The sequence below is a fragment of the Magnolia sinica genome, chromosome 14 (assembly GCF_029962835.1).
Source record: "Magnolia sinica isolate HGM2019 chromosome 14, MsV1, whole genome shotgun sequence".
Lineage (NCBI taxonomy): Eukaryota > Viridiplantae > Streptophyta > Magnoliopsida > Magnoliales > Magnoliaceae > Magnolia > Magnolia sinica.
Window position 1 is genome coordinate 21,793,162 of NC_080586.1, and position 72,089 is coordinate 21,865,250.

Here is a 72,089-nt window from a genome sequence, read left to right on the forward strand (position 1 = left end):
GGTCACAATGGTGAAAACCGTGTGTTAATCCAATGCTTCGTTAATAAGATATGACCCATCGAATATAAGATCCAACTTATGTATACTTTAACACAAGCAACCCTTATTATGCTAGGCCCATTGGACTTAGGCTCATCTGGGCTTAAAGCCCACTTTTAGAACATGAAAATTACCACAAGATAAGACAATTACTACATAACAAATAAGTAGCTAGCACATATAAGACAAGCACTATAAGACAAAATTGGATTCTATCTCAAAATCCATCAATAGCCCTCTTCTCATGCCTTAGAAACTAATCATGGCTCACGTCCACCTCATCCTATACATGTATCCAATGCATGTCTTGATTTGTGCCACATCACTTCAAACAACCAATTGCAACACTCCACTTCATCATCCACCATGCATCACCTACAACCCATAACCCTTATCCATCCATTAGCCAATGCATGTCTAGATTTCATCCACCTTGGCCAATGCATGCTTAGCACCATTCACCTCATCCATCCACTACCCATACCATACATTACCTTCCACCTCACTTTTAGTACCAATAAAATTCCGTAAACTTGCCACATTATCTTGCCACCTCAACCATCAATTCCTTATATAAGAGTAGGAGCTCTCTTCCACTTATTCTTTTCCTATACTTAGAAAAATTCTGAGATTTTAAGAGAGAGTGAAAGAGATTGGGGCCAAAGTGTGGCCCATCATCAAACCTAGAGGGAGTGGACCACACATCATCATTCAACCATCCATCCATTGAGGTGAGTTTACACCTCTCCTTGCATCCTCCCCATCCTCTTCTTTCTTTCATTTTTTATTTTTGATGTATGTGGGACCCACTGGTATGGAGGCTCATGGGTTGATATATTACTGGCTATGGTGGTCAGCAAAGTGGCCCATGTCAGTATGGTCCACCATGATGAACATCCTATCTACACCCTTCACATGCAATCTTGTTTTTGTATCTGGACAACAAGTTCTAACAATCATATAAAATTGACCATACTAAGATCAAAGTTGAAACTTAGGAATAATGTGAACCACAATATGATCTAAATCTGGGCCAAATTTCGTAGCCATCCAATGGTCCAACCATCCGTAGCATCAACTTTATTTGGCTATTGTTCAGTAGCACATGCAGGATTCTGATTTGCCTAAAACGGACCCATTTTTAATTCCTTTAATAAATGTATTAAAAATATATGTTCTGTTGGATTCATAGAAAATTGAATTAGCTTTCCAATGGTATATAATAAGCCTCAACCGGAGTTTGGACGACTAAGATCTTGGCCTTATACGAAAGATGTATTTAGGAGCTTGTTATGACCATTCTTGTGTGGGCCATATCAGTGATTCCAACAGTCAGATTTATTTAATATTTGTTCTTAACTTACTTGAGATAGTAAATAATCATATGTATGGTCCGTATGGTCATATTCTTTTATGATAAAATTTAGAAAATTCTGAACCGACAGATACTTTCGTAAGGATAAATCTTGAATTATTTTGTATGATGTAGATGTATTCAAGTCTCTGTATGGTTGGAGATCTATATATAGTATAAATGACTTATTCCAAAACCATCCATTGGTTCAGATTTTCAAAAAGAGAATCTGATCAATACATTTCATGTGCTACTTGATGTGTATGTTGGATATATGTTGTACATAATATTCATCCTCTTATTGATCTACTTGGGTGCGGGATCACTTATAATTTATATATTTTATTAGTTCATCCAATTTGAAAACCCATGTACATTGTTGTGTGTCTCTTATCTATGGTTTTCTAGCATGTGGGTCCCACTTGCCATTAGATTTATTTTATTTCCTTTGCACTTTCTGTTTGTTAAAATTTTCTAAGTACTTAACTGTATTGCATGTAGACATCTTTGACACCTTGTGGCGGGCCTCACACTCTGTAGTTAAAGGTACTACTATGGGAGATGTTTAATTCTTATATAAGTGAGCTGGGATGTCCCACCTTTTTGTCAGGAATGATCCCTTAGTGTTTGAAAATTGGGCCCTAAGTTGTGACAGACTCCATTGCTGAAAACTGACTGATTATTTGTGTTTTGTACCAACTTTGGGCATCTGTAGTAGACCACACACCGGAAATATGAGTATACCACCACTTGGAACCTTTAACCCACACCAATGAATAGATAAATAATATTTCAAATGGGCCAAATTAGACCTCACATTATCAGGGAGTGGATCCCAAAATGGGGCTAGGTATGGTTGTGTAGAAAATTATGTGCGGAAAATTAAAGTGCCTATGTTTGGCCTTATACCAAATATTACTTGTGCACAACCAGTTGGTCCCAGCTTATAATTTTTGAAGTACATATATAGTACAATCAAGGGCACCTAATGGCACATTGAAAGGTAGTCCCTTGTAATTATGGGATATACTCAAAATTGGGCCAAAACTAATTCTGCACTATATTTCCTGCACAGTTTCTCTAAGTACCCATGTTTGGGCCAGCACCGTAAATTGAACAGACCCAACCAATGAGGCCCACCTTATACCTTTTAATGCCCATACATAGAGCTACCAGATAGATCCTTCCTTTCACCATATGTGGGTCCCACATGATCATAAATCTGAATTGAAGATGGCCAGAAACCAACAGTGCATAAAAATTTGTTTGACGTAAAATTTATGTGGGGCCACGTCAGTATGGTCCACTACCTTCCTAAAGCATTTAATGAAGCATCTAAACTTTGAAAAATAACTTTCAAATGTTGTTGGGCTAAAAACCTTAAGTGGGCCATCTAGTATGGGCTATCTTGTATGGGCCTTATCTTTCATGCAATGAGGTCCACTTAGCGTGTTTTGTAAATGGGTGTTATATAACTTATAAAATATTTAGGGGAGAGATCTTATTATACAAATGTTCTCTTAAGATATAGGCGGCCTTGAGCCCATTTAAATGATGCAACCCTAAGGCACAAGCAGACCCAACACTGAGAGAAATCGTTGGTGAGTGAGAAGCCCACAATAGTAACCATCCTTGAGCCCGTTGGGCAGGCCAATTGCCTACTGGGGAGCGTGCTTTAGATACTACCTCTAGTCAGCTAGACCACGCTTAGAGAGGCCTATTTTACAATGCATAAACTGGATAATTGGACTTTTTTTTGGTTTGCTTGTATATGTGACTAGTGGGCCTAATATGATGTATGACATGAAAGATGTTAGCATGTTATCCTTTATGTTTGAGATTGTGCGCTGTTTCTAGTTGATGGTGGAATGTGTGAGGCCCACTTAGTTGTGGAATTAGATCCACACCATTGAAAGCGTTGCGGTTGGACGTGTATGCCTTTGAGTTGGCCTATTGGTTCACCAAGTGGGACTCACACTTGACCTATACGACCCCATGCCTTACATGTAGTTAAAGGTCAATGTAGAACTCACACTAGGTGAGACACACCTAGTGATAAGTGAGATGATGATACATGTATGGTAACATGATAATGATGATGGTGAGTTGTTGGTTGAAATGATAGATATGATATAATGGATGGTGAAGTATGACATATGTATTGATGATGGATGAGTAATTATTTATGTTACTTATGACACTTCTTATATTAATCATGAAGTGAAAATGATCCTCATGGTGATGATGATGATATTATGTATGTATATGCATGATGACAAAACATGCTAGTTGACGTCCATGCTTGATATCAAGTGATAATAATGCATGTATTGATTGTCGTGATGATAATGTGGACAAGATAATCATGTTTTACTTGATGCATGGATGATGATAAATATATGATGTTGGTGAACGTAAGGATAACCTCCTGCATGACAGACAACTAATGCTTAGGGCATGTATGATAGTGATGGATGATGGCGATGATATTGATGATGCATGTGAATTATTACATGCACTGTACTCCATGCACATGCTTGCATGATGTAGGTTGTGATGATGAATTTGATGTTGAATGATGTTATGATAACGATGATGCATGCGTGAACTTGTGTACCACCATAACCTATGCACCTTGTGTATGTACATGCTATGTGAGCCCTGGTGGCCATTTGTTAAGTATCCACCAAAGGTATATGGCCTCGATGTGTTATCGAAGACACTTAAACATACGGGCATTTGCGTAAAATTGACTATTCTTGTGTTGGGCCTAGTGCCTTGGGCTTATAAAAGCCTACTTGTCCATGGAACTTATGATGTAAGCTGGTTACAAGTAACCGTTTGATGAGAGGCTAAATGAGCCTACTTCCATTGTCAAGGGAAGGATGTTTTGATTATTGTTAGCTTGCTGGTCTATTTGGCCAATTGACATTATTGTTAAGTAAAGCCCATGAGGGCATGAGATGATTATAGTATGTGATGTGTTGTGATATGTGGATGATGTGTGATGTGTAGCTCACACACGATGATTATGGCATGTGTTATGCAGCCAATATGTGATATATATGGTATGAAATGTGTAGCTTAAACACAATATGGGTCTTATAAGACCGGATTATGAATTGATGATTAAATCTTAGTTGGGCCAAGTTAAGACCCATTACTTATGGGTACTAAGGTCGTGATCCGGCCCGTATCAAGAAATGATTAAGGGTGCCCATGGACATCCCCAATGGATAATGGACTATGACCCGAGGGTTTATTATTTAGCATCCATGTGCCATAATATGGCAAGTTAATCTATTTTGCCTTTGATAGTCTGATATATATAGTTGATTCATGAGCATCCATTTTATATGCATGCATGAACACATCAAGAAATTAAAGCCCTTCTGTTATTCTATATGCCTAGACATGATCCAGAGGAGTTGGGAAATTTTGGATATTATTTTGATTTGGGCCCTTGTGTTGGTACTGTGCCTGGATAAATGTCTAGAGGAGTTGGAGTATGTACATGCCATTGTGATTACACACTTGATTATATGGGCTTTCATGGTAATGTATTTACCGAGTGGATGTTTTATATGGTAGCCACATGATGGCTAGTTGGGTGATGTGGTTTGTGTTGAGGCTTGATGGCCCAAGTGTTGATATTATTGAGAAAGTTTGAGAAGGGTGCGCTATGGCCACCCCGGGCTTACATCCCGATATTGGAGACGCCTATCCTCCAATGAACCCGCTAAGATTGGCCAATCGGATCTTCTTTCGTCGTGTGTTGAGTAGGGGTGAGCACAGTATCATGGGTGCAAGAGTCCTTTCTACTACCAGGACCGGAAACGGAAGAGGTGTGACGAACCTACCTACCGTTGTGTGTCAGGTCGAGGTGGGTGGTATTCCGATTGCTGAGGTTTGGTAAGGCGAAACAAATCAGGGTCCCCCATTGTTAAGCCGATAGCTAAATGGGTAGGGGTTGACATGCTCAATACTTTGCTTAATGGAAATTTTGTCCCACTCTTATGTGAGGATGGCATGTGTGGTATGTTCATGAGTTCTGGTGGAGATGTATTAGCAGATGATGACGGATGTTGTCTCACTCTTGTGTGAGGATGGTGGATTACCCCTATGTGGGATGTTCGTGGTTCTTGATGGGGATATATCATGTGTATGGAGATGTACTCGCAGAAATGAGGGATGTTCAGCATTTGACTCATGCATTCATTTATCCACTATTCACTTGGGCTGGTGGTGCACAAATAAATCATTATGTGCACCTTTGCAATGGCTAAAATTTCGGTTAGGAATGGGACTAACTTGAAATCAGGAGTTTACTCCATCGAGTTTAGCTATCCAAATCTGGTATGGGACTGGTTTGGATAGAAGTCCCTTGTGATGAACCCCACGGCTTGCGATACGGCGTACTATCATCCCGACTCCACACGCCAGCTCTGCCATTGCCTTTCCATCGTATGCCATATAGTAGAAAATGAAATTTGATTATCTTGTTCATGATGATTGGCTATTCTAATGATTCATTGTTGCTTGTTGAGTGGCATGCCTATTAGTGATATCATGTTTATGATAACCTGTGTAGTTATATGACATGCTTGATTAATAACCTGCTCACTGTTGATAACATGTCTATGGTTGTTTTGGATGTCTCTATGAGAGCACCCTGATAAGCTGTGTTTTACTCTCGGCACGCAGTAAGCTCACGAGCTGTGGTTTGCTCATACAGATAACTTACACTTTTTTAGGATGCATGCAAGAGCTATTGGAATTTGCTATTGTTTCCTTCATTACTGTTGAGTTGGTGCACCATATTATGTATGACATGTCGAATAGGTTCGTCTCTTCGATATGCATTGATACCATGTAAAAAATGTGTAACTGCCTAAACAGATTAACTGTTCAAAAAAAACAAAAAATAAAATCTCCGCCATGAGCTGGGTTTGGTTTCGGGAAGTTTGCTAACTGTTCATCAAGTCCAATAAGTGGTGAGGAAGTTGCTCCGACCTGAGTTTCGGACTTGGGAAGTAGTAGTGCCCGGGTTCCAAATTTGGGACGTGACAGCGTGAACCTTTGAGGGAGGACGGAGGAAGAGCCGAGCTTCAGGTATCTCTGTAACGACACGAGCAACATGTTAGAAAAATTCTAAAAAATTTCTAAGTCATAAAGTTCGGCTAAAGATCTTACCAAAGCTCTTACCGGTAAGAGTGGAATCCAAACTCGTTTTGAGGAGTAGCTTGGGCTGAAGAAGTACTCTCCAGGACCTCTTCCTCTTCTCGAGCGCCTGCAAATCACGGATCCGAACTAAGGATCTACTGCTAAGTAGAGGAGGATGTTTGGGTGTAACTATAATAAAAGACACATGCAACAAACGTCAGATAACAGTAAAGATCGACCAATTAAAGCACAACTATTGCGATGCTAACCTAGATCGGAGAAAGCCCGGGGAATAATGGGAGTCAGTTTTGGTTCGGCTGTCTCCCAACACCTGGAGGCCCAGAACCATTTGTCTCTCCTATTTTTGTTGGAGGACGAGGGGTCGGTTATAAGGGCCTCGCTAGTATTCCGCTAAGCGGAGAAGTAGTACCAGCCTGGCTGGATATGGTTCGACTTCAACTGGTACAAGTGGAGGAACTCGTTCATAGACAGTTCGGGCTGCTCTAGCTCAGCCTAGAGGAACACACAGCCAAATAAAGCCCTCCACTCGTTTGGGATCATCTGTCCTGGGGCTAAGCCAAGGCAAGCTAACAAACGCCTAACTATTCCCTATAGAGGAAGCCGTAGGCCGCATTGAAGCACGACCTGGAAGATCGCGATGGCCTCCTCTGGAGGTCGGCCCGGAAGCTTGTTCGGCGAAGGAAGCCGAAGGACCACAGACTCAGGGACATGATATCCAAGCCTGATCTGGGCCAACTCTTCTTCAAATAAGGTCGAGGGCATCGGTCCCCTCAGGCCCTCCTCATCATAAGGCTCTTTCGAATCGACCTCTCCAGAAAGGTCGCGCCCCATGGCCACTGGGCCCATGGCCGGAGATGTGCTGGACGCCTTAGTCACGGGCGATGTCCTATGCAATGGGGACAAATTCAACACCCTGACCACGAGCATCGGCCTCTGGGCAGGAGACTGCTCTAACACTCGCGATACCAACGACTGAAAATCGGACTCAGCCATCATCACCAGCGGCGACGGTGAGTTCAACATTACCTTAAGGCGAGAGCTCGCCCCGCTGTCGCCGCTAGAAGACCCCTCCTGTGAGCTCAATGAGCTGGACATGATATTGGTGAGTAAAGCTACTCAGAAATCGAAAAAACGATAGGAGGAGGGAGAGATGAAGCTCACCGGAGAAGAAATATATGCCGAAAATTGTCCAGGGAGAAGCAAGGAGATGAGAGAGGAAGGAAACACAAATGCGGAAGGAAAACCCTTAAGGGTTAGGGCTTCCCTTATATAGCTGTGCTACGTGGCAGGCGTTATAGACGCCCATCAATGCACGTCCATACGACGTCCCCTCAACTAACCCGACTTGACACGTGGCGCGACCCCATGCGCTGCTCGATCCCAATATCAAGCACGACACCACGTGTCACAATCTCATTGGTCCGTTATCGAAAAGACGGCTTGACGCCCCACGTGACCTCGAACCGTGAAACGACACGTCATGATTACGGACTGACAACGCCTCGACTACCGTGTTGGCCGCTATACTTGGCATTAATGACAATACGACTCGATCTAGTTTATGTATAACCCGACCTAGATCTGACCATCTTACTTCTCGAACCTCCATAGGTTAGTCCGAGAAGTAAGGGGGGTTCACTGTTGGGGGAAAAATGGATAAGTTGATAAGTCGGCTTATGGAATGGACCAGCTCTACTGAACCAACATGGGCCTAGTGAAACTAGAGCCTGATAAGGCTTCTACGTCCAGAAATAGGCTGACCTCCAAGGAAGTCGATATAACTGTAAGGACACTCAAAGAATACGAGTACGAGCCCATTCGGATAAACTGTGTTTTGACCTATTGGGTCAATCACAGATTGCCCATAGATCGGCCATAGGTCGGTCATAAGTCAGATATAGGTCAACCATAGATCGACCCTAGATCAGTTAACACCCGGCTATAACTCAGTCATAGCTCGGCCATTGGACGACCATAGATCGGCCATCGACCGATCAAGAACCAAGCAACGCCCCGTGATAAGATCAGTGGCCATTAGCGCCCAACTAAAGGGAATGCCGACCTCCTAACCTAAACATTGGTTGAAGATGGTGAATGCTGATCTGTCGACATTGGTCGACGGATGGTAAATGTTGATATGTTGAGAGGCTTGGTGTTGCTTATTCTCGAGTTATCACCCGCCTATAGGAGCCGACCTAAAACCTAGCTACAGATCCGAAGAAATCTCTAACATCTTGAATATCTCTCCCCAGATCTTTAGGGGATACGATCGGATCCTGGTAATCTCGGAGGCCGGTAATCTCTAAGAATCCCGAATCTAGACGAATCTCCAAGATATTGGGAAGAATCCACGTTCAATTGGACTCCTTCTCTTATATATATAGAGGTACCCCCAACCTTAAAAGGTACACTAATTCTTACCCTAGCATTCGACTGGTGTCTCTTTTCTGGAGACCCTACCCTACAAAAAGACCATGTTCCTGACTTAGGCATCGGAGAGTCCCATATACTAGCCAGGGTTTCCTTTGTTTCGTTTTTACACCTGTGCAGGTACGAGAGGGTCAGCCGCAGAAGGTCTGCCGAAAAACTACATCAACAGTCTTGTTTCATATTATACATAAAAGTTGTAATCTGACTACGACATGTAATCTATTGACAGGTAAATACACTCATTCAAATGCCCATGTATAACTTATGAATTTTATAGGCTTTAACACTTGTAAAATCTTTAAGTTGTAATCAAATTATGGATAATCAGATTGTAGGTGTAAAGGTTTTACAGGTTGTCTGTTTGACTTTAAGTTGTAATCGGTTTATAGGTAAACAAATGTATGTAATTAGATCACTTGTAATTTGTTTATAAGCTATAATTGAGTATTTACACGGGACAAAGCTTAGAGTATAAATTCTTTAAAATTCACCAAATGCCATATAAAGTTTTTATTTAAGATAAATGATTGGGACAAGCCCAACTCAATAGAGACCATGACCAATCCTCACACTAAAGTGTGAGCTACAAAAGTGGGCCCATAATTTCAAAATCCATTTTATAATGAGCCTCTATTGAATATCCACAGCTTGATGTCCGTGTTATATCCACACCATCCATTCATTTGGGGAGATCATTTAGGGTGTGAGCCCATAAACAAGGCATATCCAAAGCTCAAGTCGACCACGATAAAGAAACACATCAGCAACGATGATGCCCGTGGTTGAAACCTTCTTAGCGCCCACCATGATGTTTATCAAGCCTATTCACAAGGTCACACAAACCTGGACGAAGATCAAACACAAATATTACCCTGGTATAAAATTTATGTGGCTTCCAAGAAGTTTTGGAAGGTAAGCATTCAATCCACAATGCTTTGTTGTAGAGTGGTCCACTCAATCTGTATTGACTAGGTTTGTATTGACTCATTCTTGGGCTCATGCCCATTGTGGAGTGGTCCACTTAAGGTTTGGCTGCTCATGCCCCAAAATGATCTAACAAAATGAATGAACGGTGGATAGACTGTGTCGATGTAACACATACATCGTGGTGGGGACCATATAATTTTTACATATCAAAATACAATGGAGGTACCGCCGTGCAATACATTTCCTATTTTCGACAGACAGCCATCGTCAGGAAGTTCCTGCGACAGCTACCTAGGGCCACAGTAATGTTTTTGAGAAATTTATCCGTCCATGTATTTCGGGGGATGATGTTAGGGACATGGGCTCAAAAATGAGTCAGATCTAGATCTAAAACTCATGTGGGCAGCAGGCAGTGTGGATTGACTGTACATCGTTGAAACGTTTGTGGGGACAGATCGTTTTGAATCAGGCTAATAGTTTCGTGTTTTCAGTTCATCCCGGCGGGAATGACGTTACGAAGGGTATGGATGGCCTGTGAACATCACGGTGTACCTCAGGGAGGTTTCAACGGCAGGCATTTCCTTACCCTCTTTTCTCTGTCCTGCAGCCCACTTGAGTACCGGATCTGCTTCATCTTTGGAAGCGGATTGGCTGGTGTACCACACACCAGCTATCTAGCTAGTGTATTGGCCTTAGCAAGTTATGTAGGTCTCATCATAAGATATGTGTTATATCCAAACCGTCAATCCATTTTGCCAGCTCTTAATAAGGCTGGAGCCTAAAATTAAGATAGATCTAAATATCGAGTGGACCACACTGAAAAAATCAGTGGGGGATTTAATGCTTACCATTGAAACCCTTTTGAGAGTTATATAAGTTTTGGATCAATATGATATTTGTTTTTCCTCTTAATCCAGGTCTTTATGACCTCATGAATATATTAGATGGAAAATAAACTTTATGGTGGGTGCTATGAATGTTTTAACAGTGAAAATCATCTTCTCCTATTTGTGATGTGGTCCAGTTGAGCTTTGATTATTATTCATTTTTCTCTCATATTCTCTAAAATAATCTCTAAAAATAGATTAACGGTGTGGATATAATAAATATATCATTTTTGGGGCCAAGTAACTTTCATCTCGTTTGAACCTTTCGTAAAGCTCGGAGCTCGAGGAACGTCAGCGCTTGTCTTGCGAAAGGCTTTCGCAGGAAGTTCCCGCACTTGTTGCGGTCCACCGTGATGTTTCTTAAAAATCCATACGGTCCGTCCATTTTGTGAACTCTAAAATGAATATTCGACTGAAAATGAGGTGGATCCGACACTCAGGTGGGCCGGACGAGAGGTGAAACTGGGGAAAGAGTTTCCTGCCGTTCTAACCATCCTGTGATATATCTTGATGTTTATATTTCATCCAAACCGTTTATAAGGTCATTCCCACTAAGATGAAGCGAAAACAACGAAACTTTCGCCTGATATGACACTTTGTGGCCATACTTATATTTCAAACGGTGTTCACTAAATTTACATTGTTTCCTCTCGTGCGGTCCACTTGAGTTTTGTATCCATTTTATGGAACACCTAAAATGAGGTCCCAAAATGGATGGACGGTGTTAATTTTTCAGAAACATCACGTTGGGCCTCACCTAGCATCCCAGCGCAGGAATTCACTGCGGAAGGCTTTCGCAAGAAATCCGCGTCCCGTCCTCGCACGACACGTACCGGGAACGGACTGGCTACTCCCCCTGACACGAGCCCTGGGCTGCTGGTCGTTGCTTTGTGGGCCCATCATGATATATGTGTTTCATCAATTATGTTCATTTATTTTTAAAGATCATTTTAGGGCTTTTTCCCAAAAACGAGAGGTATATAAAACTCAGGTGCACCACACCACATGAAAGCAATAGTGATTGGATATCCACCATTAAAATCCTCCTAAGGCCCACTGTACTGTTTATTTGACATCTAATCTGTTGATTAGGTCATACAGGCCCAGATGAAGGGAAAAAACAAAAATGAGCTTGATCCAAAACTTTTATGCCCCCAAAATGTTTTTAATGGTCAACGCTCATTCAACACTATTTCCTGTAATGTGGTCCACTTGAGATTGGGATATATCTCATTTTTGGTTTCGTACTGTAAAATTATCTGTAAAAATATATGGACGGAATGGATGAAACACACACATCATGGTGGGCCCCACAGAGCACCGATCATCAGCCATTGGCTGATGTCAGGGGGGTGTAGCCAATCCGTTTCCACACGTACCCACACCAGCGAGATCGCTGATGTGTAGTACACCAGCCAATCCACTTCCCATTTTTGGGCCCATATCCTGCAAAACGGATGGACGGGTGGATTTCTCACGAACATCACGTGGCCCATCTAGTTTCCTGTTCTACGGAATGATTTCGCCGCAAATCCCTCCTCCGAGGGTTTATAGTGACAGAGACGAGAGTGGTAATCTATCTTCTTTGGTGGAGTTTTTTATTTCCCTAACGCAGGAAGAAGCCGCCACTCTACCCCTCTTACGAAATTTCAAAAAAACATCCTTACGAAATACACCTATCCAAACGCCCAGATTACCACTTACTTTACAGGCATTAAAAAGACCCCATTTACTAGTAAATCATTTACTACTTGGCCCATTTACCAGCATCCAAACGGCCCCTCAGGAAAACCCTTATAACTTGCTCTCTCTCTCTCTCTCTCTCTCTCTCTCTCTCTCTCTCTCTCTCTCCATGGATGCTGCTGCTGCAATTTCAGCTTATTCTCTCCCAATCAATACCATGAAATCGATTTCTCAAGCACCCTCCGAACTGGGTTTCAGGCAAGGATTTTTCACCACCTCAGTTTGGTCGAGGACGAGCTTCGGCTCGAGGACGAAATCTGTGGTTTTTGAGCCGAAGAGATTAGTGGTTTCTGCCCAGAGAACTGACACTGCGGTTTCTATAAGCGAGGCTGCTTCCTCTAGAGCGAAAAATCAGTATGCGTTCAACTCACTCACTCTCTTCTTCATGTATGCTTGTATGTAGGTATGCATGTATATATGTATCTATGTATTTATCCTTTTTCTTGAATTTTTGAGTAAGATGATGGTTGCCTGCTCCATTTGTTATTTGGGTTTTTAGTAATTTTATGTGGATCTTGTCGTTGTTTCAGAAACAGGAACTTGTGTATGTATCCTTTTTCTTGGTATTTGGAGTAAGATAATTAGTTGCATCTGGGATTTTTGAGTTGGGTTTATAGTAATGTTATATGGGTCTTGTCACTATTTGAAAAAAATAAGTAACTTGGACTCAGCGTGGCCACCACTGAGTCAAGACTCGGACGAGTCAACTCGGTGGCCTGGCTTAGTGTGCTAAGATTTGGCCAGCTTTAATTTAAAAAGATAATGCAATAGTGAAGAAAAGTAAAAAGATACGCTATTATTCAATTAAAAAAAGTGTAAACCCTTTTCACGTTAAGGCATACTTTTTTTTGGGAAAGCAAGCGATCAATACTCTCTTATTACTTACCCAGAGCAAAGCCTGAAAAGATACAACAAGCGGGGCGAATCCTTAGAGGAGAAAGGAAAACGAAAACAAAGAAAGAAGCAACCCACACCCCAAGCGCAAAGGAGAAAAGAAATGAATCTAAGGAATGGAGGGGGGAAATGGGGACGGAAGGGCATGAATGAAGGAGGAGGACCCACAACCCGGGCCAAGCGTTAAATCAACTTAGCTATCTCAGTCTCTGTGATAAATTGGATTGCGAGTGCAAAGGAATACCGGCTACTATCGAGAGAACTGTTCGGAGATTAGCAATAATGACCCCAACATTGCTCATGGAAGTAGTAATGAAGTAATGCAATCTCTGAGTGAAAAGGCGCATCTCCCAAGAGGAGAACGACGAATCTTTGATCGCTGCAAGGCTTTGTTGATTATGCACCAAGATGCTAGTTCCTGCAGTTTGGTCAGTGCAAAAGTTAGATATACCAAGGGATAAGGTTTGGAAGCACCTATCCATTGTTCCATGGCTGGCATAATCGGAGACTATTCCCCAAATGGGAGTTGCATTAGGGGTGTAACAGAGGAGCGGAAATGGGGACGGAAGGGCATGAATGAAGGAGGAGGACCCACAACCCGGGCCAAGCGTTAGATCAACTTAGCTATCTCAGTCTCTGTGATGAATTGGATTGCGAGTGCAAAGGAATACTGGCCACTATCGAGAGAATTGTTCGGAGATTAGCAATAATGACCCCAACATTGCTCATGGAAGTAGTAATGAAGTAATGCAATCTCCGAGTGAAAAGGCGCATCTCCCAAGAGGAGAACGACGAATCTTTGATCACTGCAAGGCTTTGTTGATTATGCACCAAGATGCTAGTTCCTGCAGTTTGGTCAGTGCAAAAGTTAGATATACCAAGGGATAAGGTTTGCAAGCACCTATCCATTGTTCCATGGCTGGCATAATCGGAGACTATTCCCCAAATGGGAGTTGCATTAGGGGTGTAACAGAGGAGCCCAACTCTAGAGTAAGTAATTTCAGCGCAGGCAATGGTCCAATGAGTAGATCTGAGATGTCGAGTTACTTGATGAATGGGATGCCATGAAATTGAATGGCCAGTAGGAAGATCCTAAGTCGCAGAGATAGCACTTGGGGCCTTAGTTGCAATAGAAGGCCCATAAAGGAAGAGAACTCTTGCTCCCAGATTCCAGATGGTATTCCTGAAAATGGTCTCCTTTGGGGAACATTTATTGTTAAATATACGGTTATTTCTTTCTCTCCAAATATGCCACACAAGGGCCAGGAAAGAGAGCTTGCAAAGAGAAGAAGAGGTAGGATCGTTTCCACAAGGTAAGCGACTGATTGAAGGATTGTAGGATGGTGGGTAAAAGGAATAAAGGGACCAGTAAACCTACAAGTGAGAAATAAATGGTTAATAGATTCAATTCCATGCTGACAAAAGACACAAGATGTATCATCAATAATATTAAAGGAAGAGAGCAGGTCCTTTGTTTTAAGTTTCTCAAGAAAAGTCATCCAGGCTGCAATAGAGTGTCTAGGGATAAAACCATTGAACCAAATAAGCTCACTCCAAGGTAGGCTTTGGTTAGCAATTTTGCAGGTCTTCACTGCTGAGACAAAGTTAAGGGCACCATTTGGGGCAAGGGTCCAAACGATTTTATCATGCATTAGGACAATATGGTATAGTTTAATTTCTTGAAAAAGTTGGGCTAAGGTAGGAGAATTATGATAGGGAAACTGCCACTCAATATCTTGTATTAGAAGACTAATAGGGAAGTTTGTCCTTATCCTCGAGTCTTGAATGACAGAGTTACCAAGTGGTCAAACAAGCTAGAATCTCCCAACCAGGGGTCAAACCAAAAGTCCGTGCGTGTCCCACCAGAAATCTAGTGTGACGCTTAGCAATGTCATTGTCACAAACACTGAGGATGCTTCGCCAAGCCCGGGAAGCATTGGAGGGCAATTGAATGTTCCAGATATCTTTAGTTCCAATATATTTTTCACTGGCTCATTTAACCAAAGGTTGTCCTCTTTAAGAATGATTTTTCAAATTTGCCTTATGAGTCAGGCTTTGGCAGAGACCTCTAAAGAAGTTATGCCGAGGCCACCCTCATTCTTAGGTCTATAGATCTGCTCACAACTAATGGTGTGAAGAGGCGAAAAGCCCCATAAGAAATCCCTAATATGCCTTGCAATAATATTATAACATGCTTTCAGAACAAGAAAGGCATGAGACTAAAAGATATGGAGGTTAGAGAGAGTGGAAGTGATTAGCTTTAGCTAGCCGACTTGCAAAGGAAAGGAGGGACGCCTTCCATCCACCCAACTTTCTATTAAGGCTGTCAAGTAGAGGCTGACGGTCTGAAATATGGAGTCTGGTGGAGAATAAGGGAACTCCCAAATATCTTATAGGGAGTTTACCTTCATCCATACCAAGATGCTTTTAATTTCATGAGAACATGAGCTGGATATAATTAAAACACTCTTATGAAGATTCACTAGGAGCCTCGAGTTTTCAGCAAAATTATGAAGAAAGTTTCTCAAATTGTAAGCAGAATGCGGATCCGCACTAGAAAAGATCATTAAATCATCATCAAAGAGGAGACGGGAGATGGAAAGGTACTCAGCTTTGAATGGGGTGTCAATTAATACATTGTCAAAACATTTTCCCAACAAATCTAAGAACATTTCCATGACTATCGTAAAGAGGAATGGAGAGAGCCGGTTTCCTTGCCTAATACCTCTATTACTTTTGAACAAACCACAAGCCTCTCCATTAATGATAATCGAGAAAGAGGGGGTAGATATAGAGACGTAGGTCTAATTAATCTAAGTATCAGGGAAATTAAGGGTGTGGAGGGCTTCTATGATGAAGTCCCATTTGACAGAGTCAAGAGCCTTCTTGAGGTCAATCTTAGCACACATTCTAGGTGGACCTCCATTAAAGTGGATACCTCGAATAAGGTCATGGCCGAGCAAGATATTATTAGAGATATTATGGCCTGGAATGAACGTCGATTGGGTTTGGCTAATGATGGAAGGCATAACATCTTCCATTCTGTTGACCATTATGTGAGAATGTTGTTAAGCCGCTTTAACATTTTTCCAGAGTTAAAGAAATTGATAATTGCAGCAGAGATGCCCTTCCCAATAATAGGCTAACAAATCTTATAAAAATTGGCATTAAGGCATCAGGTTGAGGGGCCTTATTGGGGTCGGCAGCTTTGACGGCTGCTTCAATTTCACTGATGGAAACATGCCTAATGCGCTTTTTACCCTCCTCTAAGGAAAGCTTAGGAATATTGTCTAAGATGCCTAGATCAATAGGAGACTGATCGGATTGGGAAGAGTTAAGGGTATCGTTGAAATGATCAATAATTATTTCCTTAATCTCTTCTTTGTTTTCCGTAAAGGTACCATCTTTACCTTTGATTTTTCAAATTTTGGCCAAGGCTTGCTTGGTTTTGATAGAGGCGTAGAAATTTTTTGAATTGGTGTCATTGAGATTTAGCTTAATTTCTCTAGCCTTTTGCCTTAGCGTAGAGCTCTCCATAAATTGAAGATGATTAATAATATCTTTGGCTCCACACTCCGTTTCCACATTGGTGAGAGAGGGATCAGTTTGAATAAGAGTTTGGTTAGCAAGAAGAACATCCTTAGCTTTGGTGAGCCGTTCACTTAATTTTGGCTTGTTAGCTATCCAACTCTTTAGGGTAAGTTTAAACTTTTTAAGCTTAGTAGCAACAAAAAACATGGGAGTTCCCACAATGTGTTCTTCCCAAGTTTTTACTACAAGATGGAAAAACCCCTCAATCTTACACCAATGGTTGAAAAAACAAAATAGTGAATTGTAGGAACTAGAAGGGGAATCTAAATGCAATAGCATGAAAGCATGATCAAAGAGACTCGGAGGCAAGTAAGAGGTTCTATAGGAACCAACGGATGTGATGAAGCTCGGGTTGGCAAGGAGCCTATCCAACCTGCATTTCGTCCTTTGAGAAGCCGCATTACTATTAGACCAAAAAAAGATATTACCCAAGAGCACGAGGTCGTCTAGCCTTGCAGCAACTATGCAATTGTTGAAATCTTCAGTATGCCTTAGGTTAGGATAAGCACCACCCCTCTTCTCGTGCATTAATATGATACGGTTGAAATCTCTCCCAACAATCCAATGATCATTTAGACTAGAAGCAAGCTGGGAGATGTCATTCCATAATAGTTCTTGTTGACCTAGAAAATTTGCCACGTAAACGCCTATAAAAAATAGTTTGCTAGGGATATCCAAAGAGCTTAGCTGGCATTTAATAAGTTGATCTGTTTTATGAGTAATAGACATCTGAATTGATTTTTTCCAAGCTACAAGAATTTTGCAGTTGGAACCCAAATCAATATTAGTATCATAAGCCCAATTCGTGGGCAAGAAAGAATTGCAAACAAGAACAACATAAAGATTGGAATTCCTAATACGAGTTTCCACTATGCAAACCATAAATAGGTTAAGATTTTGAATCATGTCTTTAATTTCCTTTTGCATCGTAGGCCTATTAAGACCTCTAACATTCTTGGTGAGGATCTTCATCTAACACCATTAATGGAAGAAGGGAGGATTGAAGTTCCCCTTAACAGGTTGGTTTTCACACATACTTAACAGGTTGTTCAATAATTTTCCCTTTGCATTTGATCTTGACAAAGTCAGGGAGGATGGAGTGGACTAGATGCCAATTTCTACGCAAATGCGAGCAAAGGAACGTGTGCCCGTAGCTGTGGCCTCATCCATAAACAACGGATTACCAATAGTGCTAGCAATCTTGCTTAGAATGGATGGGGTTCGATGAAATTAAGATTGGGAAGTTTAATCAACAAAGGGATGGAATCCAAATCTTCCTTTTGGAGGGAGATAGTGGTAGACCACCTTCTTAGCATCAAGGGGTGTCCACTAACGAACCAAGGGCCCCTATCAAGAATGGATTGGCTTTCATCAAAGTCTTGAAATTTGAACATGTAGAAGCCATTTTCAAGTGTCGAAATCTCGAGCCCATGTTTTACTTTCCATTCACATTCTAGGGCTGATTTCACCACCGGTAAGAAAGGGCACTTGCTAATGAAATAGCCAAAAAGGGTGTTGTTCCACGACTTTTCCCCATCTTGGACTTCTTCGTCCTCAACCGGGATGGTGAAGTGTTCAACTGGGTCCGGGTCAATGAAATTCATATTATGGGTTTGGTTAGGGTCAACTTTAAAAAGGTTTGCCCGACCCCTAGAGGTTCCCCTAGCATGATAATCATTCAGAGGGGCAGATAGCTACTGCGCAACACCCTTGTAGCTGCCCCAGTAGCATCTTGTGGCCTAGTGGCGTTGGTTAAAGGCGGCCTAGTGAGAATTGATAGCCCAATGGTGTTGCTTAAAGACGGTCTGACAATAACAAATTGCCCAGCAGGATATGGCCCAGTGAACGCAACCCCAGGTCTAACTATGCATCAATTGGTGATATCAGGTGGGCCTATGGGACCAATGGTGGGCCTAGGAGATAGGCTATTTGGCCCAAGCTCAACAATAGGGTCTATTAGGGGGGCCTGTTGCACCCCTTTAGTAGAAACGGGCCTAGCAATGTTCAGATATATGTGGGTGGGAGAGGGCCACCACTGTTAGGCCCATCAACTGGAGGCCTAGAAGCCCTGACCCCATTTGCCAGAGGCCCAAGTAAAGATGGCCTGCCTGAGGATCCAATAGTTAGCCCATCATTCCAAATGCAATCTCGAGAGTTAGAGGCTCTGTTCTCAGACTGAGATAGGGGTACTTGTCAGGGAGGAGACGCCCATTAAGCACTGATGGATGGGTCGACTATTGCAATAGTGTCGGGCCACCTACCGGCGGCAGATTCCAGTACCTGGATTTCCGTCGGAGAACGGTGAGACTCAACATCAGGCAAGGGGAGCAGTGCTGTGAAGGTAGAATCGTCGTTAATGGAAGGAGGAGCTAGAAGAGTTGCAACAGTGGATGTGGCTCTTTGGCCTCCAATTCTGGAGGTTGTAGTTGGTGCAAGGGCTGCTGTAGCAAATCAACGAGTTTGCCTTAAAGATGTCAGTTCAAGCGCAGGCGCTGAGATTGCAGGGCCTCCCGCTAGAGGTGGGTGGTTGCCACTTGCCATTAAAACCATCAGGTGGAAGAGATGCAACCCGATTGCTGTTCTCTAAAGACAAGCTGTTGAAAATCTGCAATGTCATTCTCATCTTCAACGCATTCATCCTTTGCAGTTAGAGAGTGGATTCAGAAATTAAGCTTTGCTCTAGCAACGCACATAAACTCAGCTGGAATTTTGAGGGGAAGATAATTTGCATTTTGTTGAACAATGACATTGCATAGCATTTGGATTTTGGCAATGTGATCGATGCTATTGAAAAGACCCACATCAAAGATGAAATTGTTTTTCTTCCACCCACCGTCAGCCTGCTGATCTTCAATGCACAACAAAGCTCTCGCAATGGCACTCGTGAACGGGGGGAAGAAGGAGATGTTGGATCCGGCGAACGGGTCGCAGCAGAGGGAGCTGCTCGTGTAGCTAAGGATGGAGACCACCTACTATTTCTTACTGAGTCGTGCCTCCCATTCGCCATGGATACATTTGGAGAAGAAGAGGATCAAGGGGGAGCATAAATGGGGAAGAGAATAAAAGGGCAAGGGGAATGTTGGTTTTGTTTTTGAAAAGAAAAGAAAGAAAAAAAGAAAACAAAGGGAAAAAATGACTCTTGGAGACACTCTTGCAAAAGCACCTTTACATGCTTTTAGAATAGTCCCACATTGAAACTTGAAGAGGGATTTTTTCTCCTTTATATATGAAGGCATGTGTATAGGTTTTGTATTAGTTCTTAGGTGTGGTCTGCCAAACACCGCCCACCATGTCATGATGTGCTGGGCTGGGTTGGGGCTTGTCTACATGATTAATTTTTATTTTTTTCTCTTCTGTTTTTGTTTTTTGACCAAGTTTTGCAAGAAGATTTTGGTTCCACGTCTCATGTTCTCGTAACGGTGGTGTGACTGTTGTTTGCAAGTTGGCTTCCTCCTTAGCACCTCCAGTCTATAAATGGAAGTTTTCTTAGAAAACCTGGAATGGAAAAAAATCCCTCCGCCGTCACTCTCTAACTCTCACTGGTTTACAGTCTCTACGAAGAAAAATTATTTGCTTTAATTTTTTTAAATTGAAAAAAGAGCATCAGCCGCTGTGGTGTTGGATTCGACAATTCTTCGTTGATTGGCAGTTGTATCCCAAAGGCGGTCATGGCACTTTGTCTGTCTCATTCATATAGTTCGGGAAATAGGCGCGAATCGTCTTCAGGAGAGCGACCTGGTTACACGTCTCTGCGGTTTTTTTTTTTTCCCTTTATTATTCTATTGATTCCTAAATCAGGTGCACACTTTTCAACTCCTAATTATTTTTTGCTTCGGATTATGCTTAATTGTTGATATTCTGGCGTACGAGAACAACAATCTGAAGACAAATTTTTTTTTTTTCCTTCTATACCCTTTATACAACACTTTCATAGTAATCTGCTGCTGCATCAGATATGTTTGCTGATTTATAATTCAGATCTGTTTGTTGATTTATAATCCAGATCTGTTTGTTGATTTATAATCCAGATCTGATTACCGATCTAATTTATTATCCAGATCTGTTTTTTAATCTATAATCCCAATCTGATTTCTGTTCAAACTTATAACCTAGATCTGATTACTGATTTAATTTATAATCCATATCTACCTGCTGATTTAAGTTATAATCAGATTTGTTACTGTACTAGTTGCATATGCTTGCTGATTCGGTCTGATTTGATCAGATCTGATCTATTGTTGGATCTGATCTGACCTGTTGTTTTATCTGATCTGACCTATTGTTGAATGTGATCTGATATATTATTGGATTTGATCTGACCTTTTGTTTGATTTGATTTGACCTATTGTTTTATCTAATCTTACTTGTTAAATCAAATCAATTATTACATCTGATCTTTTTTATTTTTTATTTTTTAATAACTAGATTCAATTTCTTTATTGCATAAATAGTCAATCATCAATGATATTGTGAGATCTGATTTGTTTGTTGAATATATTGTCAATTGTCTGTACTGTGATTAGATCTGTTTACTTTGTGAATTATCAATCTTTGGTGCAACCACTAGATCTGTTTGTAGCACATTATTTATTGACTTTGCAGAACCAATATATTGCCGTCTAATCTAATCGATATATATTATTATTATTATTATTATTATTATTAAATTTATATCAGTTTACTTAATCTCTCATTTATTCCAACATTATTTGTGCTGTTCCTCAAAACTATCTAATATAGTTTATTAGTTGAAACTGTATAATGACAACATCAAAATGCCACTCCCAGTCTTCTGTAATTATTGATCTGTTTGATGGATCTAGTTTCAGAAAGTGGGAGAAAAAGATTGAATTTTTTATTTGCAATGAAAAACTACTCTATATACTCACGGAGGAACCCGGCACGAATGTGTTGGAACCTTATCATAGTTGGAAATTAAAGAAGTGGGAAGAACATGATGAATTATGTAGAGATCACATCTTAAACTATATGAGCAATCCAATGTTTGACTCATATTGTGACTCCCAAGTCATCTAAGGATCTATGAAATACCTTAACGAAAAAATACCACACTGAAGAGGTTTGATCTAAAAAATACGCTGTTAGTCGTTTTAGCCGCTATTTGATGGTAGACGGCAAATCCGTCGCAACACAAACTGAAGAAATCCAACTTGTCTTCAACGAGGTATTACAAGAAGGTATAAAGGTCGATGAGCAATATCTTGGAGCCTTTGTCATTGACAAACTACCTCCTGCATAGAAGGAATTCTAGAAAGATTGTAGATGGAAGACTGATGAACTCACAACAAATTGACTGATTGTAGATATTCGTATTGAAGAAGAGGCACAACTGCAAGATTGCAAGGAAGATAGTTGTACTAACGTCCACCATATTGAGACAAAAAATATAGACTTTAAGAAAACATCCCAAACTAATCAAAAGGACAAGGCTAACTATGACCCGAAAAAACCGCACAAAAAATTCAAGAAAGCAAAGGTTAAAGCAAGATGTTTTGTGTGTGGTATTTTGGGTCATTTGCTTGGAATTGCAGACATTATAAAAGGAGGATCCAAGCCAATGCTACAAAAGTTGATAAAGTTGACGAGGAGGAACAACTGGTGGCTATGATCACAGAGACTTGTGCAGATGAAGGCTGGTTGCTTGACTCAGGAGCGACGGGGCGTATTGGGTTGGACCGAACATGGTTCAAAACCTACGAACCATCCCAACATCACCAAGTTATTCATCTTGCTAGTTCAGCAACCATCAAAGTGGTTGGAAAAGGAACGATGATTATGAAGTTCACCTTTGGATGGGAACTAGATCTAATGGATGTTTTGCATGTCCCGGAACTTAGGAAAAATCTAGTATTTCATCACCTGCTAGATGAAGCTAGTATTAAGGTTGTGATTGAGTGTAGACAAGTAATCTTTTCCAAGAATGGAAAATTTGTGGGGAAAGCTTATAAAGTTGATGGGATGTATAAACTTTCCATTGATTCTAATAAAGTTTCTTCTTATGCTTACACCATTAGCGTTTATAATGATAGTGTTTGGCATGACAAATTGTGTCATATTAATCCCAAATATGTGAAACGTATGAGTTCTTTGAAACTCATTCCTAATTTAAGTGACAAAGCTTCATTAGGAAAATGTGTTCACTATAGTAAGACTAAAATAGCTAGGAAACCTTTCAAATCAGTTGAAAGGAATTCTGAACTATTAGGCCTGGTAAACAAATATTTGTGACCTGAAAGAAATCCAAACTAGAGGTGGTAAAAGGTACTTTATTACCTTTATAAACAACCATTCTAGGTTTTTCCATGTATATCTCATTAGGTTGAAGGATGGAGCCCTAAATATGTTTGAGGTCGTTAAGGACGGAGTAGAAAATCAGCTTGATCGTAAAATCAAAATTCTCAGAAGTGATATGGGAGGTGATTCCCTAGCCTTCAATGACTTTTGTAAATCCCAGGGGATAATACATCGTACACTGCTCCCTATATCCCTTAGCAAAATGGAGTTGCTAAGAGTAAAAATAGGACCTTAATAGATCTAGTATATGCTATGCTTAGCTCTTCAGGTCTACCTCTCAATATATGGGGTGTGGCTATTCTAACAGTTGCCTATGTCCTAAATAGGAAATAGGATTCTATCTATTAAATCAGATAAAACTCGATACGAGATATGGAAGTGGAGAGCTCCTAACCTAAACTACTTTAGGACTCGGGGATGTCTATCTAACATTAGATTGGTTGATCCTAAAAGACCTAAGTTGAGGGATAAAACTGTTGGCTACGTATTTGTTGGATAGGCACTTAACAGTATAGCCTATAGATTCTTAACCCTAAATGATTCAACTATCACAGAGTCTAGAGTTGCTGAAATAAAGTTTCTTCTTATGCTTACACCATTAGTGTTTATAATGATAGTGTTTGGCATGACAAATTGTGTCATATTAATCCCAAATATGTGAAACGTATGAGTTCTTTGAAACTCATTCCTAATTTAAGTGACAAAGCTTCATTAGGAAAATGTGTTCACTATAGTAAGACTAAAATAGCTAGGAAACCTTTCAAATCAGTTGAAAGGAATTCTGAACTATTAGGCCTGGTAAACAAATATTTGTGACCTGAAAGAAATCCAAACTAGAGGTGGTAAAAGGTACTTTATTACCTTTATAAACAACCATTCTAGGTTTTTCCATGTATATCTCATTAGGTTGAAGGATGGAGCCCTAAATATGTTTGAGGTCGTTAAGGACGGAGTAGAAAATCAGCTTGATCGTAAAATCAAAATTCTCAGAAGTGATATGGGAGGTGAGTCCCTAGCCTTCAATGACTTTTGTAAATCCCAGGGGATAATACATCGTACACTGCTCCCTATATCCCTTAGCAAAATGGAGTTGCTAAGAGTAAAAATAGGACCTTAATAGATCTAGTATATGCTATGCTTAGCTCTTCAGGTCTACCTCTCAATATATGGGGTGTGGCTATTCTAACAGTTGCCTATGTCCTAAATAGGAAATAGGATTCTATCTATTAAATCAGATAAAACTCGATACGAGATATGGAAGTGGAGAGCTCCTAACCTAAACTACTTTAGGACTCGGGGATGTCTATCTAACATTAGATTGGTTGATCCTAAAAGACCTAAGTTGAGGGATAAAACTGTTGGCTACGTATTTGTTGGATAGGCACTTAACAGTATAGCCTATAGATTCTTAACCCTAAATGATTCAACTATCACAGAGTCTAGAGTTGCTGACTTTTTTGAGTACACGTTTCCCTACAAGTTAGAAATTAGTGGGGGTGATTCTTTGGACTTAGAACCCAAAGATGTGCCAACTTCACAATCCTTGAGTTCAAATGAACTCGATGCCTTTCCCAGGGCTAGTACAAGGGCCAGATTCACTAAGGATTTTGGACCCGACTTCTACACCTATAAATAATGTAGAAGGTGATCCGGTTTCATATATAGAGGCTATGTCCTCCCGTGATGCCTCCTTTTGGAAGGAGGCTATACATAATGAAATGGATTCTATTATAGAAAATCATACTTGGAACCTAGTGGATTTACCAGTTGGGTTGAAACCACTTGGGTGTAAGTGGATTTTTAGAAGGAAGCTAAAACCCGATGGGTCTATTGACAAATATAAAGCTAGGTTTGTAGCTAAAATATATAAACAAAAAGAGGGAATAGATTTCTTTGATACTCATTCTTCAATATCTAGAATTGCATCAGTTAAGAGTCCTTATAGCCATCACATCATTGAATAATCCGATTATACATTAAATGGATGTTAAAACCGCTTTCTTGAATGGAGATCTTGATGAGGAGATTTACATAGAGCAACCCGAAGGGTTTATAGACTCTACTCAACCTCTTAGGGTGTGTAGATTGGTCAAATCTCTGTGGTGTGAAACAAGCTCCAAAGCAGTGGCATACTAAGTTTGATTCCATACTTAGAGATAATGGCTTTAGAATCAATGAAGTAGATAAATGTATATATTTTTAGTGTGATGGTTAAACGAGTATTATCATTTGCCTATATGTTGATGAGCTACTCCTATTTGGATCAAACATAGCAATTAGTAATCAAACCAAGGCCTTTTTGTCATCCAAGTTTGATATGAAAGATCTATGAGTGGCAAATATCATCCTCGGGATCAAAATTATTAGAAAAGAGAATGAGATTGTTCTTTCATAGTCTCATTAGAGTCTTTTCTCAAAAGATACAATATGGCGGATAGTAAGCCAATCTGCACTCCTTTTGATCGTAGCATTCATTTATATCCCAATAAAGGGTCAAGTGTAGATCAGAATGGATATGCTAGTATAATAGGCAGTCTCATCTATGCAATGAACTGCATTGGACCTGATATAGCTTATGCTGTGGGAAAGCTTAGAAGGTTTACTAGTAATCCTAGTGAAGAGCACTAGGGAAGTTATTCGTAGGGTTCTTAATGAAAAAAATTTCTTCGCTGTCACTCTCTAATTTTCTCTAGTTTACAGTCTCTACGAAGAAAAAATATTTGCTTATTTTTTTTTTTTAAATTGAAAAAAGAGCGTCAACTGTTGTGGTGTTGGAGTCGACGATTATTCGTCGATCAGCGGTTGTATCCCAAAGGCGGTCATGCCACTTTATTTGTCCCATTCATTTGGTTCGAGAAATAGGCGCGAATCGTCTTCGGGAGAGTGACCTGGTTACGCGCCTCCGTTGGTTTTTTTTTTGTTCCTTTATTATTACATCGATTCCCAAATCAGGTGCACACATTTCAACTCTTGATTATTTTTATGATCCCTTTTTTTTGTTCTTTTTTGTGCTTCGGATTACACTTAATTGTTGATATTATGGATACGAGAGCAACAAGGTGGGCCCAAAAGGATATGGATGAAGGTCGTAAGAAAAAAATTGCTAACTGAAGGTTTGACCCTTGATAGAGTGGAATGGTGGAATAGGATCCATGTAGCTGATCCCAATTAATTGAGATAAGGTTTAGGTGACAATAACGATAATGTTGATAAAACAAAGACAATGGTTTCAAAGTAAAATCTCAAGTGACTGTGACATTTGTTAATTTTCTAATATAAAACCAACCAGACATAGGCATGGTCCCTTATCAAACTCATTCGGCGTCTTATTATTATTATTATTATTATTTTTAATAAAAAATAAAAATAGGGGTCTTATTTTTATTTTTATTTTTAAATGTAAAACTATCAAAACAACAACGTGGTGGGAAAGAGCTCAAGTGGCTCTCACATTGAATTTTTTTTTTTTTTTTTTTTCAGATGCAAAATGAACAAAACAAAGACATGGGTTCCTGATATCGAACAATGAAATATCTTCCAACACCCAAATTTGATAAAGACGAGGGTTAGAAATTGCTCAATGTACAAATGTTTGAAGAGGAAAGCAAAGTGACTGGCATCATTTATGTTAGGGTTGCTAAAGAAGATACAAAACAATCATATGTTCTGCCTCCTATGCAAGAGCCCCTTCATGAATATGAAGACTAGCTGCCCGAAGAACTCCCAGTTGGACTTCTTCCTATGAAGAACATTCAACACCACATTGATTTAGTGCAGGGATCGAGTCTGCCGAATCTTGCACACTACCGAATGAGTCCAATCGAACATGCTGAAATTAATAGACATGTTATTAATTTGGGAAAGCATGTCATCATGTGCTATTCTTGCATTATTAACCCTTAAAAAAGATGGATCTTGGAGGATGTGCATGAACAATCATGTGATCAACGAAATTACTATGAAGTACCGATTTCTTATTCTTTGCTTTGATGATATGTTAGACATGCAGTGTGGAGCAAAGGTCTTTTTAAAGATTGACTTGAGGAGCAGATATCATTAGAACATATCTGGTTGGGGGACAAGTGGAAGATTGTATTTAAGACTTGAGATGGGCTGTATGAATGGGTTATTATGCAATGCGATGAGCATTTTCATGAGGCTGATAATAATGATACTCCACTCCTTTATAGGAAAGTTCTTAGTTGTTTATTTTGATGATATTCATGTTTTTAGTTCCAATTCATTTGTTCACATTAATCACTCACAACAAATATTTTGTGTACTATGGAAGGAGTCGCCATTTGTTAACTTAAAACAGTTTTCCTTTCTTGTCGATAGTGTTGTGTTTTTGGGGTGTAGAAGGGATCAAGGTTGATTGGGAGAAAATAAAAGCCATTGTGGAGTGGCCCACCCCATGTATCCTTTAGAGGTCTGTTCTTTCCAAGGCTTGGCAACATTTTACCAAAGATTATTCAGAATTTCAGTATAGTTATCGCACTTGTCACCGATTGCATGCGCAAAGCCAAGTTTGAATGGACTAAAGTGGTGGACCGAAGCTTTAGAACATAGAAAAAAAAAGGCTCCAGTTCTTGCACTTCCGAACTTAAATGAAGTCTTGAAGTGAAAAGCGACACTTCAAATGTTTACATTGACGCAATGCTTAGTCAAGAAAGAAGTCTGATCTCTTTCGTTAGCAAGAAGCTTAATGATGAACGGAAGAATTACTCCATGTATGATCTCGAGTTCTTTAGTGGTTCGGGGCACTACGATATTAAAGGAACTATCTTATTCATTGCAAATCTATTCCATACCATGTGAAGTGGATGTCTTTTCCATAAGAATATACTTTCCTTTTGTGTCACAAAGCTAGAGCCTGGAAGTCATAACAAAGTGGTAGATGCTTTGAATATGAGGGTACTTCTACTAAAGAGCATTCATCGTGGAGATCATGGATTCAAGGCATTAAAAGAACAATACAAGGACCCCATTTTTGGCAAAGTACTTGATAAATGTGTGGATGACCGGGATCCAAAGTTTGAATTCATCTCATATGATGGATATTTATTCAAGGGTTCTCACTTATGCATTCCCAAAGGATCACTATGAGAGATGATCTCATTTGAGCTGCAAGGAGGTGGACTGGGTGGACACTTTGGAAGAGATAAAACATTGGTTGTGGTTGAGGAAAAATACTAGTGGCCTTGTATGCAGCGTGACGCGGAACGGTTCGTAGTACGATATCACCGATGTCAAATCTCTAAAGGTTTTGTGCATAATACTAGCCTTTATATGCTGCTTCTTGTTCTAGTCGCACCATGTGTGGACATTTCTATGGACTTCATTATGGGTCTTCCTAGGACTTGAAAAGTAGCAGATTCAATTTTTGTTGAGGCAAACCTTTTTTGAAGATGTCCCACTTTAGTTCATGCAAAAATGATGATGGGCGCTATGCATATCGCCAACATATTCTTCATAGAATTGCGCGACTCCACGAGGTATCAAAAATAAATACTTTGGAGAAGTTTGTGGGGCATTTTTGGAAGTGGTTGGGGACTACGCTTCAATACTCTAGAGCATATAATCCTCAAACAGACGACCAAATTGAGGTGGTCAACATGAGCCTTGTTAACTTCTAATGGAGTATCATAGGTGCAACATATTTCAGTGGCACTTGGCTCTACCCCAAGTGCCTACATCAGCTTCATAAATCATACTACTGGAAAATTCCCATTTGAGATCGTAAATGGGAGAAGTCCACATCTTGTACCTAGTACCATTACTAGTACAAGATCAAGTGAGTGAAGATGCCGATGCTTTCACCAAGCCCATTCAAGATTTGCAAGATGAGATTAAGAAGAAGATTCAAAGAGCAACACTTCGTACCGAGAAGCTGCAAATGAACATCGGCGGGAGAAGATATATAAAGAAAGTAACGTAGTTATGGTCTCCACAAAGAAATGTTTCTGAGGGGAACTTACAACAAGCTTAAAAAGATTGGTCCATGCTGAGTTAAGAGGAAGTTGGGCGACAATGCCTATGAGATTGAGTTTCCAAATGACTTGCTATCTTGCTGATTTTAAATGTCGCGGAATTGTTTGAATTCTATGGTGAGTTGTTTGATGTGCAGGACAAAGTCATTATCGATATGGGGTAAACAACTACTGAAGAAAAAGAAGTAAGAATTTGAATGAGTGTTGAGTATGAAGAATACTGACACTCAACGGGGCCTATACAAGTAATACTTGGTGAAATGGAAAAACAAGCTCTATTCTGAATGCACATGCATCACGGATGATGAATTGAAACAGTTGGATATGAACCTCCACTACTTATATGAAGTGCCTAACTTGCTGGAGTAGAGTTCTTTCCAACCTGGGGAAATGATGTAGGTCCATGGCCCACCGTAGGGTGCAGCATCTGCTGATTTTGGAATGTTTATTTATAGATTTGAGGCCTAAATATCAAGAGCTTTTACTATCTATGGGAGATATGGGGGGATGCGATTGATGATATGGGAGCTAATTTAAAAATGTGATTGAAGATTTTGAGGATTATTTCCTAGATTTGTTTTTACTATTATTTTCTAAGTGTGAGTTTTTTGTGTTTTGTAAGAGAAGTTTGATATCAATAAAATTATCTCCCTCCCTACTCCATTATTCTTGTGTGTGTACTATTGTCCATTTCTTGCAATTCGGGTGTTGAGATCTCATTGACTCGATAATCGAGTTGCACCAACAGGTCACCAGCAGGGAATGAGAATGAGTGTACTCGAAGTCGACAAGAGAAGCCTGATGAATGGCTTCGAAAGAGTGCTATTTCTAGTGAGAAATAGGTACACCCCTCCCTCCTATTTCTATGGGGAAGCTATTTCAGCCCTTTTCTTACGTCTAAATAGAAATGCTTCTAATCAGAAAATTACCCAAACACCCTTTTACACTAACTACTACTTATCTGAAAGAGAAGTTGCTAGAAGCACTTCTGGTGGTGTTACCAAACACACCCTAAATCTTACCTAAGGCCAGAATGCCAACTCTGATTTCTGCTATTCTGCTTTTCTGGATTATCTCGTAACAATCCATGATCTGAACTATTCGCCATATGGATCTAACCATGGATTTGCTCCTGTCTAAAAATCACATGGATTGGATGATCTACCTTTTTGATTTGTTGGCCTTTTCACATTGCATAATGACATTTTATTTTCTTTTGGCCTTTTCACATTCCGTGATGACTTTTTATTTTCTTTTTTACTGCCTATTTGTAGGTTATCAATCAATGGTTTGAGATTTCTGGTCAGTGAAACTTTTAAACTGTGGCAACCCATGGTGGGACCCACCTAATGAACGATCTGGATTCCAAACCTATACCACTACATGTACAATTTGAGTGCAACACAACTGCTAAGGAAATTGGTGTCCTATTCTCAGTTTTGGTTCCTCCTTTGGAGTCCAGCTTGTACTGATCTTTATGAGGAATTTAGTTTTTGTTCTGTTCTATGCTGCTGATTTATTTATCTGTTTATTTATGTTTTAGTTTTTGGGCATCCAGATGCAAAGCTGGGTTTTGTCTTTGTTATGCTTGGTTGGTTTTTTGTTGTTTTCCTTTAAAATGCACCCCAACTTACTGGGAGAGTGACGACGACGACGATGACAACACACACACACACACACACACACACACACACCCATACACATGAACTTCCCTTCATAGAATGTTATCAACAAGCTAAAAGCTTTCAATTGACATGTGCCAATGAATCATCAATCCAAACCGTCCATTTGTCCCATACCGCCATTGGCAAGCCATGGAGCAAAAATCATGATGATTGGATCAGCCTAACCATTTGATGTATGATCTGTTGGATGGTTAACGCCATCTAACCAAAGTGTTTTAGAATTATATGCACTCCACAGTGGGCTCTATTGAATAGATGTTTCAAGATGATGACGCTGTCCATTTTTCATGATACCGATTGGATGGTTAGGATTATCCGATTGGTAATTTGCCTGTCTTGCCAATAATTGTCTTAAATGAACCGACAATCTGGATGGATGATTGGCTGTCCCACGTGTCATTATAAGCCTTGGTGATGTTGCTAGTGTCTCCATGAAGGTAAGGCGCACACGTTTAGCATCCCCCTGCTTATATTGTCATCATCATCATCATTGTCGTCGTTGTCATCATCATCATCATGATAGCCTTGTCCTAGCTATTTGGGGTTGCATTAATTCTCATGATAGCCTGGTTAAAAGTTCAGTGGCTGGTTGCCTACCTTAAATAATGGTAGCTATGTTGACACCCATGAAGAGTGGGAATATGTCTTATAAACCCCTTTGGAACACATTTTCCAATTTCTATCATATCAGTGCTTTGATTATGAAAAATACTGCCTCTCCCAAATTTCTTACATTTTTTATTAACTCATGAGATCTTCTTGATTTCTTTCTTCTATTGGTGTTTTGAGCGCTCTATTGGGCAAAAGTATAAAGGGCTTCATAAACGCAATTGAATTTCTGTTTTCACCAATACATAAAGATAGGCGATGAATTGGGGGTTTTAGGGGAATTGTAGAATTTAGGTTACAAAATTTGGGGATATTAAAATTTTTGATTTTAGGGGTTGGAAATTTAGGAATTTTAGCAAAATTATGCTTTTGGGTTGGGGAATTTGGGGGAGTAAGGGAAATTAGAAAATTCAGGGTTAGGATTTAGGGAAATTGGGACATTATTGTTAAGAATTGCGGGAATTTATGAAAAAATGGGGATATAAGGTTTTGAGCTAAGAGGAATTGAGAACTTTATAAAATTAAAGTTTTTAAATTGGGGAAATTGGAGAAATTTTAAATCTTTGGGTTCCGTGGATTCATTGGAATATAGGAGTAGATGTAAGTTTTTGGAAGTTGTGTCTAACTATCACTCTATTTAAAGTACGTAATAACTTTACACTTCTATTTCATGGTGTTAAAATTAGTTTTAGAGCTAAAACTATTAAAAAAAAAAATCAATACTTGTCTATATATAACACATGATATTAAGATAAAATTTTTTAAAAAGTGTCCGGATTTGCCAGGCGTGTGTTTAGGCGCCACATTGATCTTGCATGGGATCTCATTCCCCTTTCTTATTAGCTCTTCATATCCTCTGTAATTCTTTTATTGCTTTTTAATTACCAAATATCAAATGACATTTGTTTCTCTTTCCTTTTGCCTTATTTTTTATTTAAAAATTTAGTTACATCGTACTTTGTTCCAACCCCAAGTAGCTGATACAAGGCTATATGATGAGATACAAACTTCTGTTGAGCTAAAGTTGAGTGCGGTGCTTGTTTTGATTTACTGGATTAAGCGCAAGGAATGGCAGATCATTTATTAGACATGCCTTTTCTTTCCACCCTCTTCCCTTCTCTCAAACTACACGAAATTTATTTTTCTTTTTGCTTCCTGCTTGAATTCCCGGTTTGGTTAAAATACAAGGCTTTAAAGTTATTCTTTATCCACAAAAAAGAGTGCATTTATTTTTTATTTTTCTATACAGGGCGAGACGCCATACAATTTCAGTTTTTGTCGGAGATGAAAGTGGCATGATAAATAGGATTGCTGGTGTATTTGCTAGAAGGGGTTATAATATTGAATCTCTTGCTGTCGGTTTGAACAAGGACAAAGCTCTCTTCACCATAGTTGTCTCTGGGACTGAAAGGGTTCTGCAGCAAGTTGTGGAGCAGCTTCATAAGCTTGTGAATGTCTTGAAGGTTTATGATCTGGTCCTTGATTTTCCATGTCAGACCTCATAGTGTTATTTGACATGTTGCTAGTAAATCAGCTGGATTTAATTGTTAATATGACCCTGCAAACAAACACTCGCACATTTCAAGAGAAATGCAAGGACAACCTGAGTATAATTTCAAATCCTACTGTCCCCTTGTGCCAATGTGCGTGTGATATCTGGGTTGTTCACGAGGTGGGCCCTCTGTTTGCGCTTTGGTGATGGTCCAGTGATCACATGTCTTTCCTATTTTGCTTGAATTGTGATATTTTCAAAAGTAATTGTTATGCTTTAAAATTATCCATTGGATTCATCATTATCATCATCTTTGTCATTGTTGTCATCACCACCACTACCATCATTGCATTTCTCCCAACTATTTGGCTTTTAAATGGTAGATTGCAAAAGCCCTTACTATGTTCGGCTGTTCCCTACACATCACCATCCTGTTTTCCTGGCCTCTTGGAATTGCAATGGGGCAGGCTCACATTCACTTCCCAATCTATTTGATTTCCCTTGGAAAAAAGCACATGGTGGTTTTTTTTTCATCTTAAAACTGATGTCTTAGATACCCTAATATGTGTCTAACTTCAAGACACATGTCTTTTGTCCGTGATTGATTGGTCAAGACGCAGCATTTTTGTCTATTGGCAACATTTCCAGGCATAAGAATCACCAGTTGAATTTTGTTCTAAATTATTTTATGTTTTCTAGAGACCTAGTGAGGTTACATTGATATGTTCTGCATTTGCTCTTTTTGGACCACTATGCCATCTATGTTTTTGTTTATTAAATGAAATATAAATCTGTATTATTTTCTGTGGGGCTCATTTCTGTTGATTTTGCTTTTTCTTTTTTCCCCATTATAGAAACCCATTTTTAAAAAACTTCATATACCTTTTAAATTATGCTATGGTTTTCGTAGGAGCAACATCCGTGTGTTAGAAAGTAAAGATAGCTTATATTCTTTTTTCTGCTTCAGACAGAATACATTTCTACTATGGGGCTGTTTGTTTACCACTTAATATGCTACCAAAATCTTAAAATCAGATTTCAGCCACTTAATATGCTATTTTGGGTGTTTGTTTAACGCACTTAAAAAAGTCCTTAATAGAATTTAATCATGGAATTAATTCGGAGGTGGTTTATATGCCGAAAGCAATAAGTGATGCCTTACCGCAAGCTTTATTTTTTTGAAATTCCCCAAAAGATCCCTATTCTCTGAAATCATCTCCCTCCTCACGGGCTTCTCCATAAATGTAATGTGGTAAGTGCAAGCTTCTTTTGAAATTCTCCAAAATATCCCTATTCTCCGAACTTGTCTCCCGCCTCACGGGCTTCTCTATAAATGTAACTTCTCTTTCTCTCCAAAAAACAAATTTGAGTATGCCCACATCATTGATGTATGTGTTATATCTACACCGTCCATTCATTTTACCAAATCATTATAGGGCATGAGCCAAAAAATGAGGTAGACCCGAAGCTCAAGTGGACCACACCACAGAAAGCTTGGGGATAATGACGCCCATAGTTGAAATCCTCCTAGGGCCCACCAAGATGTTTATTTGCCATCAAATCTATTCATAAGATCACACAAACCTAGATGAATGAAAAGCAAAAATATCAGTTTGATTCAAAACTTTTGTGGCCCCTAGGAAGCTTTCAATGGTAGGCCTTCAATCCCTACTGTGTTTTGTGGTGTGGTCCACTTGAGATTTGGATCTGTATCATTTCGTTCTCATGGTGGGTGGATTTCTCACAAACATCACGGTGGCCCCACCTAGCTTCCATGTGTAGGACTTCTTGTAGTGGGAAATCCGCGGACACAAATTGCCTACAGACGCTACAAGTAGTGAGGTGGATACTAAATGGTGCTGTGGAACCCACCATGATGTATGTGTTTTATTCATGCCATCCATCTATTTTTCTAGATCATTTTAGACAAAAAATAAGGCAGATCCAAATCTTGAGTGGACCACACCACAAGAAAATAGTGGTGATTGAACATTCACCATTAAAAACTTTCTAGGGCCCACTGTAATGTCTATTTGCAATCCAACCTGTTAATTAGGTCACAGAGACCTGGATGAAGGGAAACCACAAAAATTAGCTTCATCAAAAACTTCTGTGGCCCCGAGGAAGTTTTCAATGGTATGCGTTCAATCCCTACTGTTTCATGTGGTGTGGTCCACATGATATTAGGATATGCCTCATTTTTGAACTCACGCCCTAAAATGATTTGAAAAAATTGGATGGATGGCGTGGATAAAATGTATACATCATGGTGGGGTCCACAGAGCACCGTCTAGTAGCTACCGACTACCGACTGCATTAGTAGGCAATCTTCGCGACTTCATTGGATCCCCAGATTCACCGTGGATCCATGAATGTGGGTCCCACCTTAATGTATGTGTCTTATATCCAAGCCGTTCAGCCGTTTGGTCAGATCATTTTAGGATATTAGCCCAAAAATGTAGCATATCCAAATCATAGGTGGACCACACCACATGAAACAATAGTGATTGACCATTAAAAACTTTTCAGGGGCAAAAAAATTTTTGGATCACGTTGATAGTTGTGTTTTCCCTTCATCCAGGTCTGTGTGATCTAATCAAGAGGTTCGTTGACAAATGAACATTACAGTGGGCCCTAGGAAATGTTTAATGGTGGGTGTTAAATCACCACTGTCCCGTGGTGTGGTCCATTTGAGATTTGGATCTGCTATATTTTTGGGCTTAATACCCGAAAATGATTTGATGAAACAGATGGACAACGTGGATATTAGATAAATACATCATGGTGGGTTCCACAATGAGGGATCCGCCGAAGCCCCATCCATTGTGGATGGGGATTGCCTGCTTATGCTGCTAGTAGCAAGGTGGCTACTGGACTGTGCTTTGTGGGTCTCACCATAGGCCCCACCATGATAAATGTGTTTTATCAATGCCGTCCATACATTTTGGATAATTATTTTAGGGCATGAGCCAAAAAATGAGGTAGATCCAAATCTTAGGTGGACCACACTGTAGGAAAACCATGGTGATTGAACACCTTCCATTAAAAACTTCATAGGGCCCACTGTGACGTTTATTTGCCATCCAACTTGTTGAGTAGGCCACACATACCTGTTTAAAGGGAAAACAAAAGTATTAGCTTCATCCAAACTTTTTGTAGCCCCCAAGAAGATTTTTAATTGTAGGTGTTCAATTATCACTATTTTTAATGGTGTGGTCCACCTGAGATTTAGATATGCCTCATTTTTGGGCTCATCCGCTAAAATAAGCTGGCAAAATGGTGGGACGACGTGGATTTCATGTAGGCATCAAGGTGGGCCATCTCTCTCTCTCTCTCTTTGTTTTTTTTTTATTTATAAATTTTAATTTTAATTTTAAATTTTAATTTTTTATTTTTTGGGGTGGCCGAAGAGATGTAGTCCTGACTCTGAGGGAGAAGTCTTCAATCACTTCTGTGCTGGTGGTCGTCCAAGGAATGAGGAAGAAGTCTTCAAGCATATGCGTGCCAAGTTGAGAAATGTTATTGAGAGGGTATTTGGAGTGCTGAAGGCACGCTTCTCAATTTTAAAGAGCATGACACCATATTCATTTGCAACTCAAAGGAATATAGTAATTGTGTGCAATGGTGTCAAAATTGTTATCATATTGCAAATCGTAATTGTGGTTGTATTGTATCAAGTCACAAATTGTAATGTAAATCGTAAGATTTTTTTTTTCTTTTTTTTTCTTTTTTTTTTCTTATATATATATATATATATATATATATTAGAAAAAAAAATTAAAAACTCAGTAATCATCCTTTTGCCATCAATATGCACCATGTCATGATAGTGTTGAAGGATTCTTATCTTTCCTTTTTTTTTTCTTTTTCCGTCTTTTAAGAATTTTTCCTTAAAAAACATACAAGGATCCTTTAAAAACTTATGTTCTTGTAACCTTTCTTGAACGTAGAATCATGTTGGAAAAGCGACATTTGATTCTATAATCAACAAAAAAAGATAATTTGATTTGTTACCATAATTTCACAATACATATAATCCATAAAAACATTCTAGATAAGTTATACATTAATTTGGTATTTCAACCAATAAAGAAGTAAGAAATCATTAAAAAAATCTCTACGATTTAATATTTAAGAGAATACATATCATTTAACCTCTTACAAAGAACAAAATAAAATATTTTACCTTTTCTAAACATTTTTTGAAGGTTATTTTTTTCCCAAATGATTCTTAAAGCCCCACCAATTTAAAAACATAAAATGATAGCGAAGTGAAGCTTAAAATAAAAGAGAATATAATTTGAATCGTAAATTGTAGGATTCAAATCATAAAATCGCAGGATTCATATAAAAAGGGATTCAAAGGTGAGATTCAAATCGTTTTGATTAAGGTTCGACTCAAATCGTAAATCGTAGGATTTTGATAACATTGTGTGCATGACAATATGCAATTTCTTTATGAGAGTAGTTGCGGCAGATAGACTGCTATAAGAGTATAATGATGATGATGTCCTTCTACAAGGACCTAACGTTCAAGAGGATGATGCTCCAGAAGTCAATGCAAATTTTTAACAGAGTGATAAACAATTTATGTATAATTTATGAGAGAATTGTAAATAAACTTTCGTAGAAAAATGGATTGGTTATGTGATTTTATTCCTAAAAAATAAGGTTATTTAACACATTAGGGGCAATTTGGTAGAATTGCCAAATTTCAGACGAACAGAAAATTTTAAATTCAATACTAACTTTCAGTGTTCAAGATTTTTTTCAGACAATTTACCAAATAGGCATTCCAATACTTATCCATACTTAAAATTCAGTACACAATGGATCTAATACTTAAATTTATTTTGGACTTTTTTAATTCAAACAATTAGTTTCTGTGGATGCGGAGACCTTTGGATATTCAAAGGACATGGGAGACATTTGAAATGAAGGATAGGGGTATTATGGGAACTGAAGAATGTGACCGTTGTTGTCCATTGAACAGTGGAGATTTCACCTACAAAATGCAAGCAATGGGCTTAGATTTTTCCCAAAGAGCTTCTCTCCAGAGGGTTTTGCAACGCTATGGTGGCACCTAACCTCACTATGGTATGATGAATGATTTATAACCCAAATTGTATCCTTAAATTGATGTCAACCATTCATATTCTCAATACACCGTATAGAAGCTATAGGCTTGTATTCATGCTTCATTGAATATGAGCTATTCTGAAATTGCGTGGTGGGATGAGAGTCTACCATGGCATATGCGGAAGCTTGCCAGAGCTAGAGAAATATGGCGAAGTCCGAAAGAGGGGGTGATTAGGACCAAATAAAATTCATTGCCTGTTTAACACAATTTACCTATTAAACTAATTAAGGTAAATTGACACTAAGGCTTCCAAGCCAAAGTGGGTCCAATCACATAGACTACAAATGATATGTCAATTATGTAACTAGTCTATAAAAGAGATAGTGATCTTGTGTCTGGGATGTGCTAATTATTCAACACCTAGCATACATCCAATCATGCATACATAATTCAACAAATTAAGTTCACAAACATAATTAGAAAAATGCTCAAAAGACAATCTCAAACATAAGCATGTATAGTGGTTCGATTTCCCTACTCCACCCTTAACGGACGCACTCTCCTCGAGTGTATTGGCATTCACTATCTTAGGAGTTTTCAAAATGTTCACTCCCAACCTTTATAAGCATCCACTCTCGCCGAAGGTATACACAAGGTCTTACAAACGTACACTTCCGCCGGAGGCCAACACAAGAACTTGACACACGTATACTTTTGTCGGAGGCCTACAAAAGGACTTACATGTACTCACCCGTATTGGTGGTGATGCGGTCCTACATAAGAACTTACATGAGTTTGGATTGCAAACTCTATACTCAATCCTACACAAGGAGAGAGTATGTGGACTCTTGTAATTGACAACTTGTCGGATTGAGCCCCTTTATAACGCCTTCTTAAGATGCTTGATCGATGCTCTCCCGTGCTTTAATCAGCTTTTCTTGTGTTCCCTTGATCTTCGAAGCCGATCTTCTTCCACTTTATTAAATTAGCTACCTTGCACTTGATTCTCCAATGAGACTACCAAGGTAATGGAGGGGTTTGGTCGAATATCCTACAACTAAAGGCTCAATTGGTTTACTCATGAGAGATTAAACACATGCAAGATGACTTGAATCCCTTTGGGTGAGAGCCTAGAAGTGTTGGGAAGTATTGGGATACACTAGGGCTTCAAACTCACTAAAAAACCATCATATTGCCCAAGAACCGAATGACCATTTTATATGAAAAGTTTCCAACGGCCATAACACGGTTGGTTTAACGGCTTTGTCGATCGAACTAGAGGGCCCTTCGATAGGATCGAATGTGCTTGGATATGATTGAGATAGTCCTCGATGGGATCGAGCAAAACAAATTTCTAGTGAAAATGTTGCTGGACAAATTTTAAGCTACCTACTCGATGCCATCGAGTGGGACTTTGATCCCAGCGAGTCTTATTGACAGCCTGTCGATAGGATCAAGATCTACTCGAAAACTGTTGTTTTGGGCATATGATTTCACCGCATCTTTGCATCTCTTCTAAATTTACTTATCATGTTCCAATTGGCCTTTTAAGGCTAAGGGATGATCAAACAGGGTTTGCCTATTACGGTTAGGATCTTTTAGAGGCTAAGGTTGTTTTGGGTCTAAGGATTAGGGTCACCAAGGCACCTCATTTACCTGTTCTTTGCTCCTTGATGCTCCGTGTCCTCTTGTGTTTTCGGTCTTCAGCTTTTAAGTACTCAACCAATTATATGACACACAGAATCATGTGATTGACAAACAAGGTGCACAAATCGGTGCACTAACATAACAAATGGTTATCTTTACAGAATCACCTGTTCCACAAATGTTTCTTACCATGTATGGGTAGCGTAGAATCTAGAACATGAAACGTTCAAATCATTATTTACAATGCAATATAGGATGAAAACCAGCTACTGCACCATAGTATGGTAGGAGCCAGTGTTTAAAATATCGACGATATCGTCCGATATATCCCACGATATATCTTGTTTCCCACCTGTGCAATATGAAATGCACAACTAGTGCGATATATCCCACATGTTGGATCCAGTGAGCATTTTCGATTTTCAAATTTTTTTTTTTTTTCTTGTAAATCATGTTAAATCGGTGTCAAATTGTTACAAATCCATGATTTTTCATGTTTCGCATGAAAAATCATGGATTAGGAGCTTCGATTTCAAGATTTTGAGGAGATGGGCCGAGTTGTGGAAAATTGAAAAAATAAATAAATCAAAATTTCTCAATTTCTCGCAAATTGGTTGCAATCTGTGTCCAAACATAAAATCAAACATGTATATAACCCAATATAGTAATTCTTCTTTTGCTTTTGAAAGTATTGCTTGTGTTTCCACACGTCTTATTACATTTTAAATTATATGTATAGACTTTGAATATACTTGCATTAATTTAGTTAGACAATGCATAGATTAGGACCCCATACAAAGAAAACCTATTATGTGCACTTGTTTTTTTTGTAATGTTTTGATTTATAAGTGTGTATTGATGTCCATTTTAAGAATAGTTGAAGTGTCATTAAAAAATTCAACCAATTTCCCAATGTTTCCTTATGTTTCCAACAACAGCGATACATTACACGATACAACTGATACATCTCATGCGATAACCGATACATATCCGTATCCCAAGAATGCGATATGTAACGCGATTCCGATATTTTGAACATTTGTAGGAGCTACTGGACCCTCGCAAAATCCCTCTTGCAAAAACTCTTATGCGGATTTCTCTCCCCCTTCCTCTCTCCACATTCATTGCACATGCCACGTTCCTAGTTATCCTAATTTCTTGTGGAGTCCCATTTTCTTTGCAAGCATTTCAATTTTCTCAATAGAAACTTTTACATTTGTCGGTGCCGAAATGACTGATTTATTTTGGGCTAGATTGCCTATGTTCCCCACCATTTTCTAAATGGTGGTCACTCATCCATCGTACACATGGTAATTGGTATAAATGTACGGTATCCAGATTACCTAATCATGAACCCTATTGGAACATAGCCCAAAAGCAACGTTTTTTGAAACCATTTGATTTTGCCTGTTAAATTTGAATGCTAACTGATTAACTATATCCCACCAGGAAACCAATTGGATGATTATTATTTTTCAATCCTCATAATTTCTATGCTTCACCCACAGTGTGATTGGATGCCCCCATTGCATGTGGGCTAAATGTACAGTAAATTGCTCCCTAACATATCACAATGGTTATTGTGCAACATATCTGATGCATAATAATCATATGATACAACTGAGCTGAAGAAAAACTTGGCAATGCTCATATATTTCATCGTACTTTTGCCTAACATAGCACAAAACTCTGATGCTTAAGGTGGAAGATCTCTCAAAGGAACCACAGGTAGAACGTGAGCTGATGCTTATAAAACTCAATGTGGATCCAACCAACCGTGCAGAGGTAATTACCTAATCTCGTTTCTTCAGTTTTTATTTATTTTTATTTTTTACTTTTATAGCTTGAAGGCCTGTTATCATGTTTCAACTTCAAATGAGAGCCGCTGATACATTAGTATGATTTCATGGAGAGGTGTACGGATGTTGCACAAACCTTCCACTTAGGGCACTGTTCTTATTTCAAAATCTCACAATTCCTTCACACTCTGGCTTTAAGAGCAATTGTTGGGTATTGGTCAATCGACATGAAGGTTTTCCCTATTTGCCTATTTTGCAGTCCGGCGATCATATCCATTGATCCGATGAACCCCATGGGTGGGAGCTACTATCTGGAATCTGGATCGCTGGACATGGGCCCCTTGTGGCTCAAAATTTTGCCTGATACATGGTGCATTGGTTGCTATGTTTCGGGTACAGTTGGACACTGATACGACTATACCACAATTACACAGGATCAGCCGATTCAGCTGCTATTTATCAGCCAATTTACGATCTTAAAAAAGTTCCTTCTCCTCTCCTTCTCCCCTTCTTATGTATCAGCTGTTATGTGTTGATACTTGATACACAATGATCAATACTCGAGAGACTTTTTTTTTTCTTTTTTCCTGAGAATAATACTCATGAGACTATCTTTTCCTTCTTGTTTGTTGTTTTTGGTCTTCCTTTTTTCTTGTGAATTAGTAAAGATGCAGTATATATTTGATGTGTTTTCTTTTACATATAAATTCAAGAAGAATAAAACCGACTCAAAAGAACAAAAATCGAAGGCCTTACATGACTTGGTCCATCAAAGACCTCATAAGGATTACTTAAGTGGTTGCAAAAGGTGCTGTTATTTTTCCTTAATTGATTTATGAATTACTAGGAAGCCTAAAATTCTAAAACTCAAGTCAATAGGGCAACTAAAAGAATTTAAAACTCAAAATCATGTTGTGCCGTAGCAGCCGTTATGCAATGGTAACGGTGGCAATTGTTACGTGTTATGGTGTTGTAACGGCCATTATGAAAAAATAACCCCTAATGGCCGTAATAGCCTGTTATGGGGCCTATATAGGTTTTCTTCACAAAAGGGGGAAAAAAAAAAGAAAAGAAAAAAGAAGAAGAAGAAGAAGAAGAAGAAACCTCTGTAATGGCTGTTGTGGCCTGTATTCTAATGGTAGCGGTGGTGGCCGTACCTTGCTCAACGTTCAACATTTAATGCTCTAACATGTAAAAGTAACTGTAAACACAAAATATATCATCAGAATATTTGTTTTCGTTTTTTTAGATTTGTGTTATATTCTTGAACTTTTTTTTTTTGGCTTAAAACAAATTCAGACTGATAAAGCTGATACAGCTGATACGAACTGCTCTTGGTCTATACAGTCACTGGTATGATATAGAACCTTGCTCTCTTGTACAGGGTGCAAGAAAAATGAAATTCACTAAGTTGCACCCCCCCTCACACACACACACACACACACACACACACACACACACAAAACCTTCCCAGTACTCCTTAAATAATGGTTTTAAGACTCAGATGACTCATACGAGTTTGACTCCAACTCAGTTTGACCCGATCCAGTTCAATACCCTGAGTCAACCCCAACTCAGGCTGATTCAGCATGACTCGACTAAGGCACAAATGAGTCCGGTCAAGTCGCCAAATCTTTTAACCATGCTTAAGATCTTATTGTGGTTGGGGAACTTGTCATAGCTGATGCTATTTTTGGTAAACCTGGGACTAGGATTTGGACTCACGCTTGCTCCTCAATTCAGCTTGCCCTCATCCAATAATTGTCTGCCACTTGTCTGTGACATTCTTGGCCGAGTCTCAGAAGTTTCAGCTCATTTCTACTTTTATTTCCATTCTTTTATTTCTTTGCAACATGGAAACTTCACCTTTTGAATAATCTTGTTGTGTAATACATTCTGGACATGCTTGTGGGAAAACGTCGATAACATTATAGAAAATCATTTTGAGTTCTCTCCCCCCACCCGCGTCATTTATGTAAATAGGTTTTCTCTACACTTTATTCTTGTTTGAACTAACATAGTATGACACAATCATTCAGGATTTTATATACAATATATAAAACGCAGCATATTAAGCTTTCTAAGATTGTCCAAGAATATTGTTTTTTGACACCTCATGCCTATGTTCGACAATTGTTCATCTACCTTAGCTACCTAGGTCGTCTTAGAAAGGTTAAAAATTCAAAATTTACTTCTGCATAAGTCCTACTTGACTGTGCACTTGTTGAGCATTCAATCTTTATTTTATTGAGCTCATGCCATAATCTGATTTATTTTATTTTTAATTTTATCATTTTCCCTTCTGGGTTTTGAAAGAACAATTAATCCCCTTAATTTTTACTGGTTACAAATTCAGCTGAGTTGATTCATTATGTTTTCTAATCACTTCATTGAGCTTTCTAATGCCACTGTGATTAACTCTTAAAGAGTATTGACACTCTAATTATTATTATATTTTTCTATTATGATTGTTGTTGCTTCTTGGCACAAACATGCAATACTCTCTCTGTCTCTTTTGGTAAGCATATTCTCATTTATCGCTATCTTATTTCTCTCTTCCGTGTTTAACACACTGATAGCATACTGCTTGTTATTGTCTTCAGGTTAAGGGACTGGTGGATATTTCCAGAGCTAAAATTCTAGACATTTCAGAGCATTCACTAACTAATGCTTGGTTTTGTCTTCAGGTTAAAGGACTGGTGGATATTTTCAGAGCTAAAATTGTAGACATTTCAGAACATTCACTAACTATTGAGGTAACCCTTGTGTGTTTTTTTTTTTTTTGGCTTGATCGAATCTTATGTAAATGGGGGTTGATCAATCATGATCCCTGCTCTCTTTTCTAGATCCTTTCATAATGCTAAAATGTTCATTTCTGTAATTCCAACCATTCAGGTAACTGGGGATCCTGGGAAGATAGTTGCAGTCCAGAGAAATCTAACCAAATTTGGAATTAAGGAAATAGCCAGAACTGGAAAGGTCGACTTAATTATCTTTTTGCAGGAATGCAACTTGCAGCTGGAAGCACCGAACATAATTGCCCTTCATGTGCCAAAGTGGCAGGTGTGCAAGATCTTGGCTTTTTATTTGATAGGCCCCAGAATGGAAGTGACCTGGCCTAAAGTCAGGCTGGTCCACTTATCAGTAGGGCTATAGGTGTATATTGAATGTGGACCGTTGGTTTTTTAACCTACCATTTTCTTGTACGCATGTTGCCTACCTGACAAGTGGAGCTGCGTGATTTTTGGGTGTGGACATTCACTGAGGGCCCATCTGATTAACAGCTAGATCTCACACATGAGCGCTTGTGTTTGGCTCATACATATGCATGGCTTTGAGAAGCATTTCTCACCTTTCAAATAGTCAGTAACCTGTTTAAATGTATTCCTCATAATGGATTTCCTGAATGATTTGGGTTTTCTAGATTGCTTTGAGACGTGAAAAGATGGGTGCGACGGCACCTTTTTGGAGGTTTTCTGCGGCTTCTTATCCTGATCTTGAAGGCATAACGCCTGTAGAACCTGCTTTAGGGGCAGCAGATACAGCATTATCTGGTGACTCAGATCTATCTACAGGGGTATTTCTTGTTTTATTCCATTACCAAAGCTGTGTACTTTATGGTTATGTTCCCTAGGCACACACATTTTCTTCTATTAAAAAATAATACCCCATGTAACAAGTGCACCCTACTTAATAAAAAGTGCACTGTGGATGAGCTGGTACATATCAAAATTGTTGTTCAGATAAATCCTTATTACCTTTTCTGTATTTTTTGTATTATATACTTCGATATTTCTTTCCTCGTTAAATGGGTCAATTCTTTCATATTTTATGTAATAACACGTTCAGTATTATCATTAAACCTAAAGTGTACATAAGAAGTCGGCATTTCATGTTTGCTGGGGCTGCCGAGCTGGTTATCTCATGCTTGTTTGTTCGACACTGATTTCACATGTTCATCTCTATGTCACATAGCATTCCTAGTTGTTCATTGGGAGACTTGTTTCTTTGGTTTCTCACTACTTGTATGTCTTGTGAATACAGGGTGATCATTGAGAAATGTTTTGAATTTGAAATAAAGTGACAAATACATAGATTTCTCAACAAATTGTTCACCATGCTCTCTTCTGTTTTTGTGAATGAAAGATATCATGAAAATTTTTCTTTTGGTGAAGCAATTGCAAATACCCAAATTCCTGAAAACGACAGACTGGTACTTTTTGGTGAAATACCCAAATTCCTGAAGATGACAAACTGCAGTAGCATGCATCTTCCAGTTCCAGCCAAAGGTGCTGTCCCTGCTGTGCCATCTCACTCCCGCTCCTGCTCCTGCTCCTGCTCGTGCTTCAAACCCTCTTCTCCAACCATCTTTTGGGAGCAATAATATTTTAAATGGCTAATAATTGGCTTGTATTTCTGTGTTCATTTTTCATTTTCTTCATACTTTTATCTTTGAGCCGTATTTCCAGAATGAGAAACAGATGCAGGAATACGTTTTGGAAATGGAAGCAAGAAATTTCTCAGTTTGCAACAATTGATATAGTACTTCTGCAACTGTATGAAACACGTGGGAAATGGAAAGTGAGAAACATAGGTTTTCTCAAGTGGAAACAGATTATTTCCTGGTAACCATGTTCAGACCCACAGGCCATGTCATTAACCAAAATCCAGTGTTTTAAACAGCACGTTGCATATTGTGTAGCATTCAGCCCTCTATAGGGAACAATATAATAAATAGCAAGAATAAATGTTAAAAAAAAAAAACCCGCCTATGTTTTAAATGGCTTTGTGGATCGAGTGAATCAAAAGAAAGGGTTCGGGGGATTGGAGGGGTGCGTGCGTCAAAAGAGGGCTTTCGAAACCCTTCTATTTTAAAATGTTTTCTTATAACGTGAGTTTTATACCATTGGCATTATTTCACAAGTCCTCAGATGTACTCATGGAGGCCCATATTTAGATGGTTAAGATTGTCTGATATGGGTGCATGTACATATATTCTCCATCTACAGTAAGGCTCACTATTTGGATGGTCTGGATAGCTCTACATCATTGCCACGTGTGAGAAAGATGGGTCTCCACCATTTTACAACATGACTTAAACTAAAAGATTAAGACTGTTCCTAAAAAATAAAATAAAATGAAAACTGTGTAGCATACACTACATAGCTTGTAGTGTACTCTATGGTCACTGTAGCATACACTACAGTGGAAAATGCTATTTAGGCATGCTGCATAGTGTTGATGCTACTCTACACTATGCTACAGACTCTACTGCTACGCTGCGCACGCTCTTTACGATATTGCTAAAAAGTAAAGAAACCAAAATGTGATACTGCCTAAAAAAAGTGTATGATAACTATTGCAATGCAATTACCCTTAAAAAAAAAAACCAAAACAAAATCACCCACATTTTTTCCCCTTTTGTTCCTTTGGCATTTTTCACACATAATGGAATAGTATAATCTCATTTTATTTTCTGTTTCCCAATATTTATCCCCTCTTTTAGTATAATATGTGTTCTGTATGGAGTTCTCTTATAATTTATGTTCCACATGAAGGGCGGTGATGTGTATCCTGTGGAATCTAATGGGGCCTTTTGGGCAAATCAAGTGCTTGATGCTCACTGGGGTGTCCTTGACGATGAAGATGTAAGGCTTGTAATCACGCTTTCTATTTAATGCTTTTCTTTCATTGTTATTTATTTATTTATTTTTAATAACTTTTATACAGTGTGCAAGGTTAAGTATGCATGGGAGCCCTTGATGTTATTGGTTGAGTGACTCAAATCCAAAGCCAGTAACCATTGGCATCCTTACATTGAAATTTGTGTTGTGGTCAACATTTAGAGCTTGTCTCAACTCCATTTGGCTCCCATTCTGAGTTTACTCGGAAACTTGATTGAGTTCTCACTGAGTTTACATTTTAAGAAAAGCTTATACTGTAAAAGCGTTTTCTCGATCTTTTGAGTACTCAGTCCAGTTTTTCTGGAAACTCAGTCAAGATTTTTAATTACTTTAATTGGGTTTTTCAGTTCTTGATTTCTTGAGTTCTAAAAACTCATTCAGTATATTATTTTTGGAGCTTTGCATGGTACAATTTGAGTGTGTGCACGCACACCCAAACCAACACAGGCTCGCAGATGTATATTACACCTCAGTTGAGATTTTTTCAGTTCTCGTTCAAGATTTCCATTTTCCTGATTGAGTTTTCTGAGGTCTCAAAGATTAAGTTACCCAACCTCAGTCCTGGTTGAATTTAGGCAACGAATGTTTGAATAGTGTTAGACAGTTTTGAGACAATGGTTCTTACTGCAATGCGGTGAAGAGTGTTTATTGGGTTGTTTGTGCGGTTGAGTCCTTGGATGCAGCATCAACGGTTTTAATCTTCATTTTTTCCTCAAATATTAAACGATTTCTGATATCTAGTCGACATTACAGTGAAGTCTGTGTCGCTTAACATTGTTTTGAAACATTGGTTCTTACTGCATTGCTGTGAAAGACTGTTTGTGGTGGTTGGTGTGTGGTTGACTCCTTGGATGCAATATCATAGGTTTAAATCTCCATTTTTTCTCAAATAGAATGAAATCTAATATCCAATCTACATTACTTCAGTCAAGTGGTCTCCGATCGCACACATTATCTATGCTTGTAACTGACTGCCCAGGAGTTCTCAATATAGTTACAGGCGTTTTCTCTCGTAGAGGCTATAACATTCAGGTCTGTTTGTCTCATTTCACTGTTTCATTTGTTATTCGTCCTCGTTCTATACATTTGTCATGTGCTCATCATTGCTTTTGACAATCAGAGTCTAGCTGTTGGTCCGGCAGAAAAGGAGGGAATCTCTCGAATTACAACAGTTGTTCCAGGGACTGATGAATCCATCGGCAAGTTGGTCCAGCAACTTTATAAGCTCATTGATATTCATGAGGTGAACAATACACAGTTCAAGGGATTGTTTGCAGGTTACTATTCTTCAAATATCTAATGAAAGACGGTGGCATTTTCAGGTTCAGGATATCACCCATTTGCCATTTGCAGAGCGTGAACTGATGCTGATAAAAATTGCCGTAAATACTACTGCTCGAAGGGATGTGCTTGACATTGCCCACATTTTTCGGGCCAGAGCTGTTGATGTGTCAGATCATACAATCACACTTGAGGTTAATGTCCTTCCTGAAACTTCACTGCAATTCTTTCCTGGGTTGATCTTGATTATATGTGCTGTCTTTTGTTTATTTTCGTTAGGACAGCTACTTTAATGTAAGTGAGTTACTGGGGAGTATTATATTTTGTAGGAATTATCAGGTACTAATGCATGTTTACAGTGGCCCAGGGCCAATGGGCTGTGATCCAGAAGTATCCTACGATGTGTAGAGTGTTGCAGAAAGCCCCCAGATTGGAAGAATATATTTGGGGGCTGAAATGTAAATGGTTAAGGAAAAAAAGGAAAAGAAATACAATCACAGTCTCGTAAAGTGGTCAATCATTGAACTTGTACAATCTTCCAAAGTAGCAACGTTTTGGGACATCCTACATCCATTATGCGGCTCATCAGATCAATGGTCTGCATCACTGAACTATGAAGAATTGGGACACTGTAAATGTCCTCGTGCACCAAATCGGATAATTCCTCTACATTCTGCAATCAAGTATGGTTGTTAATTTCGAGATTTAGGTTGGGTTTGTACAATACGTAGTTAACAGAAATGGTAAAAATATTTATTTGGAAGGTCTTGAATGCTATCCTGAACTGGAAAAAAAATTCTTATGCCATGAAATGGTCGCAGTCAGATTTCCCTGTAAAGAAACTTGAAAGGGTTTTGCACTTAGGGCGTGTTTGGATACAGGATCTGTGTGGAAATGAAGATTGTTTTCCTTTGACGAAACAGTTGGGTTGTTTGAATATGTGGATTCCACAAAATAATAATTACTTTTATCTATGGTCAGAATTTTCCAGCACAAGAAGCAAGGTGACGGTTGTCTAATGAATTTGAGGATTTCACTTGAACAAGCACCCCATTTTCGAAATCCATGTTCGACAATGACCATGAACATTATCATTGGGTAATCATTATGTTGTCCACAGAATCCAAATGGAATCCACGTATCCGAACATCCCTATGAGTTTTGTTCTTGCTCGATTTGGTAAAAGCTCTTGTATGGTCTGCAGTAGGCAGGGGTCTGAAATGTCGAGCACTTCTGATCCTTCTTATAGCCTTTGGTTTTGATTGTGGAATCTGCTCTGCAGCACACTTGCACTCTGCTCCTAATGCTTTCTGGTTACAGTAACTTAGTTCTGGTGTTTCAGTTCTAATATTTGTGCTGACTGGGCTTCTGTGACTCATTTCAGCTCACGGGTGATTTGGACAAGATGGTTGCACTGCAGAGACTCTTGGAGCCCTATGGCATCTGTGAGGTCTGTCCTATAATTTCTGACCCACATGTTATAATTTCTGAGCCCTATTTAGTGCTTGAGCAAACTGGTTGCCTCAGTTTGCTTAGGCTGTGTTTGGAAGCATGTGAATTGAATTGCAAACATGCAGTTTAATTACAAGGAAATGACAAAAACTAACAAACTGTTCCTGTTGAAGTGATAAAGTCCCTTGATATACATTGATACACCACACTCTGACAGCTTAAGCTTTTAGAGTAAATGGCTGTTTGACATGGTATCAGAGAGGAAGGTCCTATGTTCGAATCTCAAGAGCAGCAAATATGCCTCGCTAATATATTATTCTCCCACGGGGGGTCAGGAAAATCAGGTCCGGCCCAGGGACCGGGAAATTAAGCCCGGCCTATTTATGGTGTGAGTGTCCCTCCACCTTCGTCAATATGTTCCCGTGCGGAGTTCCCACCTCGCACGTGCGGGGGGGTGTTGAAGTGATAAAGTCCCTTGATATACATTGATACACCACACTCTGACAGCTTAAGCTTTTAGAGTAAATGGCTGTTTGACAGTTCCTAGTATTGGTAATGAGGAATTGCTCCAGTTAAATTTCTTTCAAGTCCAAATTGAAGCTGATGTAATTGCAATTTGGAGCCTAGATCCTCAACATCACAATTTGAAGCTGCTATTTCTGCTTTATCAGTTGCAATTCTACCAGATAGTTCATCCAACATGTAGACCTGGGATCACTAAAAATCTGGTCGGCAAAAAGAATCACCTATTTAGATAACGTTGGAGTTTGGACATGGTTTTTGAATCCCAATCAAATTCCACTTGATCAGCAAGTTTTCCAATGCTCCTCGCTTAAGATATACTGCCTTCTTACCGTTAATTTTTTTAAAAATACTAGTGCCGTCTTTATTTCATGTTTCTTCCTAGCTGATAAATCTGTTCTGTATTGGAAAATTCACCACCTCCTGGTTAGAATCTATATATTGGTTGGTTTTGATCAGTGTTTTAGAACTTAGAAAATGGATTTGATTGGATAGTTTGAGTGGAACCATTAGTAGAAACCGCTCTGACTATCCGAGATATTGGAAAATTCACCACCTCCTGGTTAGAATCTATATATTGGTTGGTTTTGATCAGTGTTTTAGAACTTAGAAAATGGATTTGATTGGATAGTTTGAGTGGAACCATTAGTAGAAACCGCTCTGACTATCCGAGATACTGGTCCAACTCTGCTAGAGGCATTTTTGAACATGATATATCATTATTTTTAGGGAATTTTACAACTAACTACCTAATTAATATGGAATTTACATTCTGGTACCTTCTTCAAAAAGCTTTTCAAAATGTTACCTCATTAACCGATATAATTATCATTCCACTACCTTCCATTACATTTATGTAATGGCCAGTTGGGTGGGTATGCAAGCAAATGGGTCGGCTACTGAGGTGGGCCCCACTGTGATGTTTATGTAAAATCCACACCGACTATCAGGTGTGTCACCTCATGTTAGGCCAAGGGCCTGGAAATCACCCCCATCTGTGATTCAGGTGAATCACATGATTGGAAACAGTGTACAAGGCAACCATTGCCCTCCAAACTATTTCCCTAGGTATGGCCAACCTGAATCACAGATGGGCCTGACTTTTATACTCCCAAGTCTAAATTTTAGTGTGTAATCTAATGGTTGGAGTGGCTTTCATATAATCATCACCATGTTCCCCATAAATATCAAGGGTGGACGTCTCTCTCCCAACTGTTTTCTTTGTTATGGTCCACCTGAATCACAAGTCGACCTTAGTTTTTGGTTTTAGTCCTAAACTAGGATTATGCACATTGTTGTCATGTGCAGTCAGATATGCACATTTTTATGCATTGATTGCATATGCGGTCATGGCATATGCAATCAATGCATATATGCGATCGCATATATTGCATATGAGAGAATATGCAATCGCATATGCGATGTATGCGATTGTATTTTTTGCAAAATCCAGACTTTTTGCCTATAAAAAGGCCTTCAAGTCCCCTCTATATGCAAGTTTCATTCACTCAAACTCTTCTCTACTCTCATACTTTCAAATCTCCCATTTTCCATATTTCAACTTTCAAGTTCCAAGTCTCCAAGGTCCAAGCTCTAACTTCTTTCAAATTTTAATCAAGAATCAAGATTCAAGATAGAAGAAGCAAGAAGAAATTGAATTCCAAGTCTCACATTACATAGTTCTACATTCTCTTATTAATTACTATTAGTTATTATTACAATATAATTTAGTAATTTACATTCTCTTATTTCATTTCATTTTCTGTTTTTAAGGTCTTAGATATTTTAAGGTTCCCCTCTACTTTACACACACACACACACACACACACACACACACACACACACACACACACACATTTTTTCTTCTTTTTTCCCCCTATTTTTCCTATCCGTTTTTTAATTTTTCGAAAAAAAAATAAAAAATCTGACCACATGCGATTAGGCGATCGCATATGCGATTCGACATCATTGATTATGCATATAATGGTTGGAGTGGATTTTGCTACACATCGCGATGGTCCTTGCCAAAAATTGTCCCGCCATCCATTTCCAACTATACAGGGAAATGATGTAGAAAAAAAATAGATTTATATGGGATGCTACTCTTGATTTTGACGGGGCCTAGCATGATGTTTATGTAAGATCCACTTTGACCATTAGATATTTAGTCCCATATTCGGCCTAGAGACAATCAGGTTGACTTGCGATTTTGGTGGGCCACATGAAAGGAAACAGTTGTGAGAGATGTCCACCCTTGATTTTTACAGGGCTCGCCATGATAATTCTATGAAATCCACTCCTGTCATTGGATTTCACACAAATTTAGGCCATACCATACCAATCTGCGATTCACGTGGGCCACACTAATGGAAATAGTTTATAGGTCGAGCATTGCCTTGTACACTATTTCCAATCGTGGGTCCATTTAAATCACAAATTGAAGGAAAAGGGGTAGAGAGAGGTGCTGCCCTAACCCTAGATGCTATTAAATAAATGATGTTAACGTGTCGAAACCATGTGTGGGCTGGCCTTATACAAAACAATGCTGCCAATGTCTAACTGCGGTCAAACAGCTTATTCATCTCAGTTCACACATGTATTCAACTCTAAATTTTCTACACTCCCCCTCAAGCTGGAACATATATGTTAATCATGCCCAACTTTTTATATATGATTGCACCTTTTGCATGAGGTACACCCCTAGTGAGAATATCAACTGGCTGGTCCTTTTAAGGACTCATGTTCCATAACCACTTCCTTTGATGCAACTTTTTCTTGAACGAAGTGGCAATCGACTTCACTGTGCTTTGTTCTCTCATGGAAGACTGGATTATTGGCAACGTGGGTTATGGCCTCGTAGTTAGAGTTGTACATGAGTCGATCCAAGTCAAGATTCGCACAAGTCGGCTTGGCTTGGCCAACTAGTAACCCCAGCTCGAACTCAGCTCGGCTCGGTCTTCGAGCCTGACTGGCCAGCTTGGCTTGGTTCAGTCAGCAACTTGGGCCAGTTCGAGCCTGTGAGACATTTTCTCTAACACATAATGCATCTTCAGTCTCTCTTAGAATGCAAAACAGTAACAACACTTCACAGGTATTTCATCAAACACTTAGCAAGTAGCATAAAAAACAAGACATGAGGGAAGTTTTATAGTGTAATTTTATTTTATTTTATTTTTTTATTATTTTAATTTTTAATTTTTATAGTGATTTGTTTTGTATCCATTCCTTCCTTGCCACCAATGGATGATGCAGAGAATGTACGCATACGAAACAACACTTCATTAAGTCATTTCATCAAACACTTGGCGAGCAGCATGAAGATAAAAATAACCGAGTCACCAAGCCAATTTGATCCGAGTCAATTCGAGTTGAGGTACGAGCCAAGTTGGGTCGAGCTCAGGCAAGCTCGAATTCGGCTCAAAGTTTTTTCAAGTTCCAAAAACCAGCTTGACTCGGTCTGAATCCAATTTCGAGCCGAGGTGAGTTGAGTCGAGCGAGCTGACAGAACTAACTCGACTCGTGTATAGCTCTAGTCACAGTACAGAGTCATTGAGTTCCCATCAAAGAGGTGGAGTTCTTGAAGGAGAGACCTAATCCACAAGAGTTTACAAATTGCGTGACCTATAGTGTAGCATTCTGCTTTGGCACTGGATCTTGCAATGACACTTTGCTTCTTACTTCATGTTACGAGGTTTCTTCCAACGAATGTGCAATATCCAAAGGTAGATCTTCTATCTACCACGGATCCAACCCTATCCGCATCAGGATATGCTGACTTTTAGGCCACATTCTTTCTGCGCAAGAGGTCTTGTCCATGTGCATCCTTTAAGTAGCGCAAAATATGAAGAATGACATCACGGTGTTGAGTGCGTAGCTAGTGCATAAATCTGCTAGCCATTCCAACTGTAAATGGGTTACCTGGTTGTGTAACTGTAAGATACATGTGCTTGCCTACCAGTCTTCTATAATTCTCTGAAACCTAAAAGTGTGGTAATTTCTCTTCCGACTAGGATGAAAAGATCCCATTAAAGCGGCTATCTTCAAGAAGCTCCCTCCGGCTTTCAGTCAGCTTCACATTTGAACCAATTAGAGTTTCACAAGGCTTACATCCCGTTAAACTGGTCTCATCTAGCAGTTCGATCGTGTACTTTCTTTGAGATAAAATGATCCCAAAGGTGGAACTTGCTACCTCAATTCCAAGGAAGTATAAGGGACTAAGGTCCTTGGTATGAAATTATTGTTAGTCATCGTTGCTCCTATACAATAATATCATCAACATAGACAATAAGGATCACCATGCCCTAGGGTCGGTTCTATAAAAATACTAAATGGTCAACCCTACATCGATGAAATCCAAAATCCAAAAGCGTATGACTGAATTTCTCAAACCATGCCTATAAAGATTGCTTCAGTCCATAAATCACTTTCTAAAGCCTATATACTTTGGTAGTCTCCCTTTGTGCCAAAAACCCCGGAGGTTGCTCCATGTACACCTCAGTAAGATCACTGTGGCGGAAAGCATTCTTGACATCAGGCTGGTATAGGGCCAGGACCCTTCAGCAGTCTGAGTGTATACTTTTGCCACCAGGCGAGCTTTAAGGCGATCAATTGAACCAGCTGGCAGGTATTTCACGGTATACACCCACCATCATCCAACCTTCTGCTTGCTAGGAGGGAGAGGTACTAAGGTCCATGTGCCAGTGCGATGCATGGTGGAGATCTCATCTTCCATCGCCCTCTTCCAGCCAGGTTGTGCCAAGGCTTCATGATGAGACAAAACCCTGCAGCGCTCAGTCATGATGTGCAACAAACGGTGGGGCCAGATAGCGGGGGACCAATGATCTGTACCAGCGGGGAAGGGACGATGTAGTGAAGGTCGTCACCACCATATGCAGCAGCACTCCTGAGGATGATGAAGGCAACAGGGTAGTGGGTAGATATATTTTTTTTTTTCTTAAAAAAAAAGAAGATCCGTATCTAACAATGATCAAATCCAACCTCTTGAAAAATTTCAGATCCAACTGATCCCGGAGGAGAAGACACAATAGCGTCTTATGCCATTAACAACCACCAGCAATGCAAAACCCAACCGGTTCTGCAATCGAGATGCTCCAAGGGATAGGGATGCTGGATAGGAGATTTAATCTACTATAGTTGATGACAAAAAAGAAATAATCAGAGATGATGCTTCTCTGATACTATATGGAATTACAAAGAAAGAACAAAGAACAAAGGAGGGAGGGAGATGACTCTCTACCCTAACCCTAGATATTATGAAATATATGATGTTAACTGGTCTAAACTGTGTGGCCCATGTTGGGCCTAATGGGATTTCAACATGGGATGCTGCATGTGCAACTGCTGTTTAACAGTTTATTCATCTCAGTTCACTCGCCTGTTCAACTCCTGATTTTCTACACAGATGGAGCTGGTTCTTGCGCCCTTTTTGACCTGGTTCAACCAGCAGTTGGACTGGTTTGGACCAACTGTAGACAGAAATGGGTTGGGTTCCGGTCTGGGTTTAGGATATGCTTTTTGATCAGCGCTTTGTGTGCGGAACTGGATGCTTTTTTGACGGAAAGACAGACATTGGAGAGTTCCCCCCCCCCCCCCCAAAAAAAAAAAAAAAAAAAAAAAACCCCTTCTCTTACCAGCAATCAAGTTTATTTATTATTTATTTATTTATTTATGCTGTGGTTTTCGTTGTTGTCATTGTGGCGGTCACACTTTCCAATTCAATGTAGTTTTCGACAGGATTCCAACTTGCCTGGATTTGCTAGTAGGACGTCTATATAACTTTCTAATCCTGTTTCCTCGAAGCCTGCTCATCTCACATGCTTATGCAGGAAAAATGGGCCCAAATGCGATTTGATATCTATGTGGGACCAATGAGTCTTAGTGCCATTTTCCTTTTGTGGTCCTCATCACCAATTATGTTTGTTAGACCTTTTTCCTACATGTATGGGAAGGACAGGCAAATGTCTGTTTCTTGTTCTCTAGTTTTACTTGGGACATGCTGCTGGTTATGGAGTTGAAGCTTTTTGTATGACTATGGTTGTGGGTGATGTCTCCTGCTTGTTAGATGTGCTGGCCCAGCCTAGTTTGTGCGAGTGATCAAGGGTTCAATCCCTGGTGATGTTACCTTCCAAAAAAAAAAAAAAAGATTTTTCAAAACTTTGGTTAAAGCCTAGCTGACGGTTTGCAAACACTGAATCAGAAACCTAAAGATAAGTATTGGTTGGATGATCTTAACCATCGGATTTCACCCATTGGATTTGGATGACCGAACATATTCTGACCATCCATTTGATTGCTGGCATTATGCAGATGATCAGGATAGTTGGATCACTGCAATCTTTGGGCTATTATGCTCAATCCACATTGGGACCCATGATTTTGATAGCCTAGATTAACATTCATGTATGCCATCTATACAATATAAGTTGCCCTGATCTGATAACATGAAGGAGTCTTAGCTCCAGTGTTGAAAGGGATACCTGGATACTGGGCTACCGGTCATGCCAGTCAATTAACTGAATCACCAAGGTTAATAATGGTGGTGTCATTGAAATACATTGTTCTTCTGTTTGATTTTTCTGCAGCTTTTCACCAATAGTCTTATTGAAATTCCGTCTTAAGCACTCACAGTTATGGTATTTCTCCATGATTTTTTATTTATTTTATTATTTAAATGTTGTGATTGCTTTCTATTTAATGCTTCTCTCATTTTTTGCAGGTGGCACGGACTGGTCGGGTTGCGCTTGTTCGCGAGTCTGGAGTGGATTCAAAGTACCTTCGCGGGTTCGCTCTTCCATCGTAATATCAGAGACACAGGGCTGTCTTCTTTTGATCTGGAGCATTGTGAGTTTGCTAGAGTTATGTAGGTTTTTGTGGAGATGCATTCTGTTTTTTTTGTTTTGTCTTGTTTTGTTTTTGTTTTTTAATAAATATTTTCCAGAGGGTGATGAAAACAATTGCAGAAGCAATTGAGAAATCTCACAGAAGTTACCCAATAAGTAATTTTTAAACTTTAAGTTAATAAGTTACCTTTTCAACTTAAGTTAGTTTGGTGATTAAATTTAAATAATTTATAAGTTTAGGGAGTGGGCCTAAATATGAGGTAGATTCAATACTCAATTGGGCCACACAACTTGCAGTAATGGTGTTAAACACGTATTGTTGAAACCACGTTGATTGTCGGGTGTTCCACCATGATGTTTCTGAGAAATCCACTGTGCCTATGAGTTTTTCCAGCACATTTAATTGTTGTGACCAATTAGAATGAAGATCCAAAACTCAGGTGGGCCACAGCTTGAAAAAGTATATCAAACCCCACCGTAGAATGGAGAGCTCAAAAAGTTGAAGCGTACCACCTTAATGTTTTTGAGAAATCTGTCCTGTCTACCATTTTCATTGGTTCATTTCCATGGGCCCAAATATGAGCAGATCCAACACTCAATTAGGCTTCACTACTTGAAAAAGTAGTACTGAACCTCCACTGTTGAAATAGTCATGAGGCCCACAGTTATTTTGTTGAAATATCAACCTATCCACCTGTTTATCCGTATGATCTTATGGGGTAGGAATGACCTTGCATCCGGGTGAGCCCAACTCCCCGTGCCTAGGACCTACCGTGATGTTTCTTAGAAATCCACCCTGTTCATCCATTTTACCAGACCATGTTAGGAGGTGGGCCCAAAAATGAGGCAGATCCAAAGCTTAAATGGGCCACGTTGAAGGAAACAATGGAGATTGAACGACCACCATTGAAACAATGGAGTTAGGGATTTCTAAGAAGCGTCACGGTAGGCCCTAGGCACGTGGAGTTGGGTTCACCCGGATGCAAGGTCTGGGTGAGTCAAACGGTGAGGTGGACCCACTTTTATGTATGTGTTGTATATCCGTTTTGTCAGCTCATTTTAGGTAATGAGCCTAAAAATGAAGAAGATCTATATCTAAAGTGGACCACACCATAGGAAACATGATGATTGGAAGCTTGCCATTAAAAACTTCTTGGGGCCACAAAAGTTTTGGATCAAGCTGATATTTGTGCTTTCCCTTCATCCTGGTCTATGTGACCACAGGTTGGATTGAAAATAAATATTACTGTGGGCTCTAGGAAGTTTTTAATGGTGGGTGTTCAATGACTACTGTTTCTTGTGGTGTTGTTCACCTGAGAATTCAATCTGGCCCATTTTTGGACTAATACTCTAAAATGAGCCGGCAAAACGGATAGACGAAGTAGATATATGACACATACGTACATTAAGATGGGCCCCACTGTCACTGCATTGCCAGATTAGGTGCTTCAGTAACCACAGGCACGAGGTGTTTTAGAAAACATGATTACCAAACATGCTTATTTACTGATTAGGTAGAAACTAAGATAAGCTACTTAAGCATAAGTAAATTATCATCCAAGTGTGCCCTAAAAGAGATTGATGAACTGGTATCGCCCTCTCTCTGGATGGTCTGTATGATAGTCCTGACGATTGGCGTTGGGTTTGGAAAGCTTAAACCCGTCTTAAATTCTCCCAGTTTCCTAGCATTTTCTATTGAGCATGAGAGGTGGGGGGTATTTGGTATGTTTCTAAAAGGGCCATCAGCCGGTCGTGTTCTGGCTGGGTTCTGGAGTACTTGTACCTGGGCTGAGGGGTTCGTATCTTGTCAGGTCTGGGTCAGACAAGTGCATTTACATGGTAGGGATCACCCAATGGTTGGATTAGATCACGCACACGTGGACTACACATTCCATTTGGAGTTTCCATGGTGGGTGTCCACCTCCCTAATGTCCCCTATTGTTTGTTCCCTTTGATGGGGCCCACCCGGGTTAAGGATCTATCTGGGTTTTGTTTGGAATGTACGCTTAACATGGGGAGGTGCATGTAATGTACGGGTTGGATAGACATTCACACATCAAAGTGGACCCCACAGGGCTACCATACTTACAAATGTGATCATTGCTCTCCTGGCAATTCACGTCCTCTCCGCGTGACCTGCTCACCTGGCATGTCTACTAGTATATATAATATTGGTAATAAAATTAACTGGACTTGCTCCGACTCGACCTGACCCGATTTAAGCCGGGCCCATGACAGTGGATCCGACTTAAATCCGACTAGACCCAATTTCTAACCGGGTCCAAATTGGTGGACCTGAGTCTGAGACCAGTACCTGGAGAGATAGGGTCAGGTCCATCGGGCACATGCGTATCCGTGACAGCCCTAGTTTGTATTTTTAGAGGAACTATATGATTCTTGGTTGATGAAGTAGTGCTTGGGCCTCATGATCCGTACCATTGTCTGTTCCACAGTTGCCTGGAAAGATCTCCCAGATTGGACTTTCACCCGTCCTCTTGGTGGAACTTGGATGATTGTTGTATGCTTTACCCACCTGTCTATTTGCAGGCTTCCAACAGAAAGGTTGGGAGTTGTTCTATCAAACAGACTTTAGGGGGTATGTCCATCCTTAGTGGGGCCAAATAGACCAGTCGTCTGGATCTGCTGAAACATGGGCCCTAATTTTTGTGGGTTGCTCGGTTGTTTTCTATTGCTTGGGTATGCCAGAATTGATACAAAGATTCGACAAGTAGATACATTCATAATATGAATGTATATCACTAAATTACAAGAAGATCGGTCGTTTATTCAACCACTTGCAGAAGTTTATAACAATCAAGCGATAATCAAAGGGTGAGATCTTTTCTACGAAGATTACTTTATGACTTCCACAAGAAAAGACTTTTATAATACCAATGCAAATCAAATAAATGGAAACACTCACAATCGGTCAGTAGGGGTAACTGTAAGAATAAATTTTATTGAAAGAATTGCTTGATATTAGATAAAGAACAAATCTAGTGTATGAGCGTAGACTTAAATTACAACTCAAGATTATAGCTAAGAATGACCGCTACTCCTAGGATAAGCTGAGTTAAAAGATAAATTAATAGATTTGATTAATTACTGTTAGTTGATTTTTTATTTTTATTATTATTTTGAGATGATCTTGCTTTGTTAGATTCCTATACTATTTATAGAGTTCTGTTGAAGCTTGTTCTTCTAGATCATTCTTCCATTACTACGACAGTTACGGTAGTTGAAAAGCCTTTCCAGAACATTCTCTTATCTAGATTATTCTTATGTGATTATTTTTCTTTCGACCATACATTGGCTACATCTATTTTGTCGGTTGCTCGTTTGTGCTCCATTAGACTTCTCTCCTCGTCTTTCTGTTCCGATCAAGCTTCTCAGCCGCATTCTGTTTCCTGACTTTTCTCAGCCACTTAGTCTGCCATTGGACACTTTTCGACCGCTCCCCCTGGATGCCTCACGGCCACTTGGTTTTCTTTTGAATACCTCTTAATTGCTCCTTGTCTTATCACTCTGTCAGCTATGATTGCATAAAAAGAACTCCAAGTACCATTGAAGATCTTTAGCATATTATGTTTTTTCGTTGCTATAACACATGTAATTTTCAATTGGATTTCCAAAAAACGATCGTAAATAAGGAACACCAGTTTTACAAAATAAAATAGCTGATTATTGTGTGTGACATACTTGAGGATTTGTATGACTTTTAAAAAAAAATTGTTTCCAGCTTTGATTGAGGCCATGAATATTTCATTAGCTGGTGGACAGATTTAGACGATGGGGATGGATGATAGATCTACATATTGAGCCCTTCTAGTGCTCATTAGCATTTGCGTTCAACCCTATATACCATTGCTGACGTGGTACACACCCTATATGCCATTGTTGATGTAGTACACTTGCAAGTGTGGGAGATTTGGGCTATTCATTGGTCATGCTCTTGCTACCTATGGTATGTTGAAAACATGCATGTAATGTGTGTTCTCCCATACAAACTCTATGTTGAGATGTTATCTAAGATTTTTCATGTTTTGTGGGCCATTATTGATCATGGTTTTGATTTATTGGATCAGATCTAGCACTATACTTTATGTATTGAGTATGTGGCCTCACTTAAGCATGATGAATTGCAACATGAACATAGGTGGTTTATTGGTCTCTTCTCCACATTTTTAATGTGCATGGAATGTGGAACATGCGGGAGTTTTAAACTACGGACTTTTCTATGTATATGGAAGTTAGAATATGGAGATATTGATAGCCATGTGACTCAATGTTCAAAATATCAGTATCTCGTTATGTATTGCATCTTTGAAATACAGATATGTATTACTTATTACATAGGATGTATTGTTTACATGTTGTAATTTATTGCACTTTTTAGAAAATATTGAGGAAATGGTTAAATTTTTCAATGAAACTTAATGGATTGTTAAAAAAATACCTTAATAAACACTTTTAAACCATAACATCTAAAAAAAGTACATACAATAAGTTTCCTTTGTATATGGTCCTAAGCTATGTGCTGTTTGACTTAACTAATGCAACTATATTCAAATCGAATGCATAACATTTAGAGTGTATGTGATAATCATTTCATTAAACACTCCTAAATACTCTGAAATTAATCCACTTGACCGCTGACCAATGTTCTTTACGATGTTTGGAGAAGGGAATGAGGAAAGAAACAAGGGAAAATTGACAAGGACTTAACGAATCAGATCAACCTTCATACATGCTTGATTTTATGTTTGGAGTGCAACATTATAAGCCGTTTGGGAGAAATTGGGGAAAAATTGAATTTTTCGTAAATTTCCCAAAATCAAACCACTTACGCTTAAATTTTGAAATTAGAGTATATGTGATGATCATTTCATCAAATACTCCTATATACTTTGAAATTAGTCTTAATTGATAGTTGGTTGAAGGAAAATTTTGAAAAAAAACATGGAGAACATGAAGAACTAATGAATATTGAAATTTAAGCTTCTACTATATGATTTTTCATGCAAAACGTGAAGAACCAATGAATTTACAATCACTTGACACTGATTTAACATAATTTCAACAAAAAAAGGGATCAAAAATCCAAAATGCTCATCAGATTGAACACGTAGGATATATTAACACTACTTGTGTGTTTCATATCACATGTTGGGATAGAAGATATATCGGCTGATATCGTCAATATTTAAAACATTGATGTGACTCATTGATGGATAGAGTTACACACAGAGGCTCTTATTTAAGGAATCTTTGTCCCCTTTTCATCTCATGTTCGTATGCTTTCGTTTTCTATCTTAGAGAGTAGATAAGTTGAAAAAAAGAGAAAGATCAAGCTCCCTTAAAACTTACCAAGGACACTATCCGTGGCAACCAATGTTGACCATTCATGTAATTTTTTAGGTTCATAATTTACATTGAAATGATGCATATAGATTGTTGTATCTTATTTTTGACCATTTTGGACAAAGCCAATAGGAGGGCGACATGTGGCCTTGTAAGAGAAATATATTGATGAAAAGATCTTTAAGATACTTGCAATGCTTTTTTCATAATCATAGCCAACATAAATCCAATTTTACATGTCAGTGGATGGCCGATGAAGTAATGTAACTGAGTTATCCAAAACTTTTATGAGCAAAGAGAAAAATGCGGTCAAGCAATTCAAGATACAGAAGGTGACTGAGAAACGGAATAGAACTTAGTTGACAGAAGAGGAACAGTTATAAAAGGGAAACCTAACAAAAAGAAGGATATACGGAGAGGCTTTTCAACTATTGTAACCATTATAGTAATAGAAGAAGCATGTGAAAGAATAAGCTATATGAGAAATCTATAAATAGTAAAAGAGATTGGCAGACCAATACACCCAAATCAACAATTATCTACAAATCCAATCCAATACAAAACAAATTTATCATTTATCTTAGCTTATCCTAGGAGTAGCAATAATTTTGTTGCAGTAATTCCTAGCTATAGTTTTTAGTTGTAATAGAAATCTACGCTCATACACCTGGTTTATATTTTATCCAATATCACGCAGTTCTTTCAAGAGACACATTCTTATAGTCGAATATTATCTACTGTTTCAATACATTATTTCCAACAATCTTAAAACTAAATATTCAGTTATTGAAAACAACATACATCTTATTAGATATTTAGAAACAGAAAAGTTTTCTTCTTCTTTTATTTTCTGTAACTAGTGTTTGATTACTTCTCTAACTGTTTGAAAATGGACTTATAACTAGAACTCTATTGTATTCCATGGCTACCATCACAATCAACCTTATGACTGAACTATCCCTTGCATTATTGATCGATATGTATTTCATCTCCATTGAAGAACTTTTTCACATCTAACCTTAGAAAGAAGTTAATGCAATCTATATTCAGCAATATGATTTATATTTACAGACCTTTCAATGATAATGCTCATTGGGGACATCCTCCGATACACGGGTGGTGTCACTGTCTAAACTCGGAAACCAGGCTCAAAAAATTCTCGATCGCTGAATCTAGTGCTGACAGCCTCTGTAGTACCTCATTCTCAGCTCCCAGCGCCCATATACCAGGTTCCGATCCTAGGATCCTATAAGGAGGATTTTTCAATGTACATTTATTTCGTAAGAAACATAACCACAAGTATACCTATACCATAAAGGCAACATCATCATTACAAATGTACTAATATAATCATTTAAGTACAATGCTGAAAGGGAAATACAATATGGAAATATCAAAGAAAACTCCAGAAGCTCAACCGCACGCTCCTACCTCAGCTCGGCTATATCATAATGTCACCTGCACGCATCTATCGTGCATAAGCTTATAAAAAGCTTAGAGGGTGGTGTAAGTGTGTGATCAGAATATGCGTGCTCAGAATGTAATATTAAAGTAAATGGAAATACTGGTAAGTCCACGAACCATACAATATCAGAATAAGTAGAAATACTGACAAGTCCATGAGTCATACAATATCAGAGTACGCAATACAAATCAGCTATGCAAATGAGGAGTCAAAGAGAGCCAAATATCATATGCCGAGGGAATAATGTAATATGTAAATCCTTCTAAGTCCGTCTAGGCCATATAAGTGCAGAAACATAGCAACCCAAAATGCCATATGCCTATGGATGTAATGCAATATGCGATGCGAATGAAATGGCCAAGCTGGAATGTAAAGTCGGGATGATAGTACGTAGTAACGCAGGTTACGGGGTCATCACAAGAGACTTTTATCAAAACCAATCCCATACTTAAATTTGGATAGTCAGACTCAATGTGGTAAACTCCTGATCTCAGGTTAGTCGCGCGCCTCAACTGAAATCCTAGCCATTACGAAGGTATACATAACGAATAGTTGCACATCACTAGCCCGAGTGGATAGTGAATGAATAAATGAATGAGTATGCAACTCCTTCTCAATATGTCCACACATCAGTACCGTATATCTCTGGGATTATCACCAGGGTCTAGTACACTCCAAGTTGGCTACCGTCCCAGCCGGCCGCATAGCCCAGCGAGTGAAAAAGTCCTCACTACCTGCCTTTCAGTAGTATACCAATGCCTACCCGGCTCGTCAATGGCAGACCCATTGGGGAGCTGGTCAAACTCAACCTAGCTTATAACCCCTTGGGCGGATAAGGCCATACCCCCTCCCAACCAACCACGACACAGTGGGAGATGCGGCCTATTGGTATTCAGCACTCGGGTGCTCATGTATCCACTCGATCTAGATGTTAGGGTGTCTCCTGTTCTTGGAGGTTTAAGGACTTTCACCCATGGATATCCAAAGTACCCAGATGCTTGAACTCAAACATTTTCGGTATCCCATCTGGTCATCCACGACATACCTGTGGAGGTCACAGCTTTGATGTCGCTAGGGCGTATAGTAATCACTATCACACAATGTAAGATGCATGAGTCATGTAGTCCATTCATGTATCAATTCGGCGCATACCGTGCACTTGTATGGGATAACTCCACCTATCAAGGAGTCCCATAAACCATTTGTACTATGACATATGCAATGGTCAATCACATTTCATAATAAACATACAGATGGTGCGTATGGGCGTGTGTCATGATGCTATGCTGTCTCATACTCATAATCGGTATCAATAACCAACATCAACAATCGGCCTCGACAATGTGGACATTTAACCAACATTGCCCCCAAGGAATGGCCCACATAGGGCCTAACATAAAGTGGACCCATGGCCTCACACAAAGGCCTAATATACAACACCATGGGCCTTACTCAAGAGCTTAATACACATCATGATGGGCCTCTCACATGGGCCTAATATACATCACAATGAGCTCCATCGCCTAGCCCTCAAATGTATCACGATGGACCTCATCACATAGGCCTCATATACATCACATTGGGCCTTAAACACGGGCTGAATACATATACAACGAGCCTCAAATACGGGCCACATATGCATCTCATTGGGCCTCGATAATCGGAATCGAAATCGGCCTCAACAATCGGAGTCAGAATCGATAATTGGAATCGACCTCGACAATCGAAATCGAAATTAGCCTCGACACTCGAAAATGGAATCGGCCTCGACAATCGGAGTCAGAATCGACACTCAGAATCGGCCTCGATAATCGGCATCAGAATCGGCCTCGATAATCGGCCTCGACAATCAGAATCAAAATTGGCCTCAACAATTGGCCTCGACAATCGTAGTTGGAATCAACAATTAGAATCGACCTCGATAATCGGAATCCTTATCAACAATCAAAATCGAAATCTGCGTTAATAATCGGCCACGACAATCGAAATCGGAATCTGCCTTAATAATCAGCCGCGACAATCGGAATCGGAATCGGCCTCAACAATCGACCTCGACAATCGGAGTCGGAATCGACAATCGGAATCGGCCTCGATAATTGGAATCAGAATTGGCCTCAATAATCGGCCTCGACAATTGGAATCGGTATCGACAATCTGAATCGGCCTCGATAATCAGCCTCTACAATCGGAATCAGAATCAGAATCGGCCTCAACAATCGGCCTCGATAATTGGAATCGGAATCAGCTTCGACAATCGGAATTAAAATTAGCCTCGACAATCGAAATTGACCTCGATAATCGGTCTCGACAATCGGAATCGGAATCGGCCTCAACAACTGGCCTGGACAATCGGAATCGGCCTCCATAATCAGCTTAAGGGAAGGTCAAAATGTGGATATTCAACCATCATTGTCCATTAATGTGGATATTTAACCAACATTGCTCCCAAGGAGTGGCCCACATAGAGCCAAACGTATCGTGGGCCCATGGCCTCACACAAGGGTCTAATACACATCACTCTAGGCCTCACTCATAGACTACATTATACATCACAATGGGCCACATCTTAGGGCCTCATATATAGAACAGGTGGGCCCTGCACATGGGCCTCACATGAGTCACAACCCATGGGCCTAATGCACATCATAATGGGCCTCATTAAATGGGCTACAAAAGCATCACAATGGTAACACCATATGGGCTGAATGTACATCTCAATGGGCCATGACCCATGGGCCTCAGTACATTATAATGGGCCGCAACCCATGGGCCTTAAATACAACAAGTGGACCGCATCAATGAGTCGTATACACACAGCAGGTGGGCCCTGCACATGGGCCTCAAATACATAACATGTGGCCCTACACATGGGTCCGGTATACATCATATTGGGCCTCAAACATGGGTCTCATATACATCAAGTGGGCCGTATCACATGGGCCGCACCAATGGACAACATAGATGTATAATATATACATCACAATGCATCCCAGGACACGTCCAGATGGACGGTGCTGATGTACAACGCATACAAGGACGGCATGGTTGGAACACATTCATCATGGTGTGTCCACACGCTGATGGACGACGTGTATAAAATACATACACAATAGGGGCCCCTACCGTCTAGGGGCAGATGGACGGTGTGCATATAAATTACATACATCACGGTGGGTCCTATGGCACGTCCATATGGACGATGTGGATATAAACCATATACAACAAGGTGGGTCCCACCAAGGCATGGGCCACACAAGAGATAAGCCAGCCCACCAATCCACCTCAACCAAATGCACTGGCTGGATAAAACGGATATAATTAAGGTGGGCTAGCCCTTGAAATAATCTAGAAAACTGGATGGACGGCGTGGATTACAAAACATATAACATGGTGCATCCCACGCACACCGTCCAGGGACGGACGGTGTGGATATAAAACATATACATTACAGTTGGGGGGCCACACCATCTGGTCCGATGGCAGAGTGGATATATAATTCATACACTAAGGTGGGTCCCATTCCACACGTATAGGCCGTGTGGGATGGCCCCACATGAGCTGAAAAAATGGATGGATGGTGTGTGTGAAACACATACATCACCGTGGGATCCACTGTCCTAGACAAGGACGGAGTGGATATAAAACAAATACATCATGGTGGGTCCCACCCACATGTGTCACACATGTGGGGTGGGCCATGTCCAGGACAAATGGACAGTGAAGATATAATACATACGTAACTGATGGGTCCCACCGTCCATGTGCTGGATGGTGGAGATGAACACATGCATCAGTGGTCCCACGACCAACACACTTGGACGAATGGATTGATAAAACACATATAGCATGGTGTGGACAGCACACACATGCCAAGCAGGCCCACCGTCACACCCTGGATAAAACGCATGCCTGGAGGGTTTTCCACTGTCCAGTCCTCTGGACGGTGTGGATGGAGCAGGTGCATCAAGTGGGTCCCTCGTATGGCCCATCAGTAATAAATATATAATATATATATTTATTTATTTTATAAAAGGGGGGGTCCAGATCCAACGTCCCACGCACACCGTCCAGGGACGGATGGTGTGGATACATCCATCTAGGTGGGTTCCACATCCAATCCGGTTGGACGGTATGGATATGATACATACCTCATGTGGTGCCATGAGGATGGGCCACCATGGCTTGGGTCAAGTTGTTATTTGTGCTTTCCTTCATCCAGGTCTGTCCAGGCGAACGGGCAGCAATCCCGTCCATTGGACAGTCTAGCAACGTGGGCCTATTACATGGACGACATGGATATGATGCATACTTCATAGGTGAGCCATGCAATCAGGAAAAATAGAGAGAGAGAAAGAGAGAGAAAGAGAGTACGGTGGAGATGGGAGGGACCTCGCCACTATGGGTCCCTCTAAATATAATGCATACATCAAGTGGGTCCCATTACAAGTGGGCCCTAAATAAAAAACTGAGATGATGAACACCCACCTTAAGATCTCTTCTTCCTTCTTCCATCAACACATTTTATAGCTCTAAAGAATGTGATCCAACGGTTGAGGCTTGGAGGGTGGGATTAGGTGGTAGGAAGGTGGGCCACACGTGGCTTCTCTCATGGAGATAGCTTGGACGTGGGTTGCTCTCATGGAGCTTGGGAGAAAAATGAGAGAGAGATGAGAGAGAGCTATGATGTGAGTGATGGGGAGAGGGATGGGTGAAGTGATAGAAAGTTGACTTTTGGGGATGGGTAGTTGTACTTGGGGATGGGTGTGAGTGATGGGAGTGATGTGATGTGTACTTGACATTTGATATGATGGATTCTCTCAGGATTGTAACGTGCGGTGTTTTCCTCGAATTAAACATGGGCCTACATCTCTTAGCCCGGGCATCACCTCAGTGTGCGAGATGCCAACTCTAGAATACAGGATACGACTCAGGGTCGCGCGCAAATGCCGATAACAGATCACGGGTCGCCAGAATTCTACCGGGAGGACCGCAGAAGCCTACGGAACGGTGTGGGATAGGATATGGGTCTTATAGGTGGTCTAAATCTTATGAGAATTGGATTGAGATGAGAAATCGGCTTGTACTTTTCATACAACACATTTACATTGATGTTTCTTCATTTTTAATCAATAAGGAAATAGGAAGATCAAGAAAATCAAATCTATTTAAAATAATCTAACACGGGTTTTAAAACTCAAGAAAAGAGGTTGAATCACAATGAGAATGCAATGATCAACTTAAATAAACAATAAAATAGACATAAATGCACTTACAAGCAAGCAATAGAGGATGGATAACTAAAAGATGCACCGGTGAGCTGAAGAAGAAGAAATTTTGAAAAAAAAAAAGAAATTTTTACACATTTAAGTGTTCACTCCCCAAGTATAGGGTTGTGATGTAGTAATAAACTCGGTGAGACCGAGGTCGAATCCCAAGGGACCGAAACCTGTACGTTTATCTGAGACTAACTAAAATTAGAACTAGACTAAGATGAAATCTAAATCAGGTGAATATGAGTGAATAATGGTGAAATAGGAAACTAAAATTTGTAGAAATCAAAGGTGAGAAACTAGGGATTCAGAGGATCCACTTGTAGAGATCAGGGAGATTTATGCTTGATTCATGAACTCAACTAGACTTCGAGTCCCATCTTCATCTAGTTGGAAGATATACCACTAAAACATAATCTGAACTTCTTTTGATCTAGTTTCAAAGAGATGAAAGGTTTGAGAATTAGAGTCGATTCTATCACAAAACCATGCCCATGAGACAAAGTAAACGACAGAACTAAACTAATTCACAACCAATCAAAAGATGTATGAATGTTAAGAAGGATTCCGTCATCCAACCATGTCTAAGGGGCAATGGTGAACAACAGGGCTTCCTAATTTCACAATAAAAAATAAGGGAAAGAAAATACTCAAAGCTATCGCAAATCCATTGTAATTTAAGTCACAACAAACCATTAAAAACTGAAAGCATTCCTATTAATCAACTAGAATCAAACGTCAGTTTATAACCGCCCCATCACGCTACAAGCTTCACCTCTTAGCCCTAGCTAAGAGGTTTAGCCAACCATGATTGGGGTAATTCTCAAACAATTCATAAATAATAAAAAAAAACTAATCAAACTAGCAACTGAAAACTCTCCCTTTAGTTGCCGTCCAAACGTCCCAGCCGCAGATTGAATGTCCTCTTTCTCTCTCTATTCTCGTTCTTTTATGTGCAGGGAAGTTGGTAGGCTGGAGATGCCAGAGGCGGTGGCTGGAGTTTCCACACTCCATGCGGAAGTTTTACGCAGTAGAAACCGGACGCGCGATCTCTGTATTTCGCAGCAAAACATCCTCCGTTTGATTTAATTTTGTGGCGCGAAATCAACATATTTGTTGATTCTGACACCTTTGCTAGGGCTATGGCTATCTGTTGAAGCATGTGGATGGTCTGGATCATCAATCCGACGGTGATCGGAAGAACACAGGGGCCCATAGTGTCCGAATTTTATGGACTGCGAAACAGAGCCAACGCTTCTTACGCTGGCTGTTGGTGGGACCCACTTCTTTCAGTTTCTATGAAATCCACTTCGTCCATTGTAATCACATCGAAAAAATAGTAAGAAATGGCTGGCTTCATGTTGGATTCAGTGTGGCCCATGCGATCTTTGTTCCCACCGTCCATTCCTTTCAATTCTTTCAATCCTTTTAATTCTTCTTTATAAACATGATGATAAAATTTCTTAGGATGGTTCCCTTTATGCTTAATGATTACTAAGTTAATCCTTCAATATTGAATTGAAACCTTAATGTGCAAGCGAGATGTGTCCTATGAAATCATGACTCAATCAATGTTTACAACTTCTAATAATGGATTAACAATTTAAACTTAACTGTGAAATCTAACAGATAACTGAATTCAAGAGTTATACATTACCAACATCATGTATCTTACAATTCTAAGTGCCCTAAATGGTCGTCAAAATCACTTCGAATTCACAAGAAATCCCAAAAAAATTAAAAATTAAAATTTTCATAATTTTTTTGCTCAAGACTAAGAAAACACTGATTAGGTAACCTAATCTCCCACCCCCAACCTAAAATCTACATTATCCTCAATGTAAAAGAAATAAGCATGCAATGCACATGGGACAACGAAAGTAAAGGAAAAGTGATGGAAAGATAGTACTTGAATGAAGAAATCACGAGACTTTCCAAAGATATCTACGTAAGGGCGGGTTAGCACAAGAGAGAAACTAACAGAAGTAAAACAAAAATAACAAAAATAAAATCCTACCTACACTACTTTCACAGGTGTTGTCGATTGCATTTAGCGTATGCAACAAGCCTTTAAACCCCTAGGTTGCCCCTAGTGGACGAGTTGTAGTCTCGTGAGGGTTTGCAGCAATGTTACCCACAAACATTGAACTAAGTAGGAAAATGAAATGGAATGAAAAGCTGGGTTGCCTCCTAGGAGCACTAAGTTTACCATCTTCAGCCAGACAAATAAAGCAAACTACCCTAGTCCTATGAAAGCGATAAACCTACCTATACCTCCATCAGACTAGGAGATCAATCCTGGTAAACAGGAGCAGTTAGAGGCATGAATATGTCCTCTGAATCAAATTTCTTGACAAATGGCTTTAAGCAATGTCCATTTACTTTAAACTCCTTGTCATTGTCAGGATCTCTTATCTCAACGACCCCATGAGGATACGCAATGACCACAGTGTAAGGGCCAGTCCAACGAGATCGAAGATTACCTGGAAAGAGATGTAATCGAGAATTATACAAAAGGACTTTCTGAC

At 39.5% G+C, this 72,089-nt stretch overlaps 1 protein-coding gene across 2 annotated transcripts; it reads left to right on the forward strand.

Annotated features, from left to right (window-relative positions):
- Window positions 1-12,364: 12,364 nt before the first annotated feature.
- Window positions 12,365-57,660, forward strand: LOC131226082 (acetolactate synthase small subunit 1, chloroplastic-like). Of its 2 annotated transcripts, none has more exons than XM_058221762.1 (12): window positions 12,365-12,918; window positions 32,898-33,111; window positions 41,569-41,652; window positions 44,270-44,422; window positions 44,562-44,645; window positions 45,091-45,243; window positions 47,225-47,314; window positions 48,278-48,382; window positions 48,471-48,593; window positions 48,673-48,825; window positions 50,016-50,081; window positions 57,342-57,660. In XM_058221762.1, the coding sequence occupies exons 1-12, from the start codon at window positions 12,674-12,676 to the stop codon at window positions 57,423-57,425; spliced, it is 1,554 nt and encodes a 517-aa protein (XP_058077745.1). In that variant the 5' UTR covers window positions 12,365-12,673; the 3' UTR covers window positions 57,426-57,660. The 2 variants fall into 2 exon arrangements, with proteins under 2 accessions (XP_058077745.1, XP_058077746.1); XM_058221763.1 differs by having other exon boundaries at window positions 12,367-12,918; window positions 44,354-44,422.
- Window positions 57,661-72,089: the final 14,429 nt, after the last annotated feature.

Coding starts and splice junctions, on each gene's coding strand:
- LOC131226082 (XM_058221762.1), top strand. CDS start 12,674: ATGGATGCTGCTGCTGCAATTTCAGCTTATTCTCTCCCAATCAATACC. Junction 47,315..48,277: donor GTGTCCTTGACGATGAAGAT/GTAAGGCTTGTA, acceptor ACATTACTTCAG/TCAAGTGGTCTCCGATCGCA. Junction 48,826..50,015: donor ATCATACAATCACACTTGAG/GTTAATGTCCTT, acceptor GACTCATTTCAG/CTCACGGGTGATTTGGACAA.